Source organism: Sturnus vulgaris, chromosome 6, assembly GCF_052056855.1.
Source record: "Sturnus vulgaris isolate bStuVul1 chromosome 6, bStuVul1.hap1, whole genome shotgun sequence".
Classification (NCBI taxonomy): Eukaryota; Metazoa; Chordata; class Aves; order Passeriformes; family Sturnidae; genus Sturnus; species Sturnus vulgaris.
In genome coordinates, this window is record NC_142248.1 from 31861418 (window position 1) to 31933401 (window position 71984).

Here is a 71984-nt window from a genome sequence, read left to right on the forward strand (position 1 = left end):
GTTGATGTAACTACTGAACAAATGTTCAGTTAGTTAAAACAATCCTCAGTTATTAGTGTATCAATGGGTTGACTCTGAGGAGCACTGGGTGATGGCATCTTTTCAACATTAGCAACCATTAATTAGCCAGGTGAAGAACTCTGTATTCCATTTAGATGATAACTCCATATTTTATCACTTATCTTTTTCTCTTTTCCCCACATGTAGTAAGATTCTTATCACATAGTCGTTTGTTCCAGCTTTCCTAAAGCTACCAAAAACTCCACAGAATTTAGACCAGCTAATACTTAAGACCTTATTAAAAAAACAGTTTCTTATTACATCTTCCTGCCACGCAACAAGAAGTCACCATAGCAACATCATTCTGTGTTCGCTGCCAGAGTACCACAAGACCTTCTCTTACCAAAATATGAGAACCAATAAGCCACACTGCCTGGTATTTTGCTAACCTCTGCACAGTGAAAAAGGAATTTTCTTCTTATACTCACTTTCCATTGGGTTTAGGATTCCACTTTGCTCTTGTTCTGCTCTCACTCCTTGGAATCCTTTGGGCCGAACTTTGGCATCACTTAGGGAATGTATTTGCCACCAGGTGACTGAGGTGTCTCTGATACTTCTCACACTAAGGGAGAAGTAATTTCACTTCACCTGTTGGATGGTAAGACTGAGACAGTGTCCTTCAGCTACCAGCCTGCCTGCAAGACTATGAGGCCTAACTTAGGGGAATTGTATATTGCTCTGAGACTTCCGAATAGATTGTACAAAGACATAGGATATCATAAACATAATTTTTAATAAACTGACTTATTCTGCAGTATTCTGAAAACATGTAGGAAACAATCTTCAAGGCGTTAGAGTTTGCTACAGCATGGAAAGATTCCCAAGAATTTTATTACCAAAATGTTTGGAAGCATCCATGCACTTCAGATGTTTTGAATTCTGCTCATCTAGTGTAAGTAATTCCTGCTCCAAGAAGTCTTCTTTTCAGTGGTAATCAGACCACAACAGCCACACATTTTTGCATAGATATATCTATGATACACTGATGAGTCAGTAGCCGGAAACTCAGGTGAGCTATCCAAATGAATAGATACTGCAAAAAAATTAAACTTATTAGTTGTGGCGCTAATAAACACCTACCACAGCCAGCAGGTAAACAGGTTGGAACAGATACTTTACAATGTGCCAGCACACCTCAACCCCTAGAACAGAAAGATGAACTAAAATTTGTGCCATCCTGTTTATGCTGTAGTAAAGATTAATACACAGAGGGATTAATACAGCTCTGAGAGTGAACACTTGCTGTACTGCTCACCTGTCTCCTTAATAATTATTTAGCTAAGAAAAAAACATATATTTTCATTTCCTTATGATTCTTCCTATTCACAAGTTGATAATTTTTCCTTATTTCCTGATCTCCTTCTCTCAAATACACACATTTTAGTGCAGCACCTTCCTTCAACTGTAACAGTATGTCAGAATGAACTATGCCCTTTGCAGATAGAAATTGTTTTTTCTACTCCATTCTACTGGGCATCATTTGCCCTTCAAATAAATCTTTGATATATTAAATTTGTCGTTTTGGCTACGGAACCAAAATCAGATTTGCTCAACTTCATTTAAGGTAATAAAGGTTGGGAAAAACCTCTGATATCCTTGAGTCCAACTGATAACCCAGCACTGCCACCTTCATCACTAAACCATGACTCCAACTTATTTACTTAAAAGTGATAGATAAATAAATACTTTAAAATGACAAAAATACTTGTAGCTGTAGCTCTTGGAGAAGAGCCAGCAGATAGCAAGGAACACATTCATACAGTGCAGCATGGAAGTTACTCTGGCTGATGACACCAACCTTGTCCACCCCATGCAGAAGCTCCGTGTTTAAAGAACAGTCCTTCCTGTTTCCATCTGCCCAGCCCTGCAGCCTTCCAGGAATTAGTACGTGTTCACCCATTGGCCATGGTCCAATGTATAGGGCCAAGAAAACCAAAGAAACACGTGCAGCCCTACTACTGTTTTTATACAATGTCTTTAGGTGGTTTGTGACACTTAACAGTCTCCTAAGTTACTCTTCATAGTCCTCCCTCTTACTGGAGAACTAAGATTCATCTGTCCTGTGAAATGAGGAATTAGCAAGGTGCCTTCATTTGCTGTTTCCTCTCTTCCCTTGGGTAGCAGCCCGGCCATCACAAGGAAACAAAGGCAGGGCGAGAGGTCTTTGTGCCTTGAGGACACAGCAGAGTCACTGCAGAGGTGGCTGAAGCTGCTCCCATCCACACTGGGAGCAAGGCACAGAACACCAGGAAGGCATAAAGACCACAGCCCTTCAGAGCTGAGAAACACAACAATGTGTCAAGGAAGACCAGAGAACTGATGATTTGAGTAATGAAACATCAGGTGAATCTTTTCTAAGGGAATGTCATCTTTGTGAATACTCAATAATTCACATCAAAGGGGTTTTAGCTAAGGGCCATTGATGTAGTTAGGGCTGAAGCTTGTTGGCTTCCACTCCTTTCTGAAAATGAAGTGGCTCAAATGTACAGTACAGACTTCAGGAAAAACAGGGGAGATGAAGGTGACATTCCCGTTTTTAAAACCATATTTGAGTTCTTGGTGATGGGAGAAGGAGGTAGTAATCATGGTGCCTGATATCAGGCACCTATTTGAGCACCTTAATTTTAGAAGTCATGTCCATAGTTCCATGGATGGACAATGTAAAGTAAAAAACTCTTCAAGAAGATGAGAAGCCTTATTCTGAGTTTGGGAGAGAATCTTTGCTGAGTTGTTTCTGTGAGGAGCCCACAAGGATTGGTATTCTGCTAATAATTATCCTTCACGTTGTTACTTGCCAATTAGTAGGTGGTAGGAATACCTTCCACTTCTAAACTGTTTGAATAACTTCTAAGCGGCAGAGAAGCTTAATGGTTTATTTGGTACTTTGACACACACACACACACTTAAAAAAATCCCAATGGTCCTTACACCCTTTCATTTTTATTCATTTGTTGAAGGTGATGTAAATTCAAAGCCCATTTATGAAAAGAGGGAGTCCAAATTGCAGCTTTTGAAAACACGACCCACTATATGTTGCTGCAATAGCAAGATTTATATTTTTCCGATCTGTAGGTTTATTTCATTTTACGCAAACATAAAAAGCTCTAAGCAGCTAGATATATACTAAGAAAGACAAATTGACCACAACATAAGCAATCCTCGTAATTTCCTGTATGTGCCAAGGGAAAATAAACTTCTTTGCTATTTACTAATCCCAAGCCCAATATTCCCCCAGCCCTCAGCTGTCCTCTTCCTCCTCAAAGGCTTGGGAACAGAGCTGGAGGCTTTATAATATGCCTAAAAGATCAGCAGTAGGCTTTCTGCAGAATAAAGAAGAGGGGTAGAAAACACTAACTAAAAACAAAACACAAAAACTCCACTGTCTCTGAACCAGTCTTGGTATTTTTTGATATGATGAGCTTTTTGATGTCCCTGAGGCTATGTTCATCTTTAACAAACAAGGACTGTGTGTTCCTTCCTGTCACCCCTGATCGCTCTTTTGTTTCTGTTTTTTTTCTAGTAAGCATAACCCTAGAAATTAGAGGCACTTGGATACTTTTTATTGTTTATACAATATTTATTGTTCAAACTTCCTAATTTGACATTATCTGTACTCTGCAACCAAAACAAAATTTTGGATGTGTAAAGTTAAGGCAAGCAGCCAGGTTACAGAGCCACGTTTCTATTTCACTTCCAGTTTGCCAGCACTATTCACCCCCAGAACTGAAAGCCATTAACCAGAGCACCCCAAAGATAGTGTTTCCTTTCTGCAGTCCATGTTTTCTGTCACAGCTTTTCCATAGCGTGTCTTTAAGTGAATGAGCTAGGAGACAATCTTGACAACATCCTTTTACAGTTGCTCCCATATATAATTTCCTAATATTTATTAATACTAAAAAACCAGATAGGCTGTCACAGCTTTGTCTTGTCAGCTTATGAATGGAAAGTTCAGCTTTTACATTCATCCTACACCCCTACCAGTTTATGCCATAATCCTCTCAGTTAAAATGTCTGCAAAGCTACATGGCACTAAAATCAGGCTCTCCAGAGGAAAAAGTGATAAGAATTCTCAATCATAACCGGAACTACCAACTACAGGTATAATTTGAAATAAATGTGTGTATATCTTAGTCTAAAGAGAGGTTAAAGGGAGGAAAAATTGTGTGAGGGAAAGAATGTTCTAGCATCTTTACACTGTAAGGTTAAAAGAAATACAGATGCAATCTTGTAAGACTGTAAACTCCAAAAAGTGAATATTATTAAAGCAAAGAATACCTTTTATATTTAATTTAATTTCAATGTCCTTAAAAGTTACAGAATTGATATATAACAAAAAGGCACTAAGTCATTAAACAATAAAAACAATAGAAAAGCCAAATTAAATCCACAGTGCACGAGAGTAACCTTTGTGAGCAAATGGAACCAAGCTAAAATAAATGATCAAAACCTCACACCTTTCTACACAGCTCAGCCAGCTACATTAATAATTAATAGAGTTCCCTACTCAGATAGGAATTCTAGAGAAAGTGTGAAAGGAAAAAAACAACATCAAGGCAAAACAATCCCACATCATAGTGTCTTCTGTAAACTAAAGCCTCTTCACAAATGCTCTGATCTCTACAGTGAAAACAGTGATGGATGTAAATATAATCTATATGCTGGTTAACTAGTGAGAGCAGGCTGTAAGTATTTTTAGACTATGCCCTCATCTTGACTGTAACCTTTCTGCTGATCATGATGCTCTTTGAGCCCAAAGCAGAGGAATTATCGGCAGATCCCCCCGGAGGAGGCAGGAGCTTTGGTTCTGGTGGGCAGACGCAGAGCAGCTGCTGTGGCCCCGCACAAGGACGGGACCTCTGGTGCAAAGAAATGGTGTAAAACAGGCGTGACCCAAAACTGGCTTTGGTTCTGGATCGGGCACCTGCTTGAGTTCAGGCTTCACCTTTGGAAATGTCAAAAGCAGACACTAAAAGTTCCTATTGCATTTCCCCAGGAATACCACAGACCAGTAGAACTCAGTGTAGGTACAAAGGTTATGTTTTTGTGGACGGAAGGACTTCCTGAAAACTTTACCCATGTTCTTAAAGTGCTGCCACAAGCAAAATAATTCTTACAGCCCACACGCGAATGTTTTCATATAGATTAGCTGATGCAAGAGATGGAGGGAAGCCTAGGGAAAAAAAACCCCTGTAACTTTAAGTACAAGGCATGAAGTTTTGCCGCTCTGGTTCCTCCGCTGCAGTTCTGCGCCGCTCGCGTACCCGCCCGGCCAGACGCACCGCGGGCGCACGGCGCCCCCCGCCGGCGGCTGCCGGCACCGCACCCGCGCGGCTGCCGGGGACCGCGCTCAGCCCCGCCCGCTGGTGTGTCCCTCGCCGCTGCCCGTAGTGACGCGGCTGCGGCCCGTGGTGGTGCGGTCCGAGCGGTTCCGGGGCGGTCGCGGCGCGATGGTGAGAGCGGCTCCAGCACCCCCGGCCCGGGACGGCACCGAGCGCGGCCTCGGGGGCCGCAGAGCGCGGCTCTGCCTGCAGCGCCGAACCGGGCGCCGCGCCCTTCGGGCTCCGCCGCCAGCGCCCGGCGTTCTGCGGAGTCACCGCCCGCGTCTCCAGGCCGCGGCCCGGCGAGGGGGGAGCGCGGGCGGTGGGGCCGGGCCGGGGGGGACACTTGTTTTTACTTTTGGACAATAAGCTGGAATGTGTTAGCACTTTGTTTAGGCCAATTACGGGATCTCTGTACGCGGAATTGCCCGTAGGCTTCTTGATTCATAGAACTGTACATATACTTAGGTTTTTGTCGTTTGTTTTTTTACCTTTTGTCTAGGGTCAAAGTCAGAGTGGTGGGCATGGTCCTGGTGGTAGCAAGAAGGATGACAAGGTAACTGAAACCCAAATAAATACTTACAGAATGAACTACGAGTGTGCTGCTACAGAGCCTGGCTGCAATAGGCTTTTAAAATTTACTTTAAAAAAAGTATTTGTAAAAGTATTGTATTTGGAACTGCATAAAGTTATGCTCTTGCTGGCTCTGATGAATGTGTTTTCTGGGTGTACATTGGAGATAATAGATGTTGTTCATAAACAAAAAGAGAGCTTAAGAAAAACTGAAATTTCTTAACAGTGACTTGTTTTTTAAAAAAATAAAACTATAAAGTGCCAGGGTTAGGAAAGACTAGATGCCTTCAAGGTGTCGCTTAAGGAACTGTTGTTGGCTTGAAAGTGACCCCACAGTGATCTGCAGTAGGAGTGTACTTCATGTTGTGGCCTTCCTGGTCTCCTGTGAAGCTGAAAGTACATGTACACGGCAAGCAGTGTCTAGGCTGGTAAACTGAATGTGTCTGATTTATTAATTGAAGTGCAACAGAAGGTGGAGATTCAATATTTTTCACATTGTCTCATTTATTATGAGATATTATATTATCATATATCAATATTATCGTTGTTTATGATCTACTTCAGGCTTGAGCCTTCCATGTCCTGTATTCACTGAAGACTAGCAAAAGTTTAAATTGGAAAGGGGGATGTAAAATAAGCAGTAGAAGAAATTTTTGAACAGTCTTAAAAAATAAGAGTCATGTTTCTTTTGGGCTTCTTGCTACAGATCATAAGGAGAAAGTTTTGTTATGAAGTCCTTCACCTTGAGCTCTTTTTTAGTCTGTGCACTTAACACCTATGTGTATTGTTTCACTGTTATTATCCCGATTTTTTCTCTTATGGAATTCTTTTTATGACTAAGGATAAGAAGAAGAAATATGAACCTCCAGTTCCAACTAGAGTGGGGAAAAAGAAAAAGAAGACCAAGGGACCAGATGCTGCCAGCAAACTCCCCCTGGGTAAGTATTCTGCCTCTCCTGCAAAGCTTCAGACTGTCCACTCTTCTGGAAGTACAGAGCTCTTCTCTCCTCCAGATCTGCCTCTGGAGGTCACTAACACAATGCCAAATGTAATTTTATTTCTAATTAACATTTAAAAAGCTCCCCACAGAATAAGATTATTGTTTTGCAAGATGCAGCCCACGAATTCCCAGGTAAGAGAGAGAAAAATTAAACTGAGGAAAACTGCAGGGGAAATATTAAATCTGTTTTTTACCTGGAGTTACAAGTGGGACAAGTAAGGTACAAGTTACAGTCAGGGAAATAAAGCAGGATCTTTAGTAAGGAATTAGGGGTTAGTTGGTACCATGTCAAACTTGTTCTAAAATACTGTGATTCTACTTTGGTTACAGTGACTCCTCACACACAGTGCAGACTCAAGTTGTTGAAATTGGAGAGAATTAAAGATTACCTCTTAATGGAGGAAGAGTTTATCAGAAATCAAGAACAAATGAAACCTTTGGAAGAAAAACAAGAGGTGAGATTTGGGTGAATTGTTACTTTTAAACAGTAAAGGCTCTTAATTACTGTGAACTACTTCATACCAAAGCAATGGAACTAAAGTACCACCAGTGTGCAAGTTGATACAAACATATCAGCTTTATTACAATTCCTCATTAATTAGCTAAATTGTTTTAGACCAAGCATGATTCACTACAGATGAAGCCATGGCAGTTTTTGTTTCTTAATGCTCCATCAAAGTGCAGCTCGCAGATATCCATCAACAGAGAAAGAAGATTCCAGTTATTCACATCCACATAAATGGCGGCCATAGGGTAGAACTAAATTAATAGTGGATTTTGTTGCTGACCTCTGATTTTGGGGCAGTAGAACAATTGGAAAAACTGGTTCTGCCTCGTTCTGTGAATTGTTGAGCCAGTGCTGTACAAGAATGTTTTTGCCTGTGTTGTTCAATTGTTTCTTGGATTCTTCTTGACAACAGGAAGAAAGGTCCAAGGTGGATGATCTGAGAGGAACACCGATGTCTGTGGGTACCTTGGAGGAGATAATTGATGACAACCACGCCATTGTGTCCACATCAGTGGGATCAGAGCACTACGTCAGTATTCTGTCTTTTGTGGACAAGGACCTGCTAGAGCCAGGCTGCTCTGTTTTGCTAAATCATAAGGTGAGTTGTTTTTATAAAATCAAGTTTCTTACAAGTTCTTGTAGTGTTTTTAGCTGGCCTTTTTTTTCTGAAGATCACAGGAGAGAGAATGCTGTTTATTTCACACATCTAAATAAGTGGGCATAGGGATTAGACTTCAACTTGTATTAAAAATGCTGCTTGCCTTTTCTGATCACTCTTAATTCTTGAATTAGGTTCATGCTGTGATAGGAGTCCTGATGGATGACACAGACCCTTTAGTGACTGTGATGAAAGTAGAGAAAGCTCCTCAAGAAACATACGCTGATATTGGTGGCCTTGACAACCAAATTCAAGAAATCAAGGTATTCAGTTGTACTCATTTACAGTTAAGCCAGCAACGTAACTGTTATGCTAGGAGCTGAGAATGGAAACAGCAGAACTGGCTGCAGTTCCTGTAGTGGTATACTTTATCTTTCTGTAGTGCATTTCTTCATTAGATTTCACTAGGCAGACTTGTGGACCTCAGTCTTTTAAGTGGATCACCAGAGTGCATGCACAGAAACCTTTCACAGTTGCTCAGGAACCTATAGAGCCCAGAGCTCATTAAACCTCTCTAATAGCTTATTACTTTGCAACATGTAAAGTTTCAATTGGTGCAAGATGAGAGTTATATTGTAAAAACTGCAGAGGTTATTTTGAGTGTCAGATGTCATCCAATCTAAGGATTTAGTCTCAGGGCAATTGCTTGTTTTGTTTTTGCATTTTTTCGTTATTTGGTCGGGGTGTGTTAGGTTGGTTAGCTTTTTGTCTACCAGCAGAACTCTGCCTGAACCTTACTAAAACTCAACGCTTTTGTTCCGGGTAGGTGTCTAAAACTACAAATACTCCTAAAAATCTGTGGTACCTTGTAATTCTTTATAGAAGGCACTCTTTCACAAAGGGTTCCCTGACATCAAGGTCATCCATGGATGCTTGGGGTTCAGGAACTCCAGGGCTCTAAATTTGGGATCATGCATTGAGGATGGAGGAAAGGGAATGTTCACTGCTGCTCTACCATACATCAAGTAGAAACAATAAGAAGACCTGTGCAGATAGAGTAGTTGTCTGCCTTAAAACTGGAGGCAACAGAGAGCTATGCTGTTCAATGTCTGTCTTGAAATCAGTTAAGTTCTTCTTGTCTTCACTGCTTTCATTATTGCCGAAGATCCCTACAGATCTTTGTTGGAGACCACTCAGTCTTACAAAAACATGTTTGTGTTTTTTGTGCTTCAGGAGTCTGTGGAGCTTCCTCTCACCCACCCTGAATATTATGAAGAGATGGGTATAAAGCCACCCAAAGGAGTCATTCTGTATGGCCCACCTGGCACAGGTATTTTACAGTTCAGTAACATGTATGCTGAGATAACACAAGTAAAATAATTTACACTTGGTTAATATTTAAAGCATTGCCAAGTCTGTCACAAATTTCATACAAATCTTTTGTTAGGGCACTTTTTTCTTTCTCTTTCCTTCTCTGCAAACTAATTACAATATTTCTTTCCAACTAAAAATAGGCAAAACTTTACTTGCCAAAGCAGTGGCAAACCAAACATCAGCAACCTTCCTGAGAGTGGTTGGTTCAGAGCTCATCCAGAAGTACCTGGGTGATGGCCCAAAGCTCGTGCGTGAGCTGTTCCGTGTGGCTGAAGAGCACGCCCCGTCCATCGTCTTCATCGATGAGATTGATGCAATTGGCACAAAGAGGTACAGCAGCTGAGCTCTATTGTGCACACAGGGATTCCCAGGGGCAGCAAAAGCTTTTCTAGAAACACTTCTTCTGCAGCCCTACTGAGACTAAGTGTCTTTGCTCTGCTACTATTTGCATACACTGTTTTGATGTAAGCATTTGTAACAAGTAACACTTCAGATAAATTCTGTGGAAACAAAATATATCACAGCCTTTTCATACTAAATAGACATGACCAGAGATAACCTCTGTTCTCTTGCTACATAGCAGCATCTCTAGAATAGAGTATGAAAACCAGAAAGAGACTCTGTGTATATGGGATCCTCTAGCTGCAAGTCCGTATACAGTAACTGGCTTTAGTGAGTCAGTGGTAAAGCAGAATACTTAATGTAGAATATATCCATTTGTTGTTTGCCTCTCGAGTAGGTGGCTAAATACTTCTGCTTTGAGAGTATTTTACAGGTTATGCAGTGTATGTCACAGAGAAGAATTGCTTGTGCTACACTAAACTGTTGTTCAGCCCATATCCAAACTGTATTACTTTGAAAATTCTGTAGGTTTTTGGAACTGTCCAATGCAAATAGTCTTTAAAGTATTCAGGGTTTTTTAAAATAAATTAAAAGGTGCTTATACATGTTTACTACGTGGCCACCAGCCCAAAGTGCCACTAGACCGAAGTGCCAACTGCTGCCTTATGTATGGATGCTTGTACTTTTAAGAATTAGGTTATTTCCTTTTTTATATTGGTTTTGTTAGGTAGGAAGAAGATATTTCCAAATATATGATAAACGTGGAAAAAACCCAGATTTCCTTCATATGATGGCTGCTACATTCCCCAACTACAAGAATAGTTCGATGTCTCTTTACTTACCTAGATGTCATAACATGATTCTGAAAACTTATGTTTTGTTTATATGGATAAACATTAAATTTTTAATTTAAATCTCTTATGGATATTTGCAAACAAAGTACCTTTCTACCCTTTTTGTTTGTACCTTTGTGTCAGTTACTTAGTGCTTTTTCTGACAATGCTTTTTTTTCTTAAAGGTATGACTCAAATTCAGGGGGTGAGAGAGAGATCCAGCGCACAATGTTGGAGCTGCTGAACCAGCTGGATGGGTTTGACTCTCGAGGAGATGTTAAAGTTATCATGGCTACAAACAGAATAGAAACACTGGACCCAGCTTTAATTAGACCAGGTAAGGGACTTCCCTGCTGTATATGCTTCAGCTGCTTTTTTTGTGAAAGGAATTGTACATAACCTGACAAACACAGGCTGGTAAAAAGACTGCAAGTTTGTTCTTATTCATCAGCTCATCTGTGCTGGTGCATCTGTTGAAATCAGAACCCATTCACAAGCTTCTAAATAGGAGAAAAATATTTGGAAGAGAAGAAATGTATTAATTCCTTTACATATACAAAAACAATTTGAATATTCTTCCTTTCTACTAAGATGGCACAGCCATTTTAAGTAATTGTTAAGCAAGCTGTGTGCAGCAGCAGCAGCACACCTGCAGCAGCTGGGAAAGGCAGAGCAGCACCACCTGTGTTTTGGGGGTGAGAGCCTAAGCCTTACCAGAGACAGCCTAGATCCTGGTGCCAGGAAAGCAGGCCTGGCACACTCCTGCCATTTGGGGGATGAGTGAGAGAGACATGTTAAACTTGAACAGGCACAGGTAGTATTTCTAAATGGCCACTAAAAATGTACCAAAGCACAGTATGTCTGTGGTGTCTGTTAAATTTTAGAAGGTAGAAAACAACACAGAGATCAAAAGAATAAGCTAAAATTACCTCCATGGTATGAAGTTGCTGAGGTATGTGTTTGGTCTGGTTTTGTCATTGTTTAGCTTTAGACCCTTCAGCTCAAACCCAGTGCTGTTGGAATACAGAGGAGATAATGCCAGAATTGAAAGAGATAGTCTGACCTTGCTTTCTACTCTTATACATGATTCATTGTGGTAGGAAGAATCATGGAACTGTTTAGATTGGAAAGAACCTTTCAGGTCATTGAGTCCAACCATTAAGCTAACATGGCCAATTCCACCACTAAGCCACATCCCCAAGTGCCACTTCTTCATCTCTTTTGAGCACTTCCAGGGATGGTGACTTCACCACTTCCCTAAGCAACCTTTTTCAACCCTTGCCATGAAGAATTTTTTCCTTAAATCCAATCTAAACTTCCCCATGTGAACTTCAGGCCATTTTCTCTTGACCTGTTACCTGGGTGAAGAGACCAACCCCCACCTGGCTACAACCTCCTTTGAGGCAGTTGTAGAGGGTGATAAGGTCATCCCTGAGCCTCCTTTTCTCCAGACTAAACAGCCCCAGATGTTCCTTCAGCTTTTGCTCATAGGACTTGTGCTCCAGACCCTTCACCAGCTCCATTGCCTTTCTCTGGACATGCTTCAGCTTAAGAACTACTGTCAGTCAAACCCTTCAGGTGTTCTTCCTGCTGTTTCCAACAGCTGCATGCAAAAAAACTAAGAGTGAACTTTTGTTTTGCACAGGACGTATTGATAGGAAAATAGAGTTCCCTCTACCCGATGAAAAGACGAAGAAACGAATCTTTCAGATTCACACAAGCAGGATGACGTTGGCAGATGATGTGACTTTGGATGAGCTGATTATGGCAAAAGATGATCTCAGTGGTGCGGATATTAAGGTCAGTGCACATCACCATTGTTTATACTTCAAAGCAAAAATCAAATCTCCTTTTTGCTGCATCCAAAACGATTGTAATTTGAATTGTTCACCAGTTTTCTGTGTTTACATCACTGAGGGAAGGTGGAATGGTTTAAAGTACCTTTTATGAGTGCCAGGTACTCTGCTTTACAAATTAACAGAATCATAATTGTGAGGTAGCTTGTGTTGGTAAGAGTATGTACCTGAATTTGAAATTTTAAAGTAGCAAAGTAGAAACTAAAAAGAAAACGTGGAATGGTGTGCAAGGTATTAAACACTACTTAAGGCAGTACAGAATATGCAGCATTTTTAGGGACTATGTTTGAAGGCAGATAAAAACAACTGTGTGTTAGGAAGCTTCAGCCATACCCTGTCTGCTTTTTTAAAGCAGATAGAGCCCTTGCTACAGTTAGCATTCATGAGCTTAAACCAACATGACACTACTGTCACCTCCCTGCAGAAGGATCACGCAACTGGATGTGTCTGTCCTTGCATGAGGGAATTACTGTTGTTACAAAGCTGCCCATCAGGGAACTGTAACTGTTGGCTACTTCTGTCCTTTTGGACACACTCATCTGGCTTTATTCAGCCTGCTTCAGTGCTACAGAACAGCATCAAACTTTAGAATGTAGATTTTGTTAACACATCTCACTTCTACCTTACTGGAGCAGTAGGAAGATGCAGCTGTCTTTTCAGGGTGTGGTTTGAAGGGGTTGCAGAGAAGGTGTAACTGTTCTTGGTTCCTGTGTTGCAGGCAATTTGTACAGAAGCTGGATTGATGGCTTTGAGGGAACGGAGAATGAAAGTAACAAATGAAGATTTCAAAAAGTCTAAAGAGAATGTTCTGTATAAAAAGCAAGAAGGAACCCCTGAGGGACTGTATCTTTAAGTCATCTGTCTCTTTGGCAACTATACAGAACTTTATGTGTTGATGAGTCTTGTGTAAAACCACACAGCTAGTTTGCATTCATGAACAGGTTAAAAGCTGGTGGGTTGTGGGTTTTCAGTCAGTGTGACTTCACTTCCCAATAAAACATTTATTTGAATTTAATTGTTTTGGTGGCAAAGCCTTGCTATTTACATGGAACTGTCTGTTGCATTCTCTGACTTTCAAGGAAAGTGCTGGTGACCCAAGTGCTTGTCTCAGTGACCTACACCACAGGAGGAGGGAGCAATGCAGGTTCCCCAACCCTCAGTCCTCCTTAAGCATGGCAGTCTCTTACAACTACGTCTAGCATTGCTGCTGTTCTTGATTACCTTCTTACATCTTTTTTTTAGGGGCTAACTAGGACAAGTGTCACTTTTGAGTTACCTCAGTGTCATTTGTATCAGTCATTTATATATGAAAATCAATGACAAGTATGCAACCCTGAGTAACACTGAGATACACTTTAAAGGTATCCATTTCTAGCACTTGCAGCTTACAAGAGAGCAAGATGGATGCTCATTAGCAATTTTATCTTAAACATCTAAACATGTTTGGATAGGGTACTTGTAAAATTAGAGTTTATAAATTTGTTTTTCCCAAAAAGGTTTCAGTTCATTAAATAAACATCCAAGCTAGAGAACGTCTCTGAAAAGAACCAACACAGTAGTTACAGGTTCCATGGCAGGATGTGCACACTCATAGCACACATCCCCAGTGCTAGAGGTGCAGGGTCTGGCATGCAGCAGGTGTGCACAAAGGAGTTCTAACTACATGTCCCATGCTTGGTGTTCTACAGCAGAACTTGGACTTCTTCCCCTCTACACAATTCTGCTAGGTTGGCTCAGCTGTAGCCATGCATATACTACTTATGAAGTATCTATCCTGTGTAGTACACTTCTGAGAAGGGCTTGTTAAGTTCTATGTAATTCATTTCCAAATGTTGTACATGTGATCTTTAAGGTTTATATAAAAGTTCCACATGCAAACCAGTTATGCAATGTGCAGTCCTTGTTCTGGGAACTTTCTGTGGGAGCAAATGCAGGCCAGTAACAGACGGTGGAGTTACACCAGAGCCATGCCTTTGCTCACTGCCAGTGCTCCAACAACAATGGCAGCAGCAGGGCCAAGAGATTTTATTTTTCTATGTAAAAATTATGTGGCTCATTGTTAAAAATGAACCCTACAGATGAATGGAGTCCTTTAATTTAATCTGGATGACAGAAATCCTGAAATAGAATTGTTTTTCATCTGGAGCTAGAAAAACAAGTTTTATTACCCATTCTTATAAACCTTAGGAGATCTGTCTCCTTGGAAAGGTCATAAAAAGCTAGGGATTTTTTAGCACTTTCTAATCATGGCAGTTGATCTCACTGTTGCTTGAGGGGCTGAAGAGCTTTATGACATGTGTGGCAAGCAAGACACTTTTTATTTGGGACATGGCTGTTATTGCTGGCTCAAAGCAACAGCCACAAAGAGATGTGTTCAGCTCCCTGAAGAACAGCTGCATTGCATTAAATGAACCCAAGGACTCTGTTCTAGTACCCTGTCTGCCACCACAGGAACTGAAAAACACATTTGAAAATTCAATTCTTAGCTTTTGCAGCAGAATTTACCTGCTTCCACTTTTGCCAGAGTTTCGGAACTTGACGATGAAGGCAGAAGTAATAAATATCAAGAGAAATTGAACATCAAGTATCTTCCCCACAAGGACAGGAAAGCTGCTGAGGGTCTGAATTAAAGGGCAGGACTTGCTCAAGGAAGCCTCTGACCGTCAAAGGCAAGGAAGCAGCCCAAGTGCTGCTTTAGGAGAAACTGCAAAGGACTTGGGACAGGATGCACAGAAGAACAGTAAAGTGATGGATACAGAAATCATCACTGGAAGTTTTCAAATGTGACTGCAGACAGAGCTTGTTCATCTCATCTAGGCCCCCTGTCCTACAAAAGGTTGGACCAGATGATCTTTCAAGGTCCCTCTCAACGTGGGTTCCTCTGTGACTAAGCAGGAATACAATCAAGCTTCTCCCCTCCCATGAACCTTTCACAGCTTTAGAGGAAATGGCATTCTGCTGTGAGATGGGAGAGCATTAACAAACACAGGCATAATTTGTCATATTACTGTTCAGGGCACAGAGTAACTTCTACCTCCAATTCAGGAACTCTGTCATTTTTGTAGAAAGTAAAGATCTAAAAAATAAACTATATTTTTCACAAAGACGAATTGACACAGCAAAACCAGCATCACTTCCAACTTCATCAATATTATAAGGCTCTTCAGAAGTGCTGTAATGCCATTTAAAATTATACATATTTCCTGCAATATTTAAAATAATTTTAGAAAGGAATAAACGAAATGTAGCCTGAACCAAAGTGCATTCTATCTTGTATCATGGTGGCAGACACGAGCTAGAAGTTGTACCTCTTGGTTCATAGTTTCATGAGTAATAGGATCTCACCAGCTGGATGATTCCAATTGCTTTAGTGCTGCTAATGACAACTAGTTTTCTCATGAAGAATGTCTGAAGCAGTTTTGGGTGTTCTGTGGCTACAGGTATATTTGTTTCAGATGAAAATCCAGTTTCTAAGTCTTTAGGTCTCAAGAGTAGGGATGCTAAACAATCCTTTCCATGTTTCAGCATGTTCTGTTTTACAAAATAAATGTGTAACATATTGTTACCATATTACATAACATAAATTGTTACCATATTTCATACTACTTCTCTAGGAGCTTGCTGAAAGTCTCTTGGAATATAAACTACTTTTTAAATAATCATTGAAGATTCTCCCTTCTTGATGAGAATCAAATACAGATCAAACCTCTACTTCTCTTACAACAATTACCTGGATTTGAGTCAAAGCAAGTAATCAATGACAAACATTTGTTTAGAAGTAAGGTGCTTAGAGATGCATTATGGACATGTTTTCATTTTTAATACACTCAAGAGTTCTATTAAATTAAAAAATAAAAAACAAGTTACTTTTGAATTGTCAAATATTCAGGTATATTTTTCAGAAAGATTTATATTAAAATGGTCATCTATCAAAGCATACCAAAATAGGTGCTTTCTCAAACAAAAATGTAGCTTTTACTCACAGTATATGTACAGATGTAATGGCTGTTTGACTTGGCATTTACATATACACAGGCATACCACGCTGAAGGAAATTACTGAAGTCTGCCAAGTGGAGGGCAGTGGAGCATCCATTTGGCAGATGTTTATTTGCTGTGCTGCTCACCAAGCCATAGTTGGCATGTACTGAACCTCTACTGAACCCTAGGGAATGTTATTTCAAAGAATAGAGTAAGAAGTGCACATAACTTCTAACAGGAAACTATGTAAAGATGGCATCCTTTTGTGGGAGTCAACAATACTTCAGAGAAATGGATCCATTATTGTGAGCGAAATGCAGTCCTTAATTCCAGAATACTTGCAGGTAGTAGAACTCCATTTTGATAGGAATTTATATAAAACATTTAACAACAAAAAAAATACCAAGTACATAGTACCCAAGTCCCAACAGAGTTCCTGTATGAAAAGAGATGGACCTAATTGTTAGTGTTGGAAGCAGCTTCTGTACTTCCTCCACTCTGCTACAATCTTCTCTTAAATCTCTAGTAGTAGATCCAGCTCTTCCATAGGTACCCGCACTCTCAATTCTTTTTCAGTCATTAGATCGAGCGTCTCTTGCAGATCATCAGGGAAATACTCTACTGCATCCATATAGAGTACCTGGAAAGAAAACAAGAACATTTTCTGTGCTACCTTTCTAGCAAGAAACACAGTATAAAGAAGTAAGTAGACAGCAATAACTCTGTAGCAAAAACATAAGAAATATCATGTATTCTCAAAAGTAACATAAACAGAATTATTACTCCTACAGTGACAGCCAGGTAGATGTTTAATCAAGTCTTTTCCAACTCTTACTGAGTAACTTTATTCAAAAAGATAAAATGGAGGTTAAGAGACACTGGAGCATTTGCAGCATACAGACATTAACTGAGGAGTTGCAGGTTCTCTTCAATTTTTATACATTATTACATAAATAAATTCTAATTTGGCTATGTATTTCTGATACTACCATGCTCATGATAAAAGTCTGAAAGACTCAATCATTTCTAGATCACACAGGATTTTACAGCCATGCCTCAATGCAACAGCATTCTCTCCTGAAAAACAAACAGCACTGACTATTGACCATGTTTCCATTTAAGATGCATCTTTTATTTGCAGAAAATCGTAACATTACTTCCTCAGAAACCTCTGCTTTCATTTGCATATAACTCCTCACAACAACTACTAAAGATTAACTTTTTCTTCAAATAACAGAACTTCAAAAATTGAAGTACAATGACAAGTTTACCTGATTTCTGTGCTTACCTTTGCCCAAGGACAGTTTTGAAGGGCTTTATAAAACAATCCTTTACTTTTTTCTTTTTTTCCTAGTGAAGCCTGTGTGATAAAAAAAAGTTCATACTTCAGTGCAGTAATAGCTGAAATAATTACTTCTGGGAGAAACGATTGCTGAAAAGCTCAATGTTCTTCTGCTGAGAAATCCTTTTTATTGTACATTATGGTAGCTATGTAATTTGTCAGGTTACACTCTTCAGATGTCTTAAAGGAGTTTCAGGGCTTTACTTGTAAGAGAGGTAAGAGAACAAGGACTCTCAGCTCTTCGAAGGAACCTGGACAGACCAAGAGCAGAATATGGTGCTTTGGCCACTCCTCTTGATTTTGTACTGGCTGCAAACTTGCTGATGGTACAGACTCTCATCATCCAGATCATTATCTGGATGTTAAAGGGCACTGGTCCCACTATCAATCCAGTAGCTGGCCTGCAGTAGGAGTTCATACTGCTGGCTTCAAGACTTTGAGCCTAGCAGTTCAGCCAGATTCCAGCCCACATCCCTGTCCACTTACTTAACTCGTGTTTCAACAGCAAAGAGAAAACAGAGAGCTACAGAACTTAGGGTAATACTGAACAATCACAACTTCTTCTATGATTGTAGCTGAAAATTTTAATGCTTGTAATTGATTTTGCTTCTCTAAACAAACTTATTCCAAGCTACTACTGTAACAGTATTTTCCTCCATCTTATTAGCATCTAGGAAATACTCCTTGTTGTTCTTGCAAAAAAGGTATCTTCCATGAACGAAGCACTAGTGATAGAATACATAATGGGTGATCTTTAGCATTTGTGCATACTGGGGTGTCATTATTAGTTTGTAAAGAATAACAGTAATTCAGTTGTACATTCCTACATACAATATTGTATAAAATATTAACAAGCGTGTATTTGTGTAGAAATGGTCACAAGTCACAGTCCCACACAAGAGATCTTCTCAAACACAAAACAAGATCTCTCCTTCCCCTGCCTCTTCTCTATTTCACAGCCTTCTGACTGGTGATCCCTCTCTGACAACTTATTACACCAGGAGACGTGAACAGAAGAGTAACACTGAAGAATGAAAGTTATTACTTGAGTGTTTTCATCTTCCATATTGTACTTCGGACAAACAAGAAAGCCAAGATGGCAAAGCTGACTATATAAAGTTGATTTTATTTATGTACTTCCATGGGGAACTATGGAAGAAACAAACAATATAGGTTTTCAGCATTAAACTGCAATGCCACTTAACATAACTTTTATATATAGCTTTTAAGATTCAAAAGACTGTCAAAATTGAAGGCAAGTTAGAGAAGCTTTAGCTATATTCTGCCTACCATGCATTTATTTTGCATATGAACTGCACCTCAAGTGTCGAGGGAGCTGGCAGATGTCACTGAGAGGTCACTCTTGACAAGCTTTGATTCATCACAGCAACTGGGAGAAGGACCCAAAGACTGAAGAAAGTAAAATATCACTCCTGCTTTCAAGAAAGGGAAGATCTACCCAGTGAAGTACAGGCTGGTCAGCCTCACCTTGTACCCTGGGAAGGTGACAGAGCAGCTAACCCTGGAAACCATTTCCAGGTATGTGAGTGAAAAGAAAACCAACAGCAGACAGTGTGAATTCACCAAAAGTCATGACTGACCAACTTAATAAACTACCATGATGAAATGACTGCCCAGGTGGACAAGGGGAGAGCAGTGGACATTGTCTATCTGGACTTCAGTAAGTCCAGACACTAGACACTTTGATACTGTCTCCTGTAAGAGCCTTCTAAATAAGCATTTGACAAAAGAACTGGATGCACAGACAGTGAGAAAACTGTCTCAGAGTCTGGGCCCAGAGGGTGGTGATCTGTGGAACAAATCTGGTTACAGGTCAGTGTCGAGTGGTACCCCTAGGGACACCATTGGGACCAATCTCATTTAACACCTTTGTTAATGATCTGGCTAATGGTGCAGAGTACACCTTCAGCAAGCCTGCAGACCACACAAAACTGAGAGGAGCAGCTGATACATTCAGAGGGATCACAATGGGATGAAGAAATCAGTTGACAGGAATCTCGAAGTTCAACAGGAAGTACAAATTCCTGCACCAATAGAAGCTGGGGCCTGCTCCACTGGAAAGCAGCTTGACATCTACTGGTATCTCAGGACACACTTTTTAACTGTGTGAGATGACAGACACAATGTCTGCGTCTATATTAGGACGACACTGTCAGAAGCTTTTACTACTAATCCATGTGAATTATCTTTTCCTTTATGTTCCCAACAATAAGGAGCAGTACAAGTCAAATATATCACCTTACAAATCACAGAGGCATGGCAGCATTTAGTATTCATTTTTCTAAGTAGTATTCCAGCTGTGTTTATGAGAATTTCAAATACAGTAAAACAAAACAAATACTCTTCTTCTTACCATAAAGTTCAAATACATTCTCCATAGCAGTGGACAATGGGCACCATTTTCACTCTGAACTGCATGTTCAAATAGAGCTACAATCCGATTTGTTAATCCAGTTTCAGGAATAGTAGAATGTATTTCACCAACATCTGCCCTGAAACACAGAGGAGAGAAGAAATAACAGTCCTTAAACCCAAGCCAAGGGACCACATCTGGGTAAGAAGGTGTAAAGAACAATGTGCTATTCACAGCACCAAGCATAGCCAGGGTTTTGTAATTTGTGCTATAAACTCAGCATTATAAACCAGACTTTTAGCACTTGCTAATGTAATCAATGCATTTCTAAATAGTAAAATTAGGAAAAATATATAAATTAAGTATTTTTGTGAGAATTCATGTAGTATGTTCAAAAATAATTTCTCTTTGAACACGATAATCCACTATCATATGATATTAAAACACCTTAGCCTACCTCCAAGATTATTTATTATTCTAAGCAGTTCAAAAGAATTCAAATCTGGATCAGCACATCATCTTCTGGTACCCAGGCAAGTTTGTTCAAATTTTTTGTTCACTTTTCTAAGGCCACTCGTTGGTCTTTGATCAAGGTCAAAATTACAACTCCGGATTTCAACCACAATTACAACAGTAATTTTCACCCAGAGATTTAAATCCCCTAAATTCCAGGCAGAACACAAAAGCAGTATGTAGTTTTCAACAAAGCACTGATTTTCTTCAACAGCTGACACAGACTGGCTTATTTTTGATGCTTGAGCTTGCAGAAACAGACTGGAGCACTGATGGCAACATCACTTGTCTGAGCATGTTCTCTTAGCCTGCCAGCTTGTTCCACTCACCATTAACATTTGGCTCCTAACCTATCTCTTTTTTTTTCACGTGTCTTTGAAGTAAATTTTCCTCTCATCTTAACCTTTGCCATGAGGGAAAATTATGTAACCTACTCTGCATGGAGTACATTTGAAGCCTTGTACCTAACAGTGACTTAGAAACGTTCCTGTTTTACACTTTGTGTTCATTTTTTCATCTGAATTCCATGCACTTAAGCAGAAATACAAACCAGAATATGAAATAGTCAGACATAGCACAGATATTTTCTTATTTTGTCACATCACAAAACGTTAGTTTTATGCATGATTGAGAGGCCACTTATCTCCCTGTTGCAGTAGTTCAGCTCTGCTCTTGCAACACCCAAACTGTCCCTTAGAAATATAATCTATAGGAAAGGCTTTGCTAGCATTCAACAAACTAGAAAGGAACTCAATGTCACAGAGAAAATAATTCTGAAATTTTCAGTTCCAAGTAACAATAACGAAAACTTATCATAGTATTAATCTGAAATGAACAGTAAATCAAATTACAATCCTCCTTTACATTTGGTGGCCATAAAATTCTTATAACAATTTAGAATTACACAGACTAACAGCTCAGGAATATCACTATCATGTCTGAATGCCTTTTGCCAGCCTGCAGCAATCAAAGAAGTGGAGGCACTATAATTTCAAAGTATATTGGTAATTATGTAATTTCACAAAGTGTGAGTATTGTGAGCTTACAGCTCTGCAAAACTTCCAGGTAACTGTTTCCTACAAATCTGTTGCCATGTGCAAACACAACCTACCAAACGGTCGATGCCACTGGATATATGTAGGTAGCAGTGGATAGGTAGCTCCAAACAATAAGAAAACAACAGTTAAGAGATTAAACTAAGAATGAACACATACCTTGTCCCCCCATCTCCTACCCTTTCCTCCTTTCTCAGCAGCAAAAAATCTGAGCCCAGACCACTGTGAATTCATGGAATTTCCAGCCTCTTCTACCTAGTAACAGCCCCATACAAAAACGAAACTCTCAAGGACTCACTATGGAAACAGATCTGCCACAACTGTATTCTGTGATTCAGGAGTAAAGTAGGGCAGCCAGCTCAGGCAGAAACTGCAGCAATACTCTGTATTATGCTCATTACTGCTCTAGTGCTAAAATGCAGCAGTTTCTAAGCTCAGTGTCTATCCTGGCCATCTAAGCAGGCTTAGTTATTTAAAAATTCCTTAAAGAAATGTGTACCATCCTGATGCTATTGGCAAGTAATCAAACAAATTCCAACACAATCTGGCTCAGCAGAAAGGACATAAGGCTATCACCCAGGGCTTTTATTCTGTTCAAGATTTTGCCACTAACTCCCTGTTCAACCTTGAACAAAAAACCTCCAGCTACAGCTTTTTTCATCTGCAAAATGAGAACTGTGATAACATTTTCTCTCCTCTGCTGTGTGACTAGACAGATTCAAAAAAGCTTAATTGTAAGGAGCTGCAAGGTGTTACCTCTGGACCTTCTCTGTGAGTTTTTTCCTCATCTGCTCTGCTTGGATTGCAAACAGCCATGGCTCTAAAGAGTTTGTAGACCTTGTGACACTATCAAAAAATCTTCGTGCTTTGCTCGCACTGTGAGACTTCCTTTGGATGTGGATGTATGACCTCCAAAGAGATTGGTTGCTAGGATACCGTTTCAGAGCCTCCGTTAGTGCCTCTCGCAGGGGATTCAAAGGATAAACACTAATTTTCATGTGGAATCTCAGTAAATTTGTATGCAGCAGTGTGACAGCTTCAAGAGCAGTGGGAAAATTTAGAATGCCAGAATTGTCTCCAGTATTTTCACATTTCTGTGAACCAGAAACTTCAAGTTTTTCTGAAGCCTGTGTATATATTAGTACTGCAGCATCAATCCCAACAGTCAAATACTGGAACAGTGCATAACAACCAACCAGGTTAACCAGCTGATCAGTACCATTGACCTGATCCTGATCAGAAACTGGTGTTCTGCTTAAATAATCTTGCAGTGCATGCTCATATGTTTTACGAGCTTTCAAGACATTCACAGGTAACACCTGTCCACTATAGGGCACATATTGTCCATTTTCAGTCAATTTGGTCAATATATGAACAGCACGTGACATAACAGCTCCTTCTGTACTTTCTAGCAGTTCCACTTCCAGCTGAGCATAAAGCAGGCTCAGGCTGCAGAGCTGGGCACTCTTCAATCCTCCTGTCTCTGCTGTGCTAAGAGCTGTGTCAAACACCTTCCTGGAATCATCTGTGTTACCAAGCAGCCATTCTAGGTAGGCATAGAGTTTCCAGAGAGAAAGGTTGTTTCGGTTGTCAGGTGCTTTAAGGATATTCTTGGCCAACTTTTTACTCTTCCTCCCTTGTGCTTTTAGCTTCTTTTTCTTTTTTGCTTGGAGACAATGAATTACCTGCAGGGGAAAATAAACAGAGCATATTTTGAGAGGGGAAAAATTTAGAATTATAATTATAAAATTATATATTATCATATAATAACATTTATGCAAAACTTCAAAACATAGTTTGCTACAGGTATGCCACTCTTTAACATGTACCAAGCAAAAGGGGTTTTTGGTTTTCTTTTTTTTCCCCTTGTGCAATCTTAACTGGTATTTCCTGATTTGGATACCTAGTCCTGTAAGACAACTTTCATCAAGATTTTTTAAAATTCAATATAAGCATTAATACAGAAGAAAGTCACACATCACAAAATTGGTTATATGCAGACTCCTCATTACCTTTGATATTTCATACTGTAGCCAACAAATGGCCAGGTTAGATTTTTCCTTTCCTGTAAATATCTGGGACAGAACATGGAAGACATTCTGTATGAACTCCTCTCCTTCTTTACAGTGGCCTATCTGATGTCTGCCTCGTGACATCGTATCCATGTGACCAATACTGTTGAATCCAGAAAGTGGAAAATCAACAGAAGTCAGCGGTTTCTCATCATAAAGCACACTGTCAAAGACGTTATTTTCATCCATGGCGATATAGAGACTGGAAGGAAAGAGTTTACTTGTACATGGAACGCCCAGGAATTGCAAAAAAGAGTACAGTAGTTGATGTTGAAGCTTTGGATTAGAAAGACGGATTAAAGATGGTCCAAGATCATCAAATAAGACCTAAAAAAATCCAAATTAAAACAAATTCCATTAATTTATGCAATCAAATAAAAGCAGCAAATCTGTAATTTATGTAACTAAAGAACCTTTTCAAATCAATAGAATTTAGAATTACCATTAAATTGTATCAAAATGTCATTCAGATTAAAAATGGACAAGTTAAACAAGCAATCTGTTTTTCCAGTCAGACTGTAAATTTACTATCAAGAGATTTCTTTGCCTGTGAAAAATGAAGACCTCCATAGAAAACATACAAAATGAAAGTCTGGAAGGTTTTATTCATAGGCCTTTTAACACATTCTAATTTGAAAATCAATGTCTGACTTGGCCTATTTCCCAAGGAATAAAAAATATCTAACTATCTGACTTGAAGGCAATGAAACCTTTGTTTATTTAATGCACATCTCTTCTTAAACACGTATTTCTGTGAGATTTCTCCACACAGATGACAGGAATCACTGAACAGCAAAGACAGACTATTTGCCTGCAGACTTTCCAAAATTTACCATGAGCTTCCCATGGTTTTCAGAAATCTCAACACAAAATCCTTGGCAAATTTTGAATTTCAAAGAAAAAAAACTCTTCTTTCCCAACAAAGAAAAGTTTTACTCTTCTAAAATATCCACAAACATGGCAATGAAGTAAAATTAAAGGATAACTAGTCTTATCTCCCTTTGTTCTATTGTATCACAGTCACCTGTCTTTCTGGATCTTCACAGTCTTCTTCAGTCTCCTTTTTGGTTTTGTCTGGCCTCCAAGGTAACCAGTGCCTTGCCTCACGGGAATATTCAATATCCAACCAAATACGCCACTTGGGAAGAGTTTTATCTTTTATTTCTTGATCCTCATCTATCTCTTCATCATCCTCATCATCTAAAATCAAATCAATATATACACACACAAAATTATTAAAGAAAAGTTATCCCACCAAATCCAAAGGCCAGGCATGACACACACTTTAACTACTTTAACAATGCAAATAAATATAATGTTAATAAAAAACCACACAAGACATAGCTGAGATGTCACAGTTCTGGGTTTTGACACCACCTCTGTAAGAATAGGAAGGTAAGAAGCTTCCAAACTTTTAGAAGCTGTGAATCAGTGTCAAACTTTTTCAGAGAGGAGAAAAGAAAACACTGACAGGCTGTGGACCACTTTTATCAACAGCAATTTGCAACAGCCAAGAGCCAGTCATCCTCTTGAGCAACTTATTCTTCACTTCATACCTGAGCATAAATTTCAATTATGGTCTATGAATACCAGTGTGCATAAAACATTTTGAGAGAACCACTGTACGCAAAACAATGGTACTTTAGTATTAAACACTGCAAAATGAGTTTGGCGATGCTGTTTTACAATAAGTGGTATTTTCAGCATTTTAATGAATGTGCAGGTGAAACAACCCACGTAGTTACACACACACACACACACACACACAAAAAAAGAATGTGCTTAACCATATCCCACTTTTATGATAATCTTTCCGGACTATTGGATAAAATTACCATATTTTTCCTCTGACAGCAATATATTAATTCTGTGCAGAAACTGATGAGCACTTATAGGCAAAGGGAAAGCTTGTAGAGATGTTTCTTTGTTACAGCTGAGGAAAAAAATAGCCCTCAAAATTTAATGGTTGCTTGCACTATAAAAATCAAGCCATTTCTACACATCTCCAAATTCTTGATCCTGACATCTGCCATTAATTAGGTGAAACACTCCCAATCCCAGTTCTTCTTAAATTTCAGGTAAAACAAACAGGTGGTTGCAAGACTTTACTTTCTCTATATTTTTGTGATCAATAGTATCTCCTTTAGTCAGCAATTCTATGAAAAAGGCAGCATTTCCACAATCTAATCAAGACTTGAAGAAACTGACAGTTTTTAATGAACACACTCAATTGCAAATCGCACCTGAACTTTAGGGGTTGACACATATGAGGAAAGCACTGGTATATACTGGAGCTGCCCAAGACTGGCAGCAGTCCTCTTCTCTATACTGTGTCTTCTCAATTTGAGAACAAAATGTCTAGAGCCATCAAAAATAAAACTGCTGACCTCAGTTAGGGGCCAAGGAAATTCCATCTTAATCCAGGGACAAGGGAGGCACATAATTATCTTTCAGTTCCTTTGTTTACTAAAAGCAGGCCCAAACTTGCTTCATCAGAGTTGCTACAGCAGGAGCAGCAAAAGCAAAGACTGCTCATCTTTGATAAGACACATTCCAGCCTCCTGCTTTCTTGCAAGCTGTATCTGCTTGAGAAACATGACATTAAAGGAAATGCTATAGACCACAAGACGAGGTGAGGCTAAGCAGCAGGGAGTGTTTTCTGCATCCCTGCTCATTGAGAAGAACTCCAGCCAAGTGAAGACAATTTCTTTGTTTTCTGTACCGCAAAGAAAAAGGAAATGTTTTCCTACTATTTTAGTTATACCTTTGCTAGAGAAACTAAAATCTGATTCTAGAAATAGAATCATAAATCTAGGTATCCTTGAGTTAACTGTTATAATATAATCCCACCTCACCTTACTAACATGGTGAAGGGGTCTTAAGGGAGGTAGCTTCCTTTACATTTGACTGGCATGAATCTCCACCGAGTTCTCACACCTCTAGCTTTTTCAACATGAAGTGGAGGATATGGCATTCTCTCCTCTAATTCTCATTGTAGGAAGGACAACAATATTCCATGAACAACATCGTACATAGAACATTCAACACATGCTATTCCCTGTGAAGTATGATATACATTATCTTGATATCAGTAAATATTTTTTTAAAACTTGTATGCAAAAACATGAAAGAATCAAATGGTATCATTCTAATCAAAATGTTTAGGAGAACATATAGTCATACAACTACACATATTGAGACACACATACCAGGCTTAACAACCCAGCCACCCTTTTCTTGTTGGTGCATCCATGCTTTCCAGCCTCTTGCTCCTTTTTCTCCAATTCGTGGTTCTCCACTATCCCAAAAGGGTTCAAAGAATTCCACCTATTATTTTTGATGGGACCAATCAAAACAAAACACATAGAAAAATAATTTTTGCTGTTGTACAAACATTAACTCTGTCAACTTAGGTTTCCCAGACGCTGCAAGCACATATGTAGATATAATTTCTGTATCTGAAGACTTTGTTAGATACTGCTTAAGATTCACCAGGAACAATTGAGTACTTCAGTTATGGCTGTGGCACATAAGGACTGTCATCTGCTCTTCTCATGAAAATAAAGATTGTTTTAAAAAGTAACAGGCTTTAAAGAAAGCAAAATACTTTTGTGCCTACAGTCCATTACAAATCTTTCAAGGATAAAGATCCAAAGTCCCCAAGGTGTGGCTTTGAGAACACAAAACTCCCCTCCTCCCTAACTTCTATGGGACCATGAAGAATTTGGCTAATGGAATGGTAACTCCACCTATGGTCAAATCAAAATGTTACAGTTGTACATAAATATGGCCAGACTAAAGACAAGAGGAAAGATCCATAAGAACTTTAATCTTTCAAGTTTAAGGATGGCCAAAAAGGTCAGGGCACTTTCCAGTGAATCAGAAGTTCAGGGCTCTAGTCCTAGTGACTTTGTCACTGCCAGTATGCAATCAATCATCTCTAGATTAATCAATTCCTCCTCTGCTTTGTGTATCCTAAGCTCTAATGAAAATCTCTCTCCTATTAAATGCTTCAGCTGCGTACCAACCCTTGGCTTGGACATTGAGATGTGACTGTTAATACAAATATTAACAAAATTTACTCCAAGAAAAACCAGGCATCAACACATGAGAAAATTCCAGGCTTATAGCAAAGTGCAAAATATAATTCTGCTTCTCACGGATTTATTCTTTGCTGCAAGTGAGAAAATGAACTGTGAAAACAGTACGGAAACAAGTAATTCCAGACTGAGTCATAACACTTCTGTAAGACAGCAGAATGTGTGATCAGCTGCAAATCTGGCATTTTCCTATTTTCAAGAACTGCACTTTCCAACCTAAACATGGTCCTTTTAAATCAAGGATCCTTTTCATCCTGCTCTAAGATTTTTTAAATACTACAGATAATCATGCAGTTTTTCAATTCACTGGAACTGTAACTACATGTATCTGTGCAACTACACTAAATCCTCCATGACATCTATGACTGAATTCTAAATTTAAGCTCTTTAAGAAGACACTACTATTTTTTAACCTGTAAGATTGGTCCATTTGTGGGGAACAATATTAATCAAGAGAGCAAGAACTGGAGTCTGAGTTTCTGGGGAAGACAGTGAGGTGACTGAAGCAAATTCAATTTTTATTCTCTATAGTAGCCCAGCTGCCTAAACGATGGCCTCTCTACCATTTCCATTAAAAAGGAAACAATTCCTAACAGTTTGGTGGGATGATGCCACTGGCATCTAAATATTAACTTCCTTATTATTAGTGGGGTGCATATACAACATTCTCCTGAACAAATTAAGAGAAAAAGTGATTTAGTACTTCAACATTTACCATTACAAGCTGAACAGAATCTTATGGGTCAAATAAAAGGCATCTGAAAGCATGAAAATGTTCCTAATGTAGCCATCAAATTAATGGAAATAGGTAACAGAGAAACTTCTGCAAAAACTGTCTGAACAGAAACATTTTATGTCCTATCAGCTCTCTCCATCACCAGTAACAAAACAACAGCATTTTGGGGGAAGAGAAGTAGGGCAAGTGCTAACTAGACACAGACATCAGTCAGCTAGCCCCATCTTTTCCATTTTCCATTGTTAAAAAAGATATTGAACGACTGGTTATCACACTTCTATTATACACAGTAAAAGTAGCCATTTGGTCTGTAGCTCCAGAGAACCCACAGGCATTTTTTCAATGCAAGCATCACTTTGAAGAACCTCTAAGTAAGCTGCTGTCCAAAATATTTCTCTATGTCCTGAGAAACTAATCAACATTTTTCTGGTACAGCATTTTCTGTAATACATAAAGACACACACCCATTTAAATGGAAATTGCTACCTGTCCCCTTGTTGGCAGATCTTTTACACTGTCAGGTTTAAAGAAGGTGAAGTCAATCAGAGCCTGAAACAAAGACACTGCTTTCTCAGAATGGCCAGCCTGTCTCAGAAAGTGGCATTGCTGAATAAATATAGCTGTAAAGAAAAGAAGAAAAAAATTTAGTATTTCAAATTTTGTAGCAAAGAATTTTATTACAGCCCACAAATATAAAAATACATATACGACATGCTGTAGAACATAATTGTTTTGGAACAGGATCAAAATTCAAAACTCAAAACATGGAGAGTAACTAGCATAAATGCATGTCAAAACTGTCACAGTTTAATTAACTTTATGACTGCTCACTTTAAATGTGCCAAAGAAATTACTTTTTATTCATGCCATTCATGCACTATCCTTACTGATGGAAAGTTAGACACAATGGTCTGAACTTCACTGTATCCAACATCTGTCAGTGTGTCACAGCCATCTTTGAAGATGCTGAGCATTATCACAATGCACACAGGAGGTGATAACAAGAAAAATCCTTTTTACCTCAGTTTTGCATGAGATATGTACATTGAGAATAGGTTGGCAATATATCATTTTCATTCCAATTGTCATTCCCTTTTTCTTTATGTAAGACCTGAGTTAAGAGAAGTCCAGTCTTCTGGACTTGCCTAAAAGTAAGGAAAGGTCCTATCCCTCACTCTTCAACAAATTATTTGTTTAACCACTGCCATATCCCTACTGCACACTAAGCCCTAGTCTCAGCCTATATAGAAAAGGAAGCAAAGTGCAAGTGTTTCTCTTCCTATTTTGACACGAGAGTCTTCAACAAAAGAGTTAGAGAAGTAACAGGTATTATAAACACTTCCATTATGAGGCAGCTCAAGGACATTTCAGTGATACTCAATCATTCCAAGTTACACTCCAGTCTTAACACAATAGAAGCCGTTCAAATTACTTTAAATCATAATCGACTTGCAAAAACCCCAAGCCCATAAAGACTTAAACAAATCACTGACAGCTTGGAAAACAGTAAAACAGTTCTTTAAATACTACTGCTCCTTCACTAAACACACTGGCTTTGGAGGGTTCTAAACAATCCAAATATTTAGGTGTCTAGATACACACATGTAACAACATAGGTTAGCAGCAACTGCTCTTAATCATCATCTTATATTTAATACATGGGAAATTATTTACTCCTTTTATCTGAATTTAGACATAGATCAGATGTATACATATAAAAACTTGAATTCAGCTAGTATATACAAACTAGGCATTTAATCCAATTTTTTTTGCAAAGTCAATGATTATTCCTGCTAACAAAGAATCTTGAGATTTCTGAAGATCTTTAAACAATGAAAACAATTATTACATAATTATTACTTTTATAATACAGTATTTCCAAGTATTTTAACTAATTTAGGCACCGTGTCAAACTGACACTGAAAAAATTGTCCTTTCCTACTCTTTCAGCTTTAGAGATGAACTTTGATTAAAATACTCTGAATGTAGAAAATGTCTCATCAGGATTTGCTGCCAAATTGCTGCCAAAAATAAATTACAGTGTAAAATTTTCTGCATTTTAGAAAACAAAAAGGTATTTGAAGAAATTAAAAGACCAGCATTTTCTTTGTGGCAAAATCTGCTAACAGCATGAATACATACTTAATTCAGTCCATTATGCTAAAACACTTCTGCAGCTGAACTGACCTAGAAGATAAGTAAGTTTCTCCCCAACCAGTAGGTATAATTTGAAAAACAGGACTCCCCTTACACTGCAAAAATTAAGACTACTTTATATTCATCTGCTTTATTATAACAGGTCCTAGTAAATTTAAAATATTATACATTATTATTTCAAAATTTTCATAAAGGCTGATCTACCATTTTAAATTCAGCTTTACCTTTTAAAAATTTTTCAATAATTTAAAAAACCACTACCTATTTCCAAGCAGATAGTACCGCTTACCGAACTGAACACTAGATGGCACAGTCCCCCACTAGTTAAAATTAGAGCTCTTACATTTTGTCCTTAGCAAAGGTCAAAGGTTGAAGATACAAGCCTAATGTACATCTACAGTGCTACTCACCTCATAATTAGTTTGTGAAATATTCTGTATATTTATCTTAATGAACAATTTGGTAACCTTCCTAATAAGTACAGTCAATTAAAACTCATCCCAAGAATTACATAGTTGAGTCACTAATAAAGAAATCTCAAATCAAGAAGTGGAAATTTCACTAATCCTATTATTCGAGTTCTAAAGAGGAAAAAAATACTTCGTAGTGTTCATAAACAAATCACTATAGGCTTAAGACTGTACAACAAGAAGTTACTTGTGTTTCTGTTCCACTCATGAATTTAAGTTCATTTTAATTTTAAGCTATCTATGGATACTGCCAGCAAAAACGTATTTAGAAAAAGACAATCTAATATTAATTAACTTGCTAAAGCAATTCTATTAAAAAAAAAATTCTCATAGCAGTTGACAAACTGCTTCATGAGTTTGTATTTCATAAGTCACGCATGTTCAAATATGTGCAGGAAAACAAAATGAAAGAAAAACCTTCTTGTTTCCAAAAATAGATTCTGATTAAAACTTTTGTCCTGAGAATCATTCATTGTGGTTAGTGTATAAAGTGACTGAAATATTGGAAATCAGAGACAGCAGAAACAATTAGAAGCTATCAGGCTGTACAATATCCACTGGTCAGTAGGGCATTTTTCCTTTGCAGCACTTTTTCCAGTGGCTGATCCACGATGAATCAGCCAAAGACAGTATGAGATCTGAACACCTGAAACTAATTTGGTAAGCCAGCATCTCAGTCTGTAAATCCAGACTGGATATTGCATAACATCGTTGCTCCAACAGGAATTACAGGACTGGAAAAAAACAAGAGGTTTCTTGGACTATGATGCACATGGAAAAAAATGGACTCCTCCATCATATACCTTTTAGATTGAAAAAAAAATTTTAAATAAAAAAGTCAAAAATATTCATGGTGACACTAGTATTTTCCCCCACTTCGAGGTATTCACAGATTAATAATCACAATGACTCACCAAGGCAGTGAAGCAAAATTGAAATGAATAGGTTAAGTCATTTAGCTCCAAATAAATTTAAAGACCATGCCAGAACTGAGCATGAACTCATTTCTTCCCTGAATCCATTCCAGCATCCTAACTATCTGACTTATTTTCCTTCCAGCGATAATTATATAATAAATTATAAAGCGGTAGATGTATCCATAGAAGAAATACAAAAGGCATGATCACATGATATTACAGCTTAGGATTCTCCAACTACAGACTGGGATTCTCAACAAAATTTCACATCAGACTTGTAATGTTCCTTCTCTTTTCTGGATTAAAGTAATCAGTTGTAAAACTTCTGAACAAGAGAAAATTTTTTTTCACAAAACTCCCTTTTATAAAAGCACATCTCCTGGCTGTTGGCTGTGATTCTCCAGTCTTGACATTGTATTATAAACCACTCAGCACATTAGACTTTAATGGATGTTGTATCATAAACTCTCCTGGGGAAGAGAAAGATCTGCTATATCCATATTTGGTTGGAATATCTGCTTTAATTCTCAGCTAAGAAACCTGGATGCCAGGCACTTTAAAGAGAAGAAAAGCTTCATGCAATACATAGGCAAATCTGTTCTTAATGCAGTCAGCTCCCATGAAGACCAATCTGACCATAATATGCAGAAAGAACCTTACCCAGCATAGCTTCTTCTGTGCCAGGCAGCAGAGGATGGGATACCATGCTGCCATCCTGTACAGCTGCCAGTGTTGTCAAACATTTTCCATAGAGACTGTTGATCTTTGAAACGGAAAAAGTAGTGAACTGACTTTGACAGAACAGAAGGTATTTCTTCCACATCTCTGGATTATTGGGATGTAAAAAAATTAGCTTCTGCCATTCTTTGATCAAAGCTGGTGGTTCCCAAAATTCTGTGCAAAGCTTCAGCCTAGCAAGTTTCAGATCAACATTACTTGGATTGCTTTCAATTGCCCTCTCTAAAATGGCCAGTTTCTTTTCCAAGATTAACCTGAGTGATTTTCTCCTTGATTCCTGCTCTCCCTTACTGGCATAAGGGCCAGGTCCTCTCATTAATTCATCCTAAAACAAAAAGAAACATCATTACAACCTCAGGAAGAACGATCACTAGAATCACAAGAATGCTGACATTTGTGAAGATGAATTAACAGCTCATTCTTTACCAACAGAAGACATACAGTTCTAAACAAATGAAATCACAATACAATGTTAAAGTATTTATTACTTATAATAAGCAAAAAGGTCCGTTAGAATACATACCTGAAAGGAAATAAATTCCATCCAAGCATTAATATCTCTTGGGTTTTCTCTGACTTTCCTGTTATACTCTTCCACTTTTGTCATTAAAACGGAGTTCGTGTTTATCCCAGGCTCTTGAATTGTTTGCTGTGTATTTACAGACTCATTGTCTGCACTCTTGCACCCTTTTCCTTGTAGCCACACTGTGGTTGATGTATCATAAATCCCAAGAGGATTTACTTCTGTTGTGTCAGAAGAATCATCAGTTTCCACTTGGGAAACTGGTATAAAAGCAGGTGGATCAGATGGAGAATTTTTATTACAAACAAGAATCCCATCTGTGTTCAGCATCTTCACATTGTTCTTTGTAAAATAGCGCTCAGGTCGACTCTGTGCTTGCTTCCTTTTTGATGTAGAATCATCCCAAGTAATACAGTGTTTCTTTGCATCTATGCCAAGACAGGACTCTCCTTTCCTTTTATATCTTGGAAGGGAAAATACAATTAAACAACTTCTAAAATACAAATTAGAAAATATACCTCCTTTTTGAAAGAAATACTTTCATTCAAATTAACCCAAATAATTTATGCATAGACCTTTAAAAGTTTAAGAACCTGGTAACTTTCTGCTTATTTAAGACTTCAATTTAAAAATTCTTTCAGTCTCATCACACTTTTATTGTCATACTAAGCTTTCTCTGAGTTCAACAATATATGTCATGCTCAAGCAGAAGAAAATCCCTTTTTCCTTTCCATCATTTTAAGCTCTGTATACAAAGCTGGAGAAAGAACAACAAACATTATTTAGGGTTACTTAGATTATTTTAAACTGAAAATAAGACACCAGTTGTTCAGTCCAGTAATTTCCTTCTGCATCCCTAAGCCTCTGTCCATTTTATATGCCAAAAAGTGGAGAGGGGTGTGAAGAGAAAAAGACAGGCCATGCTCATAAAGGCCACAATAATCCTACGGATTAAGACAGAAAAAGACTATCTTCAAATATTACCAAGAATGTAATTTCAGATAAAGTAACATGAAATGCTAAAATAATACTTTTCATGTCAGAAAACTGCTGACAATCCAAAGGTGATAGAAAATTGAAACAAATTGTAACCAGGCAATCTTATTGCAAAGGCATAAAATGCTACAAAAATACAACCCATAACTCCCTCCTCCACAAATAATTATATACAGTATTATTATATTGTATATACAATAATTATAACAATTTTCCTGAGAAAATCAAGACATGTACATACATAATGCACGAGCCAACTGTAAGCTTCTTTGGATGGGCTTCTGTTTTAATGCAAGGAAATGTTCTGAAGGGTCATCACAGTATCAGTAACTCACTAAGGATATTGAATGTGCAATTTCATCTATACTAACATGAAATGCAGCATTGCATAAGACAGACACATTTTGGTACAACGCCTGGTGAAGTCTGTTTGCTGAGAAAATACTTGTAGTTTTTGGGGGTTTTTTTACAAGGGTATCAAACTACTCAAGTAAATAACCTCTTGACAAATCTAGTATGAAATGATAATCAATACCTTTCAGACACAGAAACAGAACAATAGAGACCAAAAAGTGCATTTGACCAAAGGCGATTTATAACACAACCTGGGATTTCTGACCTCAAAAAACACACCTTTGAATCTGCCCCATGCTGCCACCTCCAGATGGCCCTGTAGTTTGCTACACAGAGAATGTTTTAGAAAACTATGAAAATCATGCACATTATATCCATTATTTCATGCCATCTTTTTCCTTTTAAAACCAAAAGTTTATTCAAGAATTGTAGAATGGTTTGGTTTGGAAGGGGCCTTATTGATGATCTCATTCCAACCCCATGGGCGGAGACACCTTCCACTAGATCAGGCTGCTCAAAGCTCCTTCCAACCTGGCTTCAAACACTTCCAGGAAGGGGCATCCACTCTATGAGCAGCCTATTCGACTGCCTCACCACCCTCACAGTTAAGAATTTCTTCCTAATGTTCCATTAAAAACTATTCTTTTCAGTGTAAAACCATTTCCCCATGTCCTGTCACTGCATGCCCTTATAAAAAGTCCCTCTCCATCTTTCTTGTAGGCTCCCTTCAGGTACTGGATGGAGCATTCTCTTTTCCAGGCTGAACAACCCCAATTCTCTCAGCCTTCACTCACAGGAGAGGTGCTCCAGCTCTCTGTAATCAACCTGGTAGCCCTTCTCTAGACTCAATCCAAAAGGTCCTGTGCTGGGGGCTCCAGAGCTGGACACAGCACTTCAGGTGGGGTCTCACCAGGGCAGAGTTAAGGGACAGAATCCCCTCCCTTGTCCTCCTGCCCACACTGCCTTGGATGCAGCCCCTGACACTGGCCCAATACCAAGTCAAATTTTGAAATAAGCTACTCAGTTATCTTTTCTCATCTTCTGTGTAAAAACGTTGCAGACAGACTCAAGTGACTGTGATAGCTGGAACACCAATAGAGAAGTTTGGTACCTTGCAATGTCCCCGCGGTACAAGGATTTGTAGGCCCAGTTTGCAGGGTCTGGTTTCTTGTCTATCCGGAAGGTGTCTGCTGTGGGGGCCTGGATATCATCAAGCCAAATAGAGCGACTGCTGCTAACATTTGATGCTTTCTTACCTAGACTGCAGACAAGGAGAATGAGGATATATTCTAAGCATTTGTGCACATATTCAGCATTTACATAACCCAAGAAACGGTACATTTCTGTAGTCCATAATAATTTAACTTACTCAAAGTCACTGTACATGATCCACTCCTGCAAAGTCAGTCCCACACTTCAAAAAAACCAATTAGAAATACTAATAGAACCATCAAATCAAAACACCAAAAGTCCTTGCACTTCCAAAAACTGAATTTATGATTATGAAAGGTAATAACCAGATTTAACCAAACAATCCAATCAATTGCTTGGCACACTATAATCCAGAAGCCACATATTACTACTTTCAAAATTTATTTTTGTCTTGATAAGATGTTACAATCAAGAAAAAGAAGATAATCTGTAGGAGGATTGACTAGTTGTAATTATACCCATGCATTTGATAAAACAGTGTTTATCAAAGTGGTTTATGGATTACAGTTATACAAATGAACTTAAGTGGAAATTGCCACCTGCCTCTGAACTGTAGATAACTATGAATTCCCAATCTGAATTCATGGTACAAATATGTGAGTTTTAGAGTCTTGTAAAGTTTTCTAAATTTTCACAACACTCTTCACATTCAAAGCAATTTTATGGTTCAGGTTTCAAAACTAGTCTTTTGAAAATTCAATATTCTCTCAGCATCAACAATTTACAGAAAGTAGTAACAAAAGACACCAAGAAAGAACTTCAACACTTTTTCTGGGGCAAAGCACTGGCTGGCTGGCCCAACCCAGCAAACAGCTTATGAACCACCTTTCCAGCACAAGGAGTGATGGGGGTTAGCAGAATGTGCTATAAGGCAATGAAAGTTCTCATAAAGGAGGAACCACCTGTGGCTAAAAGTATCAGACAATATCTGCAGTACCTCTGTCACTCTTCCACAGAGAAACAATGCTACCTTGGCATAGACACATCCCACAAACCTAAGCTTTCAGCTTCTCACTAAAGCCCCTTGAGAAAAGCAGTAAATTGGGGGAAATCCAAAGACTACCCAGACCACATCAATTGTAACAACAATACCTTAATGTCAACAAATCCTCAGTCTATCCACAGGAGTAGCTGCAGTGTGGTGAATTAGAGCCAGAGCTGCTGATGCCAAAGAAAACACAGGAACCAGAGAATCAGATAGAGGCAAAATGGCTGCTCAAACTAGCAAATATGGTGAGAACCAGGAGAAGGTGACTCAGCCAACTGGATTGGGGCCACCTTGAAATGCTAAAAACCCAACAGCCTGAGGAAAGCACAGCTAGGTATGTCAAACCTGGATTCTTGCTGCATTCACAGAACCTCTTTCACTGCTCAAAGATCATGATAGTCACTACATGCTTATTTTCTTGTTCCATAAAAAATGACATCTCCACTAATTACTTTAGAGCTCCTGGAATTAACGAAGAAGATTTAACAAAACAATTTAAATTGTTCAAATACTCATATAGAAATATTACAAGCAGAAAGTATGAAGCAAAATATATGGAAATAAAAGAAATATTAAATCATATAACAAATTCTGTCTTAAAATGAAAAAAAAGGAAGTGCGAACTCTGTGAGGAGGAAGTTAAATTACAAGGCAAACCAAGCCACATATTAAGAGTTTTGCGCTAATTAAGAATTTTTAATGCAATCGCTCACCAAGCCCTCACAAAAGATCTGTGAAAGGAAACAAGATGCTTACAAAAACTGAACCTAAGCCTCTACATGACTTTAAAATTTTATTTCATAACCACCATACCATGCTTTGCTCTGTACAACAGCACTTCACTGAACATTTAGTCATACTTTTTTGATATGATTAAACAAGTGGTTCTAAATCTGTTTCCCTTGCTTTGAATGCAGGTTTAGTCATACAAAGCTTAGAAAAAGATGATCAACCAGTGGTAAAAATTTCAGTTGAAGAGACAAAAACACAATGAATTTACATCTTGCATAGCATTAACATATACATACTTTGCTGCTGCTTCCTTTCCACTACTTTTGCCACTTCCTTTGTCCTTGATGTGTTTCACATCCACATCCGATTCGCTGCTACTGGAATCCCCTTTGGTTTTCTTTTTTGTCTTCTTACTGTGGTGATGCTTTTTCTTTTTCTTTTTTTTTTTCTTACTTGTCTGTTTCAGGCTCTCATCTGTATCACTCTCCTCTGAGAACTCAGATCTAGAAGAAGTCCTGCTTGGAAAAAAGTATATACATTTATATATACCTATATAGCTAAGAAGTAAAACTGTTAAGGAATACAGTGGTATAAGAAAGTTCAGAACACTTCACTCTTTGCAAAAGCCTTAGCTTTAAAGGATTTAAAGAAACAGCAGAATATATGAGTGATAACCAAAACACTGATTGCATTTCAAACACACAATGCATGTAAATGCAAGACTAAGTACAGAAAAAGGTGTACTCAGGTGTTCTTGGTATAATAAAGATATTCTCTATCATGACACCAACAATTGTCATACACATGGGAGCTTGCATCAAATTAAAAGTGACTAAGGTTTTGAGCTTGACAACTACAACTTGACTGCATTCACTACTGACTGCTAGTTACAGTGTAGGTAAGCCAAGTATAGCAACCACTTCAGTAACATTAAAACCAGTTCTTCAGCAAACGTGGCTGCTTAAAGCTCATTTCTGCAAAAGAATATAATCATCCACTTCAGCTGACCAGTATGTTCTACAGCCACACTTAATGTGATACATGTAATATTTCATTAGTTCACATCAGCAGCTGTTTTTCATAAAGTAAAAATCTCAACTGTGAAACAGCTGATTTCTCTGGTTTCCACAGAGAAATCAAAAAGATCTTTATACTATTATTAATCCTTACATTATTTCAAGGGTCACTTTAGACATTCAAAAGCTAATGAAAAATCATGATTGCTCAGTCCCTCTCCATTCCAAAATAACAATCATTTAAATACAGCTCTGAGAAAAAGAAAATGGGAATGTAATTGCATACATACAATTTCTCATTATTTTAAGTTAAAAGGAATGGAAACATTATTCATTCTTTTACACATGACTCAGCTCAGGCATTTTTAAATACTGAACAGTAGAATAAAAAGCAGCTTTTAGCTTCTGAATTTGGTCTCATACAAGAAAAGATGAGCAGGACAAAAGAAAGAGGCTATTTCAAAAGACACTGAAGTACACTCTACCTTATTAATGGTGATTTTTCAGGAATGAGATTGGCAACTTCTGTAGTGCGCTGATGCAGTAACAGTGCATCTTCTGCAGAGAAGCTTGGGTTACTAAGCCAGTCTAAATCTGTAGGTAAAGAAAAGTGTGAGATCAATACAAATAAGCTTGCTGTGCTTTTTTTTTAATCTAGTCAGCAGACAGTTAAATTCACAGTAAATGTCACTAAGTCATGTGCAATAACTGAACATATTGGAAAGCACTCCACGAAATTTCCATTTAGCTCATACTGAAAGCAGATTCCATGTTTAATACACAGCTCTATACATAAAAAAGAATCTATCCAACATTCATTTTTATGATTTAAAAGTTCTAACTTTATATTATACACTGTATAAATTTGTTATATATATGATAATCTACTGTATCATATTTACTATTATATATCAACTATACATTAATTTCTATATATAATATAGAATGGAAATAGTTACATATTTAAAAAGTGAAATTTTAAAAATACAGAAAGGCATAATTAAACAAAATTTATAGTTAATAAATACGATAAAGCTTATACAGATTAACAAGAGTGTACTTTACTGACTGTGTGGAAAATATCCTTAACACAATTTTATTGATAGGTACATCCATTACTGATAAGAATACTCAATTGTTTTATATATGGCCAAAACATGCCACTGGATCCTCAGTTCTCTAACCACTGAAATATCATTAGAGCTTTCAATAATGTGAAAGAAAGCTATTTGATGCTACTATGGATACACTAGTCAGCATTAAACACTGCATCTGTGTCTCTGCATTTCAGTCACCAGATAAGATGAGACACTGACAGGATGTGGAAGGGAAATTTTTTGTCACAATTTTACTGATTTTAAATGTTTTATAACAACTGAAGAGTTTTCATTTCTAGAATTATTTTAAACATGTGAAATTTCTTAGCTATAAAACAACAAAAGTTATTTTGCATAAATACAGAACTTAACAGCAGCCCCTCCAGTGCCACACTGACGAAGACATCGTAAGGAACAAATTTGATCTCCCTGCCTCTCCTCCATGCTCTTTACAATCACTTTTGCCTCTTCCTGTAATATTCTTGTCCTTGTGCTCTAAACTACACTGACCTCTGCTCCTTAAACAGCATGAACTCATTGTCTGTCAAGCCATATATCTCGCCTCCTTCTAAACTACTTCCTTCAGAAACAGAATTTTGATATGAAAAGCTTTCTTCTGTCTCATGTCCCTGAGTTGTCATCCACAAAAGGATTTAAAGCAGAGTAGGCTGCAAAACAGTTTGTTAACCTAAGTTAAACACATCAAAAAATACATAAAATAAAGCCAAGTTACAGTCTGTGTTTCCCAGGAGTCCACCCCCATTATGAAAGGCCCCATGAGGAGCGATCACCTCCCTGGCTCTTGAACCCCCATCTCTGTGCATGGGAGAATCCACAATTCATGGCACGGTCAAGACCAAAACACATTTCCCATGACCAGCCCAATCAATGCACAACACCACCGTGCACCATTTCCCAGCCTGTTCCTGTAGCTTGGTTCTACCGGACCAGATAAGATCAAATTGCATCTTTAATGCATTGAAGAATCACTCCATGAGAATCAAGTCCTGTAGCACAGTCAATACACCTCTGTGGCTACAGCAGGAAAGTCCAGAATTCTCCAAGTACAGTATTTTCTGAAGAATTTAATCAAACTGACCTATTACTTAGAAAGAAATGAGCAATTTTTGCCATTATGCAACATGCAAGTTCAAACCACTTGTAAATAATCTCAAGTGAATCAGTTAGCTGGATAACAAGCATTACAAACATCACAATGCATTCCAAACTTTAACACACTATCTCTTCACTTGTTAAGCTTTTTTTCTTGCAAAATGTCTATAATTTTCACAGCTCAGATATAAAAGACCTATTTTTTGATAATATGCATGTACTTGTTACATGTTTATGAACACAAGGGCAGCAGCAATCCAATTACATTCTCTTTACACCTTCTCAAGCAAAAAGAAAAATTAAAGATTTACAGTGCGTGTCTACAGAGACAATTTCAAAGAGTTACATAAAGCCTTTTGCTGCCTCTCAGGACCCTGAAAATCTGCTTTCAGCAAAATACACTATATTGTCTGACCTATAGCATAGTTCAAACTACAAATTATACTGTGCATTATGCTTACTAATGTCAGCAGGGTTATTTATTACCACTGCTCTCTTCATGGCTACAGATAAATTTGCAATTTATCTTCCACCAAACGCTAATTAAGCTTGACAACATAATTGTAACAAAGCATATAGAAAATTGCAGCACTCTAGAGGCTGCTGCAACTCAGCAATTGAGCAGCATAGGAAGAATAAACACAGCTTCTGTTTCAGACACCACTTTCACTTCAGAAATGGTTTAGGAAGGTTTTTAGAAGTATGAAGCAGAGTGGTTGGCTGCATGAAACGTGACCAACATATATATATTACTACTTCAACTTTTATAATAAAGCTATGAAAAAGTCCTAAATGTCTGCTAAAGGCACCTTAGCTTAACACAACATTAAAATCAAAATACCCTGGGATCTCTGTATTATAATGCATTTTGGCTTCATATCAGGTCAGAGCAGAGAACCATTTATCAGAGAGATAGATGCCTGTCAAGTTCTCAAGTTCTCACAAGCTGAATGTGTGAAATTTGATATACACCACCATAAATGTGGTTCTGAGTAATATTTAATTTTTACAACTTACATTACAATGTCGTTGTCAACAACAAAGTACAATATTTATTAAAACATAAACCAAACAAATTATGCTCCAGTTTTGTCAATAATTTTCACACAAAAAGCTTCCAGTATACCAAAATTTAAATCATAAGCAGTGCTAACAACTGAAATCTGGATCCAAAAGTAAGTCTTACATCTTTTTCTGTATAATCTGATCTTCCAGATGGGTGGCCTGAAGCGACATAGGCAACTGTAACAAACTTAAAGGCTAAATTCCTGAAGTTTTAAAATATAACCAAAGTTATTACCAGAGAATTTTACTGTATCTCTGCCTGACAGAGCAGCTCCACTATTCCTAGAAGTTGTAGTTCGGAATCTTACTATGCCCACTACTCCCTACACCAAGTGTCATTAGCAGAAATGCAGCTGGAACGCCTCTGTACTGGCACAGTGAGTACCAACCACTGTTATGCCATCGGGGTAATGCAGAACTGGTTAGAACAAGAAGCTAATGCACCACACCGACTGGACCAAAGGTACAAGAAATTTAGCCTAGGTAAATAATTCTTGGTTTCCTTTTGCTGTAGTGTCTAGAGAATGGGCAGATTTAAGGCTGGTAGAACCTGACAAGCAAAACGAACGGTTAGTTCAAACTTCATTAGAATTAATAAACGTAGTACCTCCTTCACCACTTGGCATTACACCAGAAAGTGTTATTTACTTTAATATTTTTATTTTATTAAAAGTAATACACGCTAGACATCAACTACAACAGCCAATGTGATACAATGAATCATAATCTCACTTGTAACCTTCCAAAAAAGTCCTTTACAACTATGATTTGGCTTAAAAAGCAAGGAATTAAAAGACACGTTTCAAGATATCCAAAGCTAGTGGGGAAAAATTAAAAAAAAAAATAAAAAAAAAAGAAAAAAAGGAAAAAGAAAATAGCAAAACCACCAACAAACCAAAAGCCCCCGGGGGCGATGGTTACGGGCCGATGGGCCCGAGCCCGCCGACAGCACCGCCACCGCCGCCGCTCCACGGCGGGGTAAAGCACGGCCGGAGCGGGGCCGGCGGCGTGTGCCGCTGGAGAGCTGCTAAGGGAAAGACGGTTCTCCCAGGACTTTACCTCTCGTGGAGCCCTCGGAGCTGCCGGCGGGGGGCTCCCCGGGCTGGGCGGCCCCGGCGAAGGCCGGGAACAGCGCCATGTCTCGGCCGCCGCCGCCCCCCGCCCGAGCTGCCGGCGGCAAGATGGCGCCGTGCGCCGAGCGCGCTGGGAACGGTAGTTCTTCCGGCCGGCGCCAATATGGCGGCCGGGGTGAAGGTGGCCCGGCGATGGCTTTCTGTGGGCCTCCGCCGCCGCACTGCGGATTGGAGCAGGGAAGTGCTGCGGGAAGAGGCGGGATGCAGTTTCCATAGCTAGCCCTTCCTTCCCACCATCCTCATCCCTCATGAAGCTTCCCTGGACGGAACACCCGAGCGATGTCTCCAGAGACTGGAATGCTCGGCTGTGTACAAGATGATGCTGTGAGAGGCCAGGCGGCTTTTCTGCTGCTAATCAGTGTATGGCTGGAGACCCGTGTACCCCGGCAGCCTCCTCAGCACCCTCAGCGAGGGCACGGGGAGCAAATAAATAACCTCCTGTGGCCGGGCCTTCCTCCGCCTCCTGACCGGGGAGTCACCCGGCATGTCCCATAGCATCCATGAGCCTGCCCTCCACAAAGGAACTGGACAAATAATTTTTTATGCTTTTACGCTTTGTGCTTTCTTGGACAGGATGTTCCGCTTCTCAATTATGTATTGTCTGAAACAGTATTTCCTGGGTTTTTTCCTCTAGCCAATGCCAGATTCTTGCATTGTGAGGAAAAAATAAGCACCCTATTCACTTTTTCTGCAAAATTTTATACCCTATTAATATACTTGAGTATTCTCCTTCCTGGACTGAAAAGTTTGCCTTTTTTCTTTGTATGCTAAAGCCACTCCATAATAGTCTCCTTTTTGAATTTCTTTAGTTTTCCTAATTCTTACACCAATACTAATGCATGATCAGAATTTCATGTAATCATTAAGGTGTACAATGAGTTTGGGGATTATATGGAATTATAATGACTGCTTTGTTTTGTGCTCCTTTTCCAATGCCTTCTGATCATTCTGTTTGGCCTTTGTCTTCTCCTGAGCTCCAGGATCTGTCAAGAGCCCATTTGTGATTGGCAAAAGATAGCAGGTAACTACTGTGTGTAGATGATAGGATTAGCTTCCCTGTGCACACTGCTCCACATCTACCAAACTTGATCATTTTGTAATTCACTTTTTAAATGCTTCAGTGAGCTTTCTCAGTCAGATTTCCAGTTGATTGCTGTGAATACCTTTGCACCATCTGCATACTTTGTCAACTCTTCAGTCACTGCATTTGTAGCCTTTTTTTAGATGTTTATGACTTCATCCTTTAGAAAACTCTAAAGCTATTTCTTATTCCTTCTTTCTTCCCTTTAGTTTATTATTATTTCTATGCTATTCATCAACAGAAGATAAGTATGAAAGTAGAGAGAGAAGAGAATTCAGAACAAAACAGTGATCATGGACACTGATAGTCAGGAAGTCATCAAATGAGTGAGGTCTGATTGCCAGCTTGGAAAGTCTGGCTTTAAGTGTACTCACCTACTAATGTGGATCCAAGTTTTGTTCAGGTATGTTATCATCTATGAAGTTTTGTAGTAAAACATTAGTATGTAGAAAATGTAGAATGTAATACATAGAAATATGTATCTACCTAGAACTGATATGGAAGATAGGGAAGAAATCTGAAAGAAGCACCTTAACAGTTTTGAAGAGAGAATTTAAAAATAATTGCTTTGCCACATGCACTTTTAAGGCTTTTTCCAGGGAACAGAAAGCTTATGTAATTTTGCAACCTGCAGTTGTCTGTCTGCCTGGCATAATTTCTCCAGGTAGTTTTAGAACTCATAATCAGTATCAACTAAATTTAAAAGAGGGTTACAGGTTATTACATTACTGCAAATCAAATGAAAACAGGTTGGAATTCAGAGCAGGATTTTGAGTGGGAGCAAAACACCAATGTGCATGCAATTCACATTGGGAGACTGACTTACTGAGAAAATTGAGTCAGAACTCTCCTGCTCATGGAAATATTTGTTATAAGCATACTTGGATAGTTCCTGAAATCTGTAATGTGTTTATTCTTCATACTTCAGCAATGGGAAAACTACCACCTATATACAGAAGAGTAATTATTTCCCTCTTCTCTTTATGAGTGAGACTCAAAGCCCTTTCAAGCTTTTGATGCTCCAGTGCAAGATAAACTAAAGAGATTTGATAAAAAATTGTTTCGTTTATTTGCTGAATGTCATTTTTCACATTGTCTCTGAGTTGCTCACAGTGATGGTAGCTGATGGCTTCTCAACAAAGAGAGTACAGAAAATGTGCTTTTTGAGAGTAAAGTAAATGACCATAGACAGAGTTTATAAGAATCCTAAACACAGCTTTATGCTGTGTCACTGAAAGTTATACCAAAATATGGCTAAAGAGGAGGATACATTAACAGTGTTATTGTTGCCATACATCTGTTATTGTGACAAAGAAAAACCCCAACCAAACAAACATATTAAACACTACTACAAAATCGAAAGCAGTATCTTCCACTACCACAAAGGAAGTTAAACATGTGAATGTTGCTTTTAGATTATTGCACAAGTAGTTATGATTTGCCATTAGTAGAAATTAGCTTTGTAGTAAAATCTCCTACTTTGACATTTCCTTGTATTATTGAGTGAGCAGTGCCCATGCTGATGAAATGTAGTTTTCTGCAATGTATCCAATGTATTAAATAAATTGGTTGCCTCAATGCAGTTAACCCACACTTTTCCTTTGGATTTACTAAAAAGCCTGACCAAAGGACCTCTGGATATCTAGAGTAAAGAAATACTCAACAGTTTCTTCAGTTCTATCCTAATAAAAGCAAACCATTAAGCCTTTTACATTACAGACAAAACCACAGTAGCTGCATATAATATGAGTTCCTTGTTAATAAGGAACAAACTAGCCAACTAGAGGAACTAACAAGTCCATTAAGAACACTCTGGTCTGCTTTTTAAATTGTTTCTACCTATTTAACATATTTGTAAATGAATCAATTATAAGGATTTTCTTCTTTGAAAAGCTTTACAGTCAGTAATGTATTGAACTGCCTAAACAGCTGTGAGAGTGATTGTTTATGGTAGATTTAGGATTTGAGTTCTTTTGTAGCTTTTGATAAAATCCTAGCATTTTATTTAGAGGCAAAAAAAAAAAGCCCTCTCATGAAGTCCATAGCATTTTCCTTAGTATAATGAAATTGTAGTGGATATTTGTGAATCTGACATTTGTGAAATGGGTGCAATGTGAAGCAGTAATTCAGATCTCCATTCTGGCCACAGAGCTGGAGGGACAGTTGGATGCCTTCACTTGTGCCATCTGTGGCTCCCCTGAACACCCTAATGTGATGGACTGCAGGCTTTTGCTCCATCAGCCTTTTCAGACCTCACCGATGTACTGAGTGCTGCCATCATCATGTGATGATGCACTTGTATCATGATGAGAATGCTTAGGCAGCTTACTCCTACGTGGCTTCCCCACGATGCACTCAGCATGTTCCAGGAGTGAGAGGAACTGAGTGAATGGAAAAGGAGGGGGCTATAGCTCTATCTCCCTACAGTGGGAGCTGTGGAGCACAACAGGATTTCCAATAGCACAGGTTCCTGTTCTGACATCGTGCCAAGTTTCCAGCCTTACTCTACATTTTCCCAGTCCTTCCTCAGATTTCTTTCACTAAAAATCCTTTTGTCAATGCCAGCACTACTCAGATGTATTGAGTTCTACTCAGTAATTTTACCAAGGGCTAATTTTTTATTGACACCTACTCAGCATGCAGAAACACAAGAACTCTGTTTTCAGCTCTGTAACCTCAGCACCATCCCATGGCCACCCTTGCCAGGAGAACAGCACAGAAGAAATGATCTCCTGCAGGACTATCGTGTGTTTAGGACTTCAATAGTGCTACTAAAGTCCCTGTAGCTATTTTATTTCCTCTTTCTACTTTTGTCAGGGTGCTGTGTGAACTGGCAGCTCTTGGGGGCCCAGGAACTGTGCAGGCCAGGCCAGGAGCTCTCCAGTCAGGAGCAGGGCACTGGGAACGATGGGCAGCCCTAGCCTTGGAATCAGGCACCACCATGGGGACAAGGACAGGCACAGACAGGGACTCTTAAGTATGCCCAGCCTGGAGAGGCCTGTTGCTGGTTAGGGCAGGGCTGTGGGGTGCTGGAGATTGGCACTGCTCTCTTTCCCTGCAAAGCTGCTGCTACACTTCCCAGCCCTTCACCCTTCCCACATGTGCTGCTCACTTCAGGAGGGAGAGGACTGGCCTCCCTGGAGACTGGATGGACTTCCACCAGCTCTCCTCCCTGCCTGCTTCCTCTCTCAAGTAACCAGATTCATGCTGCGAGCACCAGGCATGGCATGGCTGGGGCATTTCACAGAGGAAAAGATGTAGAGCTCTCTATCATCTCACACTTTGCCATTGTTTGAGAGACACAGCTCAAGATGTCTTCTAAGAAAAAGTTCTTCTTAAATGTCTAATGTTATTCTTCCAATCCTCAAAACCAAACATGGTTGGACACTAAGATATAATAATTTCACACCTGTCTTTCAAAAGGGCTTGTCTTGTATTTTTTAAGGGAAATAATTCATATTTAGCAACAAATTTCAATCACTGATGTTCTCTTCAGTTTTAATTATCTATTTTATTATTTGTACAATAAGTATTCTAGGTGATGATCTTGTATAATACTGCTATTACATTTAATGTATCATATTTTCTCCTCAAAGGACCTACTTTGCAGGTCAGTATGTATATGCTTCCCAGAGTATTTTATACAGAGATTTTTGAAAATTACATTATAAAAATGCAATTTACTGCCTTCTTACAATGTAATAAACAATACCTGAATAAAATCTTAGCAGTTTAAATTATTAATAAAATAGAGCTATAAAATTGCATGGAAAAGATGCATACATTTTTCCTTCAACAGATAAAATTAAACAGAAAATAAACATATACAAGTTGATTGATGCCGTATTGCTAACATTTTCACAAAGGCTGTCAGGCTATCTTTCTAATGCTTTAATAAATCTGGTAGTTTATTTACTGATCCAAGTCCTATCTGTAAAATCATCACTTATGGAAAGCTTGCTGTGCTATCAAATTCTTGCTGGGTAGATCAGTTATTACAGGCATATTTGTGATGGGCATATGTAATAAAGATAAGTGGTTCAGTTCAGATACACATTCTGATACCACACTTCAAAAACCTAAAGGAGTTTTTTTTACTTAATTTTTTCAGGCTTCATGGCAGTGCTGGCGTTGAACTTCAATTGAAGCCATGGTCTGACTGATCCTGTAGGCAAGTTTGAAATATTTATACATGGTTCCATGATGCAAAACAGAAACAGCAACAAAATTAATATGAAATATCTGTATCAAAGTCATACTCTAGACAGGTCTATGAGGTATTTAGACATAAAACTCAGACTTGTAAAGTATTTTAAATTCTGCTATGTATTAATGTATTCATGTATGCATATGTGAATATAAGTCAGTATTTTTATATAGATTCCAAAAATATGGGGGTCTTGATATTGCTCCCAGTACATCTACTGTGAACAAAACACACTAGGAGAGGAAGGAGGTATTTTGCAAACATAAGCACAGCATTTTGTTTGCTAGAAAGGCCTGCTAGCATTTTATACAAGCCTTCTCAGGGCAAAGACTAAAGAATTTTAAGAAATTCAGAATGATCAGAACATCCTATACATATCCAGACCCATACAATTTTATCCAGTTTCTTTTTGCAGAGAAAAGAGGTGAGGAATTTTAGTCCTCAAAAAAATGCAAACCAAATCAAACAAACAACAACCCCCACCCCACATCCACCCTTATTTTGCCCTGTTTTTATATTTTCTATAACCCTGTAGTTCTGCCGTCTTTCTTTTTAAAATACCACAGAAATAGATCCTCTTGTAAGAAAATGTACTTGACATACTTCTTTTATTTTTAAATCAAAACAAGTGTTACATGACATTTTGTCAGAAAACATTCAACTTACTGCATAATTTTGAGCTGACTTTATGGCTTCATTGTGTGGCCACTGGTGAAGCTTCCAGTGACTGTAATGAGGAGGGTTTTTTGGTGTCTTAGGATCATAGGATCAGATGTTAATTTGGAGGAGGAGTCATATCCCTAATGAACCTTCCAAAATGCAGCCTATGAAAGAGTATGCTTAAATACTCAGTATTTAAAAAATAAATAAGCTACACCAACAATCAGGATTTTCCCTTTTCTATTGCATTTAGCAATTCTGCATTTTCCCTGGATTTAATGATTTCTTATGTAAAATGCTAATTTCTCATTAGACTTTTCCCCAAAACAAAGTTGATTTTGCCATTTATCCCTAGTCTCTAAACTTTTGTGAACATATGTCTGAAAGAGATAGTCTGAGTCACTGAGTTCAGCCACCTCTGCAGAAAACCTCACCACATAAATGTGTTCGTTTATGCAATTTTGAAATTTGTTGGGCTTTTCTACCCACAACTCCTGTAGAGAGACAGGTCCAGAACCACGATGTTCCAATGCTTAGAAATATCCTGACTTCTTCCTTAATTACATTTATGTTATATGCATCTGTTTCTGGGCCAGCAATTTCTTATGGCTTAAAATAGCTCTCTGCTTCATGGGGGTGCTAACCTGGATATAATCTATGCACAGACAGCAATCATATACCACTCAGCCTTTCTGCCATTAAGCAATTTAAAAATCTTAATTGCTCAGTCCACTAATTTTTTTGCACTTTTCTCAGTTCATATTCTGAACTAGAATTGTACACAGTATTCAAGACACAGTAGTACTACTCAGTCTCTACTGGAAATAGTCTATAGCCCTGCTTTTATCATTTAGTTGGCTGAATCATACTAGTGGCTCATAATTCATCAAAATTAATAATTATAATTGGGCACTTCCAAACAATTCCTTCCCTTATATGAATTCCCCCTATTATACCAGAAAATCTTTTTATTAATTCCTAAGACATGGCTTTCTAGTCTATATTAAATTTAACTTCTGTAGATCACCTGTTTTATGGGATTTAAATTTTTTATATGGCTCACTGTGAACAATGCCTCTGTTTTTGCCATCAGCAAGTTTAATCAGCACATTCTTATTTTTGTGTCATTGGCAAAATATAGGTGTAAGGAGCCCCCACTGAATTCACTCTTTGGTCTCATAGTTCCCTTTCCAGCACAGACCTATTCTCATCCCTCTTTTCGCCTCTTCTTTATCAAACTTACATTTCTTGTGCTATTTTCAGTTTCACCAAATAATCTCACAAGTGCTACATTGTCAAATGCTTTACTGAGATAAAAATTAATTGTATCTAACAGATTTCCATCATAAAAATTCTGCTGCCTTTAAAATACATTCACGGTCTATCTTTGGTAAACTTGAACTGCATTTTATCCCATCTTCCTTTTATTTCCATACTGTTCATTAATTTCAAGCTTTATTTTAAAGCTGTGTGTGTTGTTTTAGACTAACAGAATAATTGCAAATATAGAAAATTATTATAAAAGAAAAGTGAAGCTTATTATAGCACCACCACAATACCACAGGTGGATTAAACTCTCTACCACAAACCATAAAACTTAATTCCCTAGTTTTTTCCTAGTCAGTAATGCTCCCCACCCCCTTTAATAAGTTGAGGTCTCCTAATTTAGCTTTCATCCCACAGTTCTTTTCACTTTGTATATATTCTCTTCTGGCTTTGACTTTCCTTTCTACATTTTTGTCTGTTCTGAAAGCTGCAAAAACTACTCATTAGGCTGGGGCATACATCTAGATTATACAAAACCTTTAGGGCTCCCCCTTCTTTATGTGCTAGTTGCAATGTACTGCTTATATTGCTAAATAGACTTTTACTTTTTATTTCAGTCTTCTGCAAGATCTAGCTCTGAGCTAGGTTTGGCAAATCTACCTTGAGTCTGTACCTCCAAGACTCCAAATTATAGCTTTCTTGATTCATTCATTTCTCTTCTCCATTCGATACAGAGCTTTTCCTTGCTTTTTCTCTGACTGTGAAAACAGTTACTCATCCCTCTTTCATACTTGGAATGTAAACTCCAGACATTTTCATATCTGTGTTAGATAAATTCCATATCTCTGTCGTGTTTAAGCCTCTGAGTTATTGCCTCAATTACTATGTCTAATTTATCAATATTTGTTCTTATAGAATTAAAAAACCCTCTAAAACTTTGTCAAAACAGTTTTGTTTATTGTTCCATTTCATTTGGATTTTTCAGCCAGGTGGGAATGGAGAGAGGACTGTTCTGTTTTTACTTTAAATTCAACCAGTTTCCTCCCCATCTTTACTACTTACATAAATTAGTCTAAAATAGCATCCGTTTGTAGCCAGTAAAAAAATAAAAAAGCTTTTTTTGTCACTTGCACAAGTACCTGAGCTGTAGTGGCATTAGCAGCCCACGTTTTTCACTGTTCAACTGCATTTTTTAATCTCTATGCAACCTTGTCAGAAATCTTCCTCATCCCCATGTTTTGCTAACAACTGAGCTGAGATGCCTACAGATTTTCCTTTCTCCAATCTCAATTTGTGCTGCAAAATTACATTAATTTAGCCAAGACTGTAAACTTTCCTCAGTTTTCTAGAAAATTTCAATTTGTAAATAATATCACATAGATATCCTTTATTGGTATTGAAAAGTTTATTACCAGACAATTTGTAGAATACTTGAGTTGTATGCAATGCCACCTCTCTGCCAGAATGCTGATTGCTGTCACTAGACAACTGATATGACAGGCAATGAAGCTAGTTGATAAATACACAGTTTTTAAAAATCTACAGTATAATGACCAGAAATCCTGCTGTCCTCAACTATTACACTGTTCTTTCAGCACACTGAAGATTATTAAGCCTATAAAAAACCCAACCTAATATACCTAAATTATGGATGCCATCACTAAGTCATAATACTGTATTAACTGGGACTAATCAATTATATATTTATAAAAATTTAATCCTCTATCTTACTAGCAGTGAAAGTCCCATCATACAGACTGCAGTTATTCTGCTGATGGGCTGTTCCTTGTGGCTATAAAAGCATTAGTATGCTGCACAACCTGGAAAAGAGGAGAATACATAGGTAAGTACACTTGGTAAGCTCTATAAAAACAATCAGAAATTTAATTTTCATGTAGAGAATATAGAACATCCATTTTACTTTTATGGTTCTTCCTCAAAGAACCATAGGTATGTCCTCAAAGGTATGTCTGTGCTTTTTCCATGCATTTGTTTTACACTTTACCATTCCCTTAGTGTTTTGCTACGCCCATTAAATGGCATAAAAGCAGTTCTTTTGGCTCAAAAGGCTGGAACCAGTTGTACATTCATTAAATGTATTAGGAGGAAAAGTAAGGATGATGACAATTCAAACTTAGTTCCTAGTTCAAGAATAAGAATAGTCAAAATCATTTGAATGCCCATATATCTGCATCAGGGTAAGACTGAAAATATATATAGAATTTTATACTCTGTAGCTTATTTTTTACACACATACAGGAGTGGAGCAGTTTGACATTTACAAATTCCCAAGAAAATTGAGTACTTCAAAAATCTGTTAGTCTGTACCACAAACATGAATATGCACAACTTTATCAAAATGTTTGCAACTATTTTCATTCCCATGTGAGCAGGAGGTTGGACTAGAAGATATTCTGAAGGCTCTTCCAAGCTGACTCATGCTATGATCCTGTAGGAATTGTCTCTCTCTAGAATTCTCTCTTCACAACCACTATTCCACACACAGACATGCACAAAAACAGATGACAACCCTTTGTCAAAAATTTCATAGCACAGATCTGTCTCACATATTTATTCCCTTTTTGGTACCCAGACTCAGGATGACCACACTTGACCATCTGGTCACAAATGGCCAGGCATATATTGTTCCTTTTCTTTTCCCAGACACTCAGTATTGTACACCAATCATTTATCTCACTGTCTATCCCAAATACTCTTTCTTCCCTTATTAAATGCTACTTTCCTATTTAATTCCCCAGAGATTCTTCATTACTTTTTCTCAGATCATAAATTTTGTTCAAAGCTGTTGGGCTTTCATGAACCCTGAGTTCATTTTCTCAACTGCAGCCATTATCTGAAATACTTTCTACCCATCTGGCTATATGAGTTTTTTTGGACAGAGGACTTCTCCCCTATTTTCATTACTTCACTTTATCTACATGAAGTGTCATGTAAATAAGATGTTTCAGTGACAGTTTCTTATTCCATACACTTTGCTTTGATAAACAATTCTTGTCTACTCTTTTTATTATTATGCACATAATTCTTCTTTCTATAATTTAGCCTAGCAATCAGATTACCATTCTGAACTAGAAATCATATATATACACATATAATTTTTTTTATAATACCATACAGAAGTAAATAGGAAGGCAGATAACAATTTACACAATTAATTAATGACTAAGAAATTATTGTTAGTGTTCATCAGTATATCCAGAGAAACTTCATTAAAGTATAGCTAATCATGGCAGACAATCTTGTGCTGAAAGCAATGTAACGCTGCAGCTGTATTTCCTAGGAATCACAACCACTGATACCATATCAACCATTCCTGATATTTAGGGCTGCTCTAAGTCCTAAAATCCAAATAACACTTAAATTGCATTCTACCAACTCTGCTATCAAAAGGTTATCAGTGAGTTTTAGAATTAAGTACTTCTGAGCTAAGCACACTGATGTTTTAATGAAGAAAGTACACCATATGCTTAAATCAAAAACTTATGGCACCTTCACACTGAAAGGGGAAGCTGCACTCCACCCCAAACTATGTTACGGCCTTTGGCAGAAGCACACAGTAGCCTCACATGAACTGTGGAATCTCTAAACACTGTCAGAGCAGCCTTCATTTAGGAAGAGCTACATAAAGCAGAATCTGCTAGGTTCATCCAAGTTCATTTATAGAACACTGCACCTTCAGTTTGTGAGTTGGTATCCCATATTTGTTAGCAAAAAATCAGGAACACTATACTAGAAAGGAAAGAAACTCCAATGTTGACATTATAGAAGTTCTTGAACAGCCGTGATCGTTAATGCAGGCCCTGTACCAAAGTACTACTACAGAAATATGAATCCTGAAGTCTTTAAGACCTTATCTGCAAAGTATCCTATTTTAAAATGCTAAGATCAGGGTTTCTCTTTGGCTGCTAGAAGTAATTACTTTCTATTGCTATTCAGTAAATAACTATTTCAAAAAGGTAAATTACTAGGACTAGCAGTCACAGACAAGCCCAGAGAAAAGGACGTTCAGATAATCAGCACAGTGTTAGTGAGTTGTCAGAAACATAGATGAGGAGAGGTGCTTGGAGAGACTAAGGAGGAAAGCAGTAAGAAAGGCCAGAGTTAGAAAATTACAATAATGTCAATCAATAGCTGCAGCTAAAACAGAGATTTCTGGTGATAGAATTTGTTCTTCTCAAGTCAAAAGAAATAGAGTATTTACATGCGTTATTTTTCCCTGTTGTTCAGGGATCTTCTTCCCTGGGGTTGCCAGCAGTGCTTCAATAGTCAGATTGGGTGGGAGATTTCTCCAGCAGCAGATTCTGACACTTTTTTCCTGTCAAGGAAAGATCCTGACAATCATCGGTTCGGTTGCTTGTCAAAAGAGAATCTGTTTGCCCCTTGTCAAAGTGCCTGCTCTGCATTTATTACCTTTGTTTGGATTTCTTTACGTTTTCAGTTATGTTTTCTGCACACAAGGATTCTCACCCTCTCAACAGAAACTGCAGTTAGACCCATCATATGGCACTCCTAGAAGGGATTTCTGAAGCCTGATGATCATCAGTCTCCCTCCACCCTGTACATTTCCCCCGCCCCACATGCAGGGTGGTGTGACAGAGGACAAGAGTCATTTATTTCTCTGCAATGTCTGGCCTGCCACACCCGGCTCTGGGGCAGAGGGCCCTGCAGCAACTTTATTTGTAGCCTTTCCTTCACTGAAGTCGATGACAAAGATGACTGGCAAACCCGAGGCTCTATTGCTTCTCATTCTCAACGAGCCGTGAAGTGCACAGTGGTACATGGCTCAGTGAAGCAATCGAGTTTTTCAGAGAGTTCAGTGTGTGTTTTGTAATTCTGTAACCCTGCAGTTTTCTAAGTGATGGTTCAGTACTAAAATGAAGATAATCCTTTCTCATCTGCTGAAATCAAATAATTCTATTTATTGGTGGCATTCCTAAATTATTTTATTTGCAAGGGAGAAAAAGCCTTCTCTCAAATCTCCAATTACCTACCATCATTTTTCTTTTTTTATTATTTCACCATCTCAAAACATGTTTAGTGATTGTAGAAGCACTGTTTTATTTGAGATTACTCCTAATTTATAATGGTATAGTTAATAAAATTAGTGAAATTACAGAAATACAGCTGAACTGTGGCTACTGTTTAATGATAAAAAATGGCAGTAGTAGCTTAAAACCTTAATACCCCTGTGCCCCTCAGCTATGCCAATAAAATTACTTGCAGGGCTTCTTAACTAAGGTTCGTTAAAAAGTTGTCAGCACTAAGGCAAGGAACTGACTGGAATTAAAAAAGAACTATTGATTGTGATAATCACTAGCACATTCAGTTGCTAGCACAACTGAATGGCTGGCATACCACAGGCAGAAGAGGCAACAGGAGCAGGGAAGCAGGAATACCTCATGCTGATAGTGGTGCCTGGACAGCAGCAAAATAACAGCCTGTGCAAGATCAAAACTGAGAACAGGATTGTAACACCCATTGAGCCAATTCTCAAATATCTATGATTAGATTATCTTCACTGCAGATTGTCTGTGCCACAAATGTAAAACCAACCACCCTGCCTCCAGCATAGGTATTAGCTGAAGACCATGACTGTACAAACATCTCTTGCAAGACGGTGCCTGGCTTGGAAACAAAACATGCACCTTCCTGCAGAGCCAGGGATCATAAATTCTGTCAAACTAAAGTGGCCTCTGTGAAAAAACAGCTGAAGTTTTTCCTCACTGTGTTCCCAGAACCAGGATGACAGACAGCATGCTGCAGTCACACCACATTGCTTCCCCTCAGGAACAGCTCAAACCTAGCTGGGCTTCAGGCCAGCTGTAGGCGCCTTCATGTGGAAATGATCCCCGGCAGGCAGGATTATGGGAGGCCTTTTAGGGCAGGTGAATACGATACACATGCATGGATCCGGTTTGGATATCTGACCCAACAAACTCTCCCACAGGCAACTGGGGAGATAGCATTGAAACATCAACAGCAAGAATCCTGGCCAGTTCCTGGAGGAAAGTATGGGAGCAGAATGAAAAGGCCAGGATGTCATAGGTGACACCACCAGTGAGGCATTTACACTATTATTACTTGCAAAAGAAAATGGGAAACATTACAATTAGGAAGAGTAGAGTGTTGAGAAACAGTCCATCTTCGGGTCAGCTCCAGCCCAATTGAACTGCATTAGCCTGAGGATTCAGCTGAAGTTATAAGGTGATTCTTTCTTGATTGTTTTTTACAGTGCTAACACTGTTTACAAGCACAGTTGTTTCCTACAAACTATGATCACCTCTCAGTGTGGAAGTATGTTTTAGTTCTGGATAGCATTTTAGTAGCTGATTATTCTGTTTTATTTGTATTGCAACACAAATGTGCTTACCATTTTGGATTATTTTGAAAGAACATAGTTTGCCATAGAAAAGCAAGCCAACTTACAAGTGAGCACAAATAATTTTACTACAACATAATCACTGTCGCAGTTTGCTTTTAATGGATGATCAAAAATTCACAACTAATTATTTTCATAATTTGCATATATTCAGATAAGGTGCACAACTTCATAAAAACAAATTAGCTTCAGGACTTGCAGTTCTGTGTTCTTGCCTGCCCTGTATAAGCAATATCAAACAAAGCCAAACAAGCTGTTGGCCTGTTCCTATGTTGTAATCTTGTGGAATATATTCTCTAGAAATGTCAATTCTTTTTAGCCCCAAGAGTTGCTCAGATTTCTACATCTTTAAGCATTTTTCCATTAGGAAAAGAAATTGATGACATTTGCTATGATCCTTGTTTTTTAAGAATAATGGGCATGACAACTTAATTTATGGAGTACAAAGAAATTTACATGAATAGGAACAATTTATTTGCCTGTAGTTCCCAGACCTTTTGTAGACAGCTGTATTCTAAAAATCTTCCTTCCAGCATTTCTGATGTCACACATATAGAGCAGCTTCCCAATAACTTCCTCAGTTCTGAAATTATTTCTAAATCCTCTGAAAATCACCTGACCTCTTTGATGCTCCTATTGTCTACACCTACACACGACCCAGGGTGAGCACAATATTTTCTACTGCCCATTATGTAAATCAAAGTTGTAATTGTTTCTTGTGGTCTCTGAATGGAAAGTGGCTCTCATAGCCCCTACTTTGAACAAAAATGAAATGTCCAAAGCCCAACATGATTAGCATGCTCTTCAGACTTCATATTTTCATATTGTCAAGCAGATCCCTTTGGTATTGTACAGAATCTCTTATCTTAGCCAGATAGCACAGGCAATCCCATGTGGCCATCCACTGAAGCCAAGAGAATTACTGCAGCGATGGATCTGGCAGTACAGCATGTTGAACTGAGTTCCCTTAAGCAAGAAATCAGCACAAATGTACAAATCCAACTGTGTCTGAGGGTTCTGGTTTGCAGCCATCTGTACAGGCTTCTACTGTTAAACAGAAGTAAACCAAATGTTAGACTAAATGAAACTCATTGATTTATGCATGAAGGTAAAAAAAAATACACATAATTATGAAAGCTGAAAATAACTAGATAAAACTGGTTTGAATTATTAGAAAATCCAGAAAACATTATGTTTCAGTAAAACATTAAGCATCCACCCTAAGATATGTTGACTGCAAATTAACACCAGAATCCTAATATGACATTTTAAGATAATCTGATCTAAAAGATACAGCCAGCTGAAGGCAGTTTGCTGTATGTCAGTTTCTCAGACAAAACAAGAGAGCTGAAATGTTTCCTCTTTTGTAATGGTACATAAAATCTTGCATCGTTTTTGTAGAAGAAAGAATGAGCTTGATTACTGTTTGCCAAATCAATAAGTAATTGCATGGTGAAACATATTGCTACAGAAAACTACCAAGGTCAAGAATTGAGGAAATTCTAAAAATGTACGTGAATACCGAACTACCTAGAGAACTGTAGTTATTCACAATAATTCTGGAAGCCTTTTAACAAGTCATGCTTCAAAGTAAAGGAAATCTTGTACTGTAAAAGTTTAGACTACAATCCTTCATGGGGATGGACTGATTCCTCTTATCAGCAGCAAGTACTTCATTCAGGGACCTCATCTTGCCATAGATGTAGAAAGATACTGACCCAGTCTGTTCTCCAGTCTGATGCAGAACAGTATTTTCTACGTAGCAACCTCTGAGCTTCCTGTGATCTCCCTGCTGTTTTGGAGCTGAAGAAAGCAGACTGGATGCCAATTTCAGTTAATTTTTTTCCTGTTTTGCTGTATCAGTAACAACCATTTCAAGAATAAGGCACATAATAATGACACCAATTTATAGATTTTTTTCTCAACATAGTAACTCAACTATGTTTTAATCTCTGCAGTCAGAATTGTTTTTAAATGCAGCTCTGCACAAAAGCTTGATCCACCTTCTGTTTTCACTTGCATTTGGGGCCAGTTTCTGACCACTTTAAGCAGAGAAACACAGCGAGGGTTTAAGCACTAAAGTGTCTCTGTTTCAGAGATCAATAATCTCATTAATTAACAACAATATGTTGCCTTTTAAACACTCTTTTAATTGCAAAGAAGTTCACAAATAGAATATACATAAACTGTGGAGCAGTTGCCACTGCAGAAGTCTTTCCAATCACTTTCCAGTCACTAACCATTCATACTGTGAAGTTTTCCTGTATCTCCAGTATGCGTTGGCACAGAGCAGTTTCTCTGCAACCTGGAAGCTCCTCCACCCCTGGAGTTGTGCATGACCAGCAGCTAAGACCAGCCAACTGATGGGCAGTGTTTTGCTGCAGTCTGGTTAGCAGCTCTTGCCTCTGCACCATCGCTGCCCTCAATGTAGAAACCTTGCCAAGAGCCACCTTTCCAAGACTGGGGCCAAGACAAGTACAGGAATGTGACATGGGTGGAGTGTAGGCATATGAGGAAATGAAACCAGCTTCTTCTTCTGGAGATGAGAGAAGCAAATTAAAACTTGGGACCTCAGTATATGATACATGGACACAGGTACAGAAGTGGCATAAGAGGACTGGTGTGGAAGTATGTATCTTCCTGCACATGCAGTACATCAGTCTGGGGACAGAAGTTTGATGCTTCTAGTTGCACCAAACGCTGGCTCCTATCCAACGAATTAATCCTGAGAGCCCCTGCTCTGTATCAGCCTGTTTTGTTTTCATGGAATGTATACTAGGATGGAAAACAAACAAGTTAAAGTTTACATCCAGGAAGTCAATCACATGCTGAGACTGATCAAACCAGCACCACAATGAAAGAAGGCTCAGAGCCCTAACCCCCTGTCATAAAACCTGTGACAGAATTAAGTCAAACAGTTGGAGCAATAGGGTATGTTATAGAAAAAGCTCACTGTATAACAGCCCAGTTTTAAGAAACCAGACAGGATATGGCACACAACTATTGACTGTAGGGCTTTCCATAAAGCAGCTGGCTCTTTAACAGCCCCTGGTTCCCAGCACAGTAAATTGTTCTTCTGTGGGTAGGTGTGTCAGCTACACAAGAAATGGTCTTTATGATCCTGATACAAGAGCAAGAGAAACCACAGTTTGCATTTACTCAGGGTAGAAGACAATGTACCTTTTATCACATACCCCAAGATTTTAACCATGGCCCCATCTTTGTCTGTGCCATGTTAGCTAAACAGCTGGAATCAATGATCCTCCCACCAAAGTAACAATTTTACAGTATACAGATCATACTCTAACTGAAGTACACGAGGAAATGGTTCACTAAAGTATGAATGCTATCATCCAGCATTCACTGGAGTTAAACATTAGTGTTCCATCAAGCTTTTTCTGGAATCAAATATTAGTGTTTTGACTTTACTTGGCAGGGGCCAAGTCAAGAAGTTGCAGTTTTAGGTACATGATGTATGGGAGGACACAAAACTGTCCCAGAATCTGTATTAACAGATATATAAATATAAAATATTCAGGCACCTTCTGAGAAAGGCTAGTAAGTGGGTACCAGAATGGCAAAAATACATAGGGAGTTATGATTTATTTCAACAGGATGCAAGGAGAGGTTTGACTGTGACAAAAGTTCTGGGAATACATACAGTAAATACATACCTTCTTGGGTTTTGATGGGGGTTTTTGCTGGTTTTGGGGTGTTTTTTGGTTTTGTTTTGTTTTGTTGTGATTTGGGGTTTTTTTGTTTTTTGGTGGGGTTTTTGAGGGTTTTTTGGCTTGTTTGTTTGTTTGTTTTTAATGAGACAGTACCTGTTAAAAGAACAACAGGCTGCCAATCTCAAGGAAGGTAAATTACTCTGAGAAACTCAGCAAGTAGATTATATTGGTCCTTCCCAAAGGCTGGAAATACATTCTCACAGATTAGCTCTGCGTCAAGAACTGATAGTAGGTGATAATGTTACGGTCATCCTAAAGCCTAAAATTAAGCTGATTTTAGCTATATGTAATACTGGATGAGAAATGGCAAATTATTTTATCAATAAAATTAAGTGGGTACTACAGATATGTAAGACAACCAATCATACTTTAAGGGCTCCAAAGTATTACACTCAAATTGTAAACAATGAGAATAACACAATAATATTCAGCAATTGTTCTATAAATACTGCAAATAATCAATAGGAAGTCAATGCAAATGGACAAAATTAAGATACCACTTGCTCCTGATTGTGTATCTTATATGCAACTAGAATTGCTTATACAACAACCAAAACAACCTCTTAACAAAGGTACTCCTTTACTTAATGCAACTGCATGATGGATAAGAGCCCATGACTGTGGCTCCAAAATTAATGAGATGAACATACATCTGAACTTAGCCAACTGGTGCATGGAACAAGACTCGTGCTGAATATAGCATCTTTCTCTAGAATGGCTACAAAAACCACACACTCATAGGACACAGAAATGAAAGAGGTACCATGAAAACTTCGCTGGGTGGAATTGGTGTAGGACCACGAACATTTAATTCATTTAATACAGAAATTCTAGCAAATAAATGCTCAATATTGTAAGAATTGAAAGCTGTGGTAACCAGAACTTCAAGCTTGCTACTGACAGCCTTACAAATTTCCATACAAGACTGGCAAGCTCCCTGGCAATACCTTTAGTGACATACTAATCTATCACTGTGGTGCCCATTACTAACCTCTGAAACCATACCACAGGAAGCCAGCTGTGTTTTATCTTGTATTCTATTTCAACTAACTAGCATATATCAGGTTAATCAAATTTGGATAGCAATTGAAAATAGTCAAATACAAATCTTAGAAACTATATTCCCTAACTTGTTAAGAGGCAAATTCAATGGAGGATGGCTTAAAACTATTTAATATAATACTGAGGGTTGTATAATGCAGCTACAAATGAGTTAATATTGCAGTTGTTAGGAATTTGTCAGATAAATGCCACTCATATAAAAACCAAAACCTTATGCCAATTTTCTGTCATTCCTAAAGTCTTTGATAAAAAGATGTGGATACCTATAGTAGCAGGAGATTGTTTGCATTGTAATACACATGCCATCAATGAACTTAGCAAACACTATGCTCACTGGCTATCATGCTGAGGCATCATGCACCTGCCTGACCACGCCTCGAGCTCAGAATTACAAAGTATGAAATACTCCTCTGGTATCTGCATCTGGCAGCAGCTCTCCAGTGAGATGTGTATATGGCAAAAGGTTTGAATATGTGTCTGTATCCACCTTCAAAACTATCCACTTCAAAGATTATGAAAATTTCAGACACGGAAAAATTTGCTGCTATTATATAACATATTTGGTTTACAGATTTACAGGTTAACTTCTTGTTGACTGAAACAATAAAGATGTCTTATTTTGTACTGTTAAGACACAGTAACGTGTGGCATGACCTTTGATACACAAGATAACTTCCTCAAACAAAATGCCAAGGTTACCTAACATCTGTCTGAAACTGGAAACCCTTTAAATTAAAGACAAATAAAACTTGATATATGACAATAAGGAACTGAGGGAAAACCAATTATGCTAAGACTTCTTCGTGGTGGTAAGCAGTACTTCACATCATCAAATTCAGTTGACAGTAATCTAAATGGAAGTTTGTGCTTAGTGTCTTTTCCCACCAAGAGTATCAGGGTAGATATTAATATTTGTGAATGACACTAAATAGAGAAAGCATAATGTAGAGTATTTTCTAGTACAGGTATAACTGGGAAAAATCAGGCATCCTCCTGCATGTTTAGATTCCAGGCACTACTAGATTTTCCAGCAACTGGTAAAACTGCAAAACTTCACTGAATGCTGGACAATTTGCTTATCTTATCTTAAGTGTTCCACTACAGTATCTGACTGTGTTGCAACCATTTAGATCAACCACTTTCCTAATTCATCTCAAACTTTTCAAAAGCAAAGTAATAAGGTCTTCTTGAAGAATCCTTTTCACCTAAAAATAAATTTGCACCAGTTAAAGAGAAAATAATGTATAATACTTGATGTACTAATTATAACATTCTTGTGTTCTTGTGCATTTGTTCTTGGCTGACCCAAAAGTCACTTATCAAGTTTACCTGACATCAGCTTTTATAAAAATAGAAAATAAAAACAAACAAACAAGCATCATTTTAGCAACTTTAATAGCTGTGCCAAAACTTAATCACTTGGGCTGAAAATTGCCATGATGATTGTCTGCTTTGGCCTGTACAAACTTAATTCAAAACTGTTCATATTATACTCTAATAATAACAGCTGCAGAAAAGCCCATAGAGGAATTAATAATTTGATCTTCAGAATAGGACTTGACTAGCTTGCAGCAAATACAGCACAGTCACACTCCAAACAAAGAGGCTAAAGCAAATTCTGAACAGTCACTTACTAAATAGCACCATCTAACCTGAATGCTGAATCAGACAGAACTCCTCCCAAAAACTGCATGATTATGTTGTTCCAGGTTGTCATATAATATAAACAACCAACCTTAACTTCAACTCTTCCCAGATTTTATAAGCTCGGACTTGCCATGTAATACCTTTATTTGATTGTGTTTACACGTGTACACTTGCATGCACACATAAATCCCACAAATATACAAATCAAATAGAAAGAGTGCATCCTAATGGTGCAAGTTTTAGAAGAAAGCACACATTACCTGTAAAGGAAAAATTCAAACTATTCACCTAATATGAACATGTAGCTCCACATTCTGTTATTTGGCAGTACCATTTAGGCTCCATAAGATGGCAGACCTGCATACATTTAACAGATGTTGGTGTAATGACATTGCTGTAAATACATTATTTTTTAAATGGTTGTTTTAAATTGATGGGGCATGTTTTCACTCAGAATGTTTAGAAAGTCATATATTTAGAACTGTAACAAACCTGGCTTACTACTCCATATTGCCTTTGCCATACCCTCTGATGGCTTTGGACATCACCTACCGAAAGCACTCATAAAAAAATAAAATGTAGCATCATCACTCAGAGCTGATTGATTGGGAATTACCATGACTTGATCAATGTCATTCTTTCTAATAAACACATAATTGGTTTTTATTCCCATTGATTCGTTCTAGAACTTTTGGTCATTGTAAGCTAACTCTAAGAATATATTGCTGCCCTGAACACACCAAAGCCCTTGAGGTTATATTTTAAATAGTCTGCTTTACAGGAGACTGTTTGGGGCAACAATTACTTACTTGTTAACCCTGAAATTGGTATACTTATTTCCCGTTGAATGATGTGATGATGTCACTTTTAAAAGCTTTTTTCAGGTTCTCTGACATTAATGTAGCTCTATTATTTGTACATTCATTATAGTATTATTATAGTAAATTAATACAACAAATTTATTTTATGAGTCATATTAGGTTGTTCTGGAAAATACTCCAGAACAAGGTGATGCCTTTAGCAATGCTTTATACCAATTTCCTTTCTATTTGTTAAGATGTCAAGCTGGTTTAGACCTAAGGTGTTAAAACATGAATATTTCAAAAACATTATCATACTTTAAATGACCAGGTAAGAAAAAGAATGAGTTTGCAGTCTCACGTTTATGTTTCACTTTAGCAAACTTGGACTCATAAACATTATAATTACACAGGCATATAATTTTCCCATAAAGGTTTCATTGCACTTGCTCCACTTGGCTAGGATTACAAGGAAAAGTGGTTAGATTGTTTTTAATATTTTGAAAGAGTTCTTTGGAAAAAAGACAGTAAGAAGTGTTCACGCCAACAGGAAAGCAGCTTGTACTCAGTAGGGCTCTGAAAAGGAAATCACGATAATTTTAAATTAAAAACTGATCCAGGTAACCAAATGGAACAAAAAAAATAAATTACCAAGGAATTTAACTCAAAATCCCTACACTAGCACATCAAGAATGCTATCCTGACAACTGCAGTTAGGAAGAAAACTTTCACTAGAGTGAAAAAATTGGGCTGTTATGTTCATATGCAAATTTGTAATTTTTCCATATGTAAACATGCTCTTTAATAATTGCTTAGCAGCAAAACCTTATTTAAAACATTGCTTCCTGACACATTCACAGGCTTCTTGCTGACTCACTCTTCAAGAATGGGATTTTGAAAAAGAGCAATGAAAACACTCCAGTAACAGAAATACTGAGGAATTTAGATAATGAGTGTCTGTAACCTACATCTCCCTTTAGATGCTTTACTGTATCAAGCTTCACAGATATGCCAGCAAGTTCTTGCTGGTTTGAAATCCTCATCGTTTTTAAAGCAGTCCTGTAAGCTTCTTGCAGAGAAGACTTTCTTAGCCTCTGGTTTATCTATGTTTATTTCAATTAGAGACATACAAAAAAACCCACACAAGCGTTATGCAGCTCCTTATGCAGCAGGGCTGTAATGGGTTTTGGCCAGGCCCGAGGGGGCTACCAGCCCCACATGGACACAGACCAACCTCGCGTGCCTCGCACAGCTTCGCAGCTCGGCGCTAATTTTGCAGAAGCATCTCTTTTGTGTTGAAAGATTTTACAGCGTTTCAGCAAGATATTTCAGCGATCAGTCATCACTTCGCCGTGCATATCCTCCCCCAGCTGCCACTCAAGCTGTCACTTGGAGCAGCGGTCCAAGAGACGCTTCTCACACGGGCAGTGCAAGGGCAGCATAAGCAGGTTTGTTCCGCCACGTTTTGCACCTCTGGCATCCTGTGTTGTGGAAAAGGATTGAGAAAAGAGGCTTTGTCTTTCTGCTGCTTTTTTACGTAGAAACCTTGCTCTAAAGAGGTCACGGACTGAGAAACAGCTTCAGCCTGCCAGCTCTGGCTTACGAGCCAAGAAACTGCTATTGCTGCAAGCTGCAGCGGTATGAAGAGGCGGGAAATCTTCCGCTGGGACTGGATGCTGCCGAGAAGGGCCGAGAGCGCCCGGAGCTGGCCGGTGCTGCGGACAGCGCCGGCTGCGGGCAGCCATTCCCGGCGGGGCCGCGGCCGCCCCCTGGCAGCGCTCTGGCACGCGCACCCCAGCATCCTCAATTGACGCATTGCAGGTGCCGCGCGACCAATCAGAGGCCTTGACTCTTACCAGATAACCATTGCAGAGTCCCGTTAGCCAATCAGGCGCTCCTTGACAAAGTGCTGCCTCAGATGTCTTAGCACCGCTTCCGTCGGTTACCGCCGTGCCAGGCGAAGGTAACCTTCCGCGAGAGCATATAGGTCCCGCCGCCGGCCAGCGGCTCGCTGGCGGGAGCTGCCCGCTTAGGGACGGAGGGAGCGGGGATCGGAGCGGCTGCCTCAGCGCTGCCTCCCCCTCGCTGGCGCTGCAGGACCTGGTAGCGCGCGGGGTGCCGCCGCCATCCCCGGGCAGCGAACGGCCGCCGAGCCCGGCACATTGCCCTACCGCTGCGGCCCCGTGGCCTGCGGGCAAGTGGGGGGAAATACGGTCCCTCGGGAGGCCACGGGAGGCTCCGGGAAAGCGAAGTGGTTTGTGCTGTGCTTCCCCCGGCCCTTGCTGGTGGGTGTAACGTTAATCGCCATCGGCAGCTCCTGCGTGGAGAGCGGGAGAATCACCAGCGCCGAGCCGAGCCAAAGCCTCGGTTCAGGCGAATCCCAAGGTGCCTCCAGAGGAGCTGCAGAGCTGCCCGTGCCAAGCTGGCAAATGGCATCTGCGGGAGGCACAGCTGAGAGCCCTGCAGTGGCTCTCGGTTACTTGCGGATGCCGCCACAGATCCTCCGGGAGCCGCAGTGCTGAGCGGCTCCGGGAGAGGTGCGAGGGGCAGGGCATGAGGGGAGCCTGGTGCCTTACCAAATAGCTTGCATCCTCTGGGCAAGCTGAAGTCCCCAGCATATGGACAGCTATTCCTCCATATTCTTCCAAACACCTGCCATAGGTGTATCTGCCTTAAAAATCCACCTACTTACCCATACCTGATGACCACATAATAAATCCACTTCACTCTGAAGTGGAGGTTCAGGTGTAGCTGTGTTTTCATGCCAATTCTTCCATGCAAGATCGCTCTCTAAAGGATGCTCCCTGGCCCCGCTGCTGGCTGAGGGTTTGCTGCAAGGATCTCAGGACAGACAAAATTCTAGCAATAACTTTTTTTTCAAGAATTAAGCTAGATGACTACTTGGCACCCATGGATCCATCATAGAACAGAGTTAATTTTCTTTTCGCACAAGCCTGTGGGCCATCAGTGCATCCTGAGAGAACAACAGGAGACAAACTAAAGAAAGACGTGGGAGGAGGAGTAGGAAGAGATCTAAGTTTAAGTGTTTTAACCCCATAATAATAACAAAATAGCCTATTTTGAGTCTTTAGCTTTTTGCTTATTTAATGTTGAATATCTTGTTTCAGTTATATTTTAGCTGAGTGGATTGGTGCTCTGTAAGCCCCTAAAATAGAATATGGAGATAGAGACAGCAGAAGCAGAATGGTTGCCAAAGTGAAATGATCTGGAGTGCTGAGCACTGCATCAACCCACACACAGGCCCACCCCGAGGATAGTGATGCAGAGAAGTCTTAGATGGTGCTCCCTGCTTGGAAAAATGATGTCAGTATTGGCAGACCCAAAACTAAACCAAAGGCTAACCAAAATAAACTCACTAAATGTACTTCCCTTCTATATAGCATAAAACCCCCCATTCTCAATGCAATGCACCTTTGTGTTAGGCTTGTGCTCTTGAACGGCGCTGCTGACAGCTTCAGAGCCAGCACATAACAGTGAACTTACTAAATATAAGTACTTCATTAGCATCTAGAATACTTCTGCTACCACAGAAATAACAACAAATAGCCATACTGTGGGGAAGGTCAATGTTGCTTGCCAGGAAAGGTGTGCACAAAGTGCTACATGCCTGAGACAGACCGGATTTTAGGCATATTTTTATTCCACAGAAGCTGATAGCCTCAGAATAAAGCAGGCAGAACAGAGGTTTAATTAGGTAGCTGATGTGAACTGTATCCTCACAAAAATTCAGGGAAGAATATGAAGCCCCATGGGACAGCTCTACTTTTTAAGTTTACAAAAAAAAGATGGCTTTTCTTGGTAGAATTTCTGGAGTTTCAACAATGATGAGAGTTGCTTTAGGATAGAGATGCATACTCTGAGAGTTAGACATTTTAAGAGTCTGAGCTTCATATGAGCTAGTGTCCCTAAAAGTAAAAACCTAAAGGTGTAAACAAAGAACTGGATCTAAGAGAAACCTTAAGGGGGATATCAGAACCTACATTCTGGAGGCATCAGATGTCCCAAAAGACTTAAAAGAGACAAGCCCTCAGGAGAGGACTTCCTAGGTACTGCCATGGAATGTTCCCAGGGAAGAGACAGTCTATTGGCTGACAATAGGTTACAGAGAATTGAATTTATAGTTTTATACTAGAAATACATCTCCTCAAGGTTGTTGAAATACATAGGGTTTTTTTCTCCCCAGAAGTGTTGATAAGTTGGAGAAGTTACTTCATTGTGAGGTGGGTTTATTACTGGTGCATTCACAAACAACAAAAAATAGCTATCCAAAGAAGTGCAGTGATTCCATAGTTTTCTTCCTGTATGCAAGACAAATGAAGAAGTGTCATATGGCAATGGTGCTGGCTCCCAGTATCTGTCATTTGGGATGTATCTATACTTCCCACCTCAGGCCAGCTGTGCAGTGTGGCAGATTAGAATGCTGGTTGTGTCTTTGACAACAGTATTTGACATCCATTATTAACTCAGGTGCTTTTGATCTTCTGGCTTCTTATCTTCAGATAAGATTCTATCCCAAACTAATTGAAACACCTTGATTCAAGTGTCTAAGGGAAAGGAAGAGAAGAATAAATCCCTAACTCATGCAAATGTATATGGATTTATTGACTTCAGGGCATGTTTACATTGCTGAAAATCTGTACCAGAAATTATGATTCTGATTTAAAATTATGATCACCCTTGGACTGCATATGTGGAGTTGTTGAATTTTTAATCATTTGGCTATAGCATGAACACTTATGACAGCTCCACCTGACACAAAAGAATTTCATTTAACATAGACTACTACAAAATTACAATTTAGTGTTAAGTAAAGGAGGTTTGGCCTTTAAAGGAGGTATCTGTGGATTTTAAATACCTGTCTGCCTATATCATATATATTCTTTATATTTGTTAAGTTTATGATGATATATATATGATGATATATATAAAAATGATATTCCAATTTGCCTCACAGGAATATTCAGACAAAGATTAAGTACTCCTAGCTAAAGGGGCAGTATAAAAAAGCAATGCAAACAGCTCATTTAATAATTTCCATAATGTAAAAAAGCAAATATAAAATTAAATATCTGTGAAGATTTTTTTCCCTATGTTAAGCAGGACAAACTGACATGAGGAGCATCATTACTGGGGATGAACAAAATGATTTCCAGCCTTTCCTCAGCACTTAAATTCGGAAGGATATTTGTTTACCGTTGTTTATTGTATCATTACAACCTATATATTAGTTCAAAATCTGTAGTTAATTGCAACAACTGTTCAGCTTTTATCAATTCTAATGCAGAAATTTAACTTATAAAATAAACTAGTTTTTGGCCCACTCATTTTTCCAGTGTATTCTTAAGAAATAAAATGCAAATTCAAGACATTCCTAATAAGGTGAATCTGACAAAGAATAGGTTATTACATTATATCACTTAAAAATTTGAGGAATCCATCTACTGAAATTAGAAACAGAGTTTTTCCTATCATTAGAATAACCATTCCTGTAAGTATTGTTCTATACAGAATATTTTAAAATATATTTATGGTAAAAATATATTACTTTCCTTTTACAGATGTATTACCTGGATTCATCATCAGGGAATATAGTTCTTATATCTATCAGTGAAAAAGCAAGATCTAGGTATGCTTGACAATGTTATGTAAAAATACGTAATACTTAGCAAACACACAATACATAAATATCCTTTCCTCTTCTGCATTTGATTCTTGAAAAATCATGGATACAATTTGGCTTTTATCTGTAAAAACACTAACAATACCAAAACACAGAAAAATGGAGCGAGTAAATTGTTTATATCGTGAATCATCCAATGTTTACCTTTCTATAAAACTGGCAATTGCAAAAACTGAGAAGGAAAATCCTGTTTTCACATATTCCAAACTCTTCATAGGATTATGAAGAAAGATTGGGGGTTTTAAGACTGTGTGGAAAAGTTTTCGGTTTTTTTCATTTATTTTACATTGCAAATGTTTAAAAAAAAGTAAGGAAAACTTTGTTTTAAAAGAATTGTTCTATGTTGTTTAAGATATATGAGTGAGAACTATATGTGGATGCAGATCTGTAATTCCCACATTTCCAAGTCTTTTAAAGACAGGATCTTGAAGGTTCCCAACTCAAATTATGCTAAGTTTAAAACATGAAACTTTTCAAATTATTGGGTCTCAAGGATGCCATTTTACATAGGTGCATGAAAAAGAACTCACTGATTTAATTGCAATGTGTAAATAACTTAGTTCTAACTAATGGTTAAATTAGTTTCACATAAATATCTAAAATTTTACAAGACAATAGGCACTCAACGTAGGTAACAAAACAAGACTGACTATTCAGTTACATAGATGGCCTTTAATGCTAAATGTTCAGTGAAAATCCATAATTGTATGTGATTATTGATGCACACCAATGAGAATGAGGCAAATGTAAATAAAATCATAAGAATATAAAAGATTGAGGAATTTGGGGTTTTTAAAAATCTCTCTCAGAAAAGAAACAGTTACCTACATGAATATGTATGTACCCATTTAAAAATGCTGCAAGATCTGGAGCTTTAAATATTAACATGAAAGCAACTTTTATTTTCACCTCCTGTAAAAATAAATTCTGTTCTAGCTTTTTATTTCATTGGAGTTCCACCCACTTATTTGCAATCTTAGTGATGCTTATAGTTTGTAAAGATAATTGCTTAGGTCTTCACAGCTGCCAATGGCATTTAGAATCATTAATTAAAAACCATTGCCTACATGAAGAGAATTTTGTAGACAGTGTAAAAAATTGATATACCAACAGAAGTCCAGTTGACTTGAAAAACAGTACAACAAATTTAGTTTGGGTAGCTCACACATATAACTAGCAATATTATATCCATGCATGAAAACTAATCATTATTAAATAATAATTTTTTCCAGTTACATAGATGTTGCATGTACATATATACTTGATTTTGGCTTCTTGTACTTTTAACTTACTATAAACTGGTTATTTATGCTTATTGCCATAATATCACCCTCCCAGCTGTGCATTAAATGATATAACAAACTTCTGTCCATCTGTTCTCATATCTGTTCTCTCAGGACAGATGTCTGTGGAATGTTTTAATTTTATTTTTCAGGGTTTTTAAAACTTACATATATATAACATAAGAAAATAATTGATACATGTGAGGCCATGCTCTTCAGTGCTTATGTTGACAAACAGCCAAAGCTGAAAAGCACACCTTGTATGTAAGCAGTAACGTTTATTATTTTGTCAGGTTCTCAACAGAATTCCTCCTTATATCTTAGGCTGCTCCCAAGGAATGGACATGTTAAGTCTCTGCCAAAACAAAGACCAGCTGTAAGAATGTAATCTTACCATCACAGCAAGGCAAAATTTAGGAATGTAATAGTAGGTAGAATGGTTGCAAGTCTTCCATTGCAACCATTTTATTTATTTTATAAATAAATTTATGGAATAGTATTTTCTTACTGTTTCAGTTTAAACACAAGTTAACAAGAGCATACTTAGTAATTTAGAACAGTAAATTTATCCAGTCAAAATTCATCTTAAGAGCTACTGCATAGCCCTGTGTTCATATAAAAGCTCTATGGCAATAGGATGGCCAAGTTCTCTGGTGTCAGGCACAAACACTGAGTAATTCCATGGCCCAGTCCAGCTGCCATTGAGATTCAGGAGATTTTGAATGAGGCTGTAGATCCTGGCAAATCATTTGACATTGTATATCATTGGAATGACAGCAGCATTTCTTGCCTGGCCACAACTGAATGTAAATTTTAAGAGAACAAAGAATACTGATCAAGGTCTAGCTGTACGATTGAGTGAAAACAAATTTACAAGGAGCAAGGATATGCCAATTTAGATGATATTTATTTGCTTAAATAAGCAGCAAAAGATTAGTATTCTGTTTTGTTTACATTTATCGTTGCCATATGTCGAATTAGGAAATAAATCCCCTTAATCA

General features: G+C 38.3%; 2 protein-coding genes and 1 long non-coding RNA gene across 3 annotated transcripts; 1 reads left to right on the plus strand and 2 right to left on the minus strand.

The window, feature by feature from the left end:
• Window positions 1-5480: 5480 nt before the first annotated feature.
• Window positions 5481-13477, plus strand: PSMC1 (proteasome 26S subunit, ATPase 1). The gene is made up of 11 exons (XM_014869875.2): window positions 5481-5510; window positions 5881-5934; window positions 6793-6889; window positions 7282-7406; window positions 7872-8057; window positions 8252-8380; window positions 9291-9387; window positions 9572-9761; window positions 10792-10943; window positions 12252-12406; window positions 13181-13477. Exons 1-11 carry the CDS (start codon window positions 5508-5510, stop codon window positions 13313-13315), a joined length of 1323 nt encoding a protein of 440 aa, XP_014725361.1. The 5' UTR covers window positions 5481-5507; the 3' UTR covers window positions 13316-13477.
• A 2783-nt stretch (window positions 13478-16260) lies between these two features.
• Window positions 16261-43223, minus strand: NRDE2 (NRDE-2, necessary for RNA interference, domain containing). The gene is made up of 14 exons (XM_014869874.2): window positions 43072-43223; window positions 39223-39331; window positions 38018-38236; window positions 35901-36050; window positions 33440-33902; window positions 32839-33241; window positions 29121-29254; window positions 27008-27125; window positions 24823-24998; window positions 23739-24125; window positions 22483-23411; window positions 20159-20297; window positions 17731-17802; window positions 16261-17082 (listed from the first exon to the last, which is right to left on the minus strand). The coding sequence occupies exons 1-14, from the start codon at window positions 43148-43150 to the stop codon at window positions 16957-16959; spliced, it is 3504 nt and encodes a 1167-aa protein (XP_014725360.2). The 5' UTR covers window positions 43151-43223; the 3' UTR covers window positions 16261-16956.
• A 21120-nt stretch (window positions 43224-64343) lies between these two features.
• Window positions 64344-65993, minus strand: LOC148223400 (uncharacterized). Its single transcript, XR_015804672.1, has 2 exons — window positions 65856-65993; window positions 64344-64575 (listed from the first exon to the last, which is right to left on the minus strand). It is a non-coding gene; the product is annotated as an uncharacterized LOC148223400 (long non-coding RNA).
• Window positions 65994-71984: the final 5991 nt, after the last annotated feature.

What these genes read in the sequence shown, in the direction of transcription:
- PSMC1 (XM_014869875.2), top strand. An exon ending in GTATGGCCCACCTGGCACAG is followed by an intron (nt 9,388 to 9,571) that starts GTATTTTACAGT and finishes AACTAAAAATAG; the next exon opens with GCAAAACTTTACTTGCCAAA. An exon ending in TCAGTGGTGCGGATATTAAG is followed by an intron (nt 12,407 to 13,180) that starts GTCAGTGCACAT and finishes CCTGTGTTGCAG; the next exon opens with GCAATTTGTACAGAAGCTGG.
- NRDE2 (XM_014869874.2), bottom strand. Translation starts at nt 43,150, where the DNA reads ATGGCGCTGTTCCCGGCCTTCGCCGGGGCCGCCCAGCCCGGGGAGCCC. An exon ending in TACCGCGGGGACATTGCAAG is followed by an intron (nt 33,903 to 35,900) that starts GTACCAAACTTC and finishes TTCCCTTCCAAG; the next exon opens with ATATAAAAGGAAAGGAGAGT. An exon ending in TGGCTGGGTTGTTAAGCCTG is followed by an intron (nt 24,999 to 27,007) that starts GTATGTGTGTCT and finishes ATTTGATTTTAG; the next exon opens with ATGATGAGGATGATGAAGAG.